This window comes from Nicotiana tomentosiformis, chromosome 8 (assembly GCF_000390325.3).
Source record: "Nicotiana tomentosiformis chromosome 8, ASM39032v3, whole genome shotgun sequence".
In the NCBI taxonomy this organism is placed as follows: domain Eukaryota; kingdom Viridiplantae; phylum Streptophyta; class Magnoliopsida; order Solanales; family Solanaceae; genus Nicotiana; species Nicotiana tomentosiformis.
This window is the reverse complement of record NC_090819.1, coordinates 65,072,905-65,144,993: the sequence shown is the minus strand read 5'-3', so window position 1 is coordinate 65,144,993 and position 72,089 is coordinate 65,072,905. Positions and strand designations below refer to the sequence as shown.

The window sequence follows — 72,089 nt, the reverse complement described above, 5'->3', positions numbered from 1 at the left end:
CCTCTTTATTGGCAACATCTCGGAGAACTCTTAACTGTTTCACCTTCTCCTTGGCCTCTTTGAGAGACTGACTGTGGCAGACAATTTCTCGACCTTCTCCCCTTTCTCAGTCAAGAAAAGATCAAGATGTTCCTTGGCGTTTAAAAATGACTTTGATTTTTTAACATCCACAACCTTGTCAGAAAGAGTTGATCGTGCCTGGTCATATGAAGTGGCAAGCTCAAAGAAAGACGTCAATAGGTCTTTTAGAAAGGAAATATCCACACCATTTCCATCTATCTCCTCGAGAATCACTTGGATCTCAAATTAAAGAAAAGAAGCATTGTTTGCAGTAAGGTCGGTAAGTTTGGCATGAATTTTAGCCCAGACATTCAAAATTAAATCCTTGCGAAGTGTCAAGACGACCTTTCCTCCATCAAAGATAGACATCGTTGGTGCTGAACGTTGGTGAAAATTAGGCCCCGATTTTCCTCCAAGACTAGGAATGGAAGTCGCTTCTAGGTCTGACTTAGGTATTGGAAGTGATTTCCTCGAGTCTGGCTCCGCCACGGATTCGCCACTACCTTGTGGCTTGCTTTAGTGTGACGTCATTGAAATATGAACACCGTTTGGCTGCATAGAAAAGGGTAGACGGTTAGTGAAATTACTCAGATATTATAAGATAATATGAAAGTTTTAATCATTACCTCTTTAATAGCTGTCAAAGCCCTTGAAGTACTGCCAATGTTGTCAGTAATCTCGGCTACACCCAAATTAGCGTCTCCTTGTTTGTTTGAATATGGCTTCACCCGCTTGAAGTTTTGATCTCCATGACTACTATCACTCTCGTTTTGAGATGGGCATTTTTTGGAGGTAGGAACAACGGTGCCTAATAGAAAGGAACCCTCATTGACTTGATGAGCCTGAACATGTCCCTTCTTTTTTTCAACTTCTTTATATGAAGGTCCCTTGAAATCGCATGGTACAACCACTTTGGATTTTAAAGTACGAGGTTTGTCCTCCATGTTATGCTCTTAAGGCGTGATCTCTAAAGGTATAGTAGTAGTTGGCCAGCGGTGTTCACCAAAGATTGCAAGTGGTTTTCAAGGAAGTTCCCATGCACTCTTTTCTACCAAGACTTATAATCGGACGAGACATACTTCTTCATCTTGGGCATAATAGGGAGAAATGTGGCCTTTGACTTACTTTTAGACAACAAGCAACTTTGTAAAAGTTCCAATCTTTTTTCTAAAGAAGCCTCACGAAAATCTTGATCCAAGAAACCGGGGATATCTTGATAAAAACCGAATTGGCGACTGAAGCAATGAGGGCTATAAGGCTCCACAATGAGGTCGATCTATTTCTTAAAGGAAGGTAATTCGAGCGAATACTCATAAAATAATTTGACTCGGATTTACTCATTGCCATCATCACGATAATAATATAGTTGAGAATTACTTGGCATTGTGGAAGTCCATGCGGCATTTTCTCCTCCATGAACACGTTTTCTCGTGTCCTTATTCCAAAGTATCTTGTCGTTCCCTCACCTGAATATATGGCCATCATAGGAGTAGTCGGTCTATTTGTTAGATAAAAATGAGTCTTGAAGTAACAGGCCAACCAACCATACACATAATGAATTGGGAAGTAAACTCTAGAAGGATCGAGTGGTGAGCCATTTGAAATTGTGTTTAAGCCCCTGTAGATGCTAGCTAAGACTGGAACGGCGAGGTTAATTCTTTGCCCATATGCTAAAAGGCCTCCAATCTTCAAAGTCTCAGGACGAATGAAGTTGCCATCTTTTTGTAGGGAGCACAAAGACACATAACCAGCATGATAGGAAAGCAACCAAATATACTTTGTCTTTCTTGTCACTTCTAACGCAAAGTTTAACAAATAGTGCATCTTCAACTTCTGACCAATTGACCATTTTATCTATGGCTCTGGTAGGGTTGTGTGTTGATTTTGGACGAGCTGACTTCTTTTCTTTTCTCGCTGGAGGTTGTTCATACTTTACAATCTTTTTCCACTAAAACTCTATCTATCTTCTCATAGGGACGTCATGACTTTTAGTGTTTCCCTCTCGGAGTTGGTGATATGCATCAAACAATTACGGACAAGTTTGTGAAAGGAATATTTTATCCTTGTCGTAAGCACCTGTAAGTTCTCGAGTATTTGGAATAACTTCCTCATAAGGAGACCCTATTAAAGGCAGACCCCCAATAGTGCATAAGTCCCAAAGGGATATAGATATCCGACTGAGGTAAGCAACGTGTTTGTAAGAGGACACCAAGCCTCACAAAAGGCTTGCACGATACTTATAGAATGATCATAAGTAAGCAATGGGGCATAGACAACATCGTAAATATTGGTGGCTCTCAATGTTCGATGGTTACTACTAAGGATATCTACAGTCTACTCCCAATAGCTTGGAATATAATGAAATTCGCCACTAAAAGTTAAGGAATCACTCCAGTGTACTTCTCCTTTAAAAATTCGTCGTCCTAAGCATGGGAGGAAACTTGCCATATTCTTAACTTTGTGATTATGGGAACTAAGAGTTCATGTCTTGAATTTACGTTCGGCATTTTCAAAAGTCCAATCTACCAAACGAAATAGATTTTGCAAAGATGGCCACGAAGCTGCATATAAGCTAGTCAGTGGTGTATCAACTAGCAACCTGGCCTCTGTTTTACTATCCATGTGCTCTGAAATTACGAGATACTTAGACATGGAGGAGGAGGATGTTGAGTCTCTGAAGTAAACCATGTTCAAGCTGCATGAATAAAAAATATTTGTTAGTACCTAAGTCAAAAGGGCAGAGTAACACTCATGATCTTGGAAGAGAGCATGGATAAGTAAAATTTTCGCCTCTGTCGTTAAAAAAATGAGGTTTTCGTTGCGAACTTTTTAAGGTGTTCATCTCGAACTTTTAAAGGCATTAGAATTTTTAAGGTTTTCGTTCCGAACTTTTAAAAGGCGTATGTCTCGAACTTTTTAAATATGTTCATCTTGAACTTTTAAAGGTGTTTGTGGCAAACTTTTAAGGGTACTCTGCCAACTTTTAAAAATTTCTACCACGAGCTTTTAAGGGTCTTTGCCACAAATTTTTAAAAGTCTTCATCGCAAACTTGTAAAGGTTTTCACCGCGAACTTTTAAAGTTATTCACTATGAATTTTTAAATATATTGACCACGAGCTTTTAAGGATCTTCGCGTGAACTTTTATGGTCTTACCCGCAAATTTAAAGATATTCATCGCGAACTTTTAAAAGTTTCCGTCTCGAACTTTTAAAGTACTTCATAGTTCTACGAAATTATTTCTAAAGAAAAAAAAAAAAGACAACAGAGTTAAAAATAACACAAGAAAAAATAATTACCTTTACGTCAATGCTTTCGAGTCCACAAAATTAGACTCAAATGACTTGCAAATACCGGAAATTAATGCTCAACAAATACGAGCGCATGGGCTTATATAGATCTTTGGAAGATGATGTTAAAACGATGCTTCCGAGGTGGGATTACGTAAGGAAAGGCGGCAGTAGTGTGATAGTTTTCCTTCTCCCATGAGAAATGAAATATTTTCCTATTTTGTCTCACTTATGCGCAAGTTTTGGTCCTAAAGCGTTGTGACAAGCCATTGTCGGTGTATTCTCATGTAATCAAGGGTCACAATGCAATGGAATTATTCTGTTAATTCCATGTGGGTCCATGGGCTAAGAAAGATATCTTTGCTGAATATTCTAGGACAATTTATGCTATATACCTACTCAATACAAAATAATTATTCATTTTTATCCACTCTCAAACTAGTTACACTAAATACATATCCGACCAAAAGTATTTACCCGCATACATAACTTTATAATTTATTCTTCTACTGCAACTGTCCTGCACTTATCCCCATCTTTTTCTTCTCATTTTCTCTGTTTTTCCTTTCTGGCTGAAGCTTATATTTGGTTCCAAACGTTTATGTCTCCTCTGTTCTTTTATAAAAAAAATTTTAAGTAGGCTTTCTCTGTACTTAGTAGCTATGCAGATTTTTCATTTTAATTTACCGGTGATAATTTAGAGTTTTAAAAAGGTCAAACGCATAGACACCGCTCTAAATCTGTGCGAATATTTAATTTAGCCATCCAAATTAAATCTATCACTATTTGAACACTTAATCTTTATTTAAATTGTGCCATTTAGAGCATGTTTGGTGTCACGACCCAATTTCACATATAGGGCGTGATGGCACCCAACACTACAGCTAGGCAAGCCAACTAATAAGTCATACGTACATTGGTTAAACTTTTATTCCAAGAAAATAATAAAATACCAACTTCTACCAATGTGTGTGTGCCAAGACCCGGTGTCACAAGTGCATGAGCATCTAGTAGATTATACAAAACTCCAAATACTGTCTGAAATGAAATAGACAGAATATAAATATAAGAAGAGACACTGGTAGCTGCAGAACGGCTCAGAAAGGCAGCTCACCACTATGCCTCGGGATGACGTGGGTATGTGATGATAGGTCCTCCACTAGTACCTGTCTCAGATCCTGCACAAAAAGTGCAGCAGGTGTAGTATGAGTACGTAAACAACGTGTACCCAGTAAGTATCAAACCTAATCTCGAAGTGGTAGAGACGAGATGGCCGACTTTGACACTCACTATGGGTCAATAATAATAACTGAAATATAACTAAAATATTTAAATCAACATGATTTACAGAATTTACAATAATTTATTTAATCAGCAGAGATAATCAAATTTCTTTAAATGTAACAATTCTCAATATATTAATTAAATTCCTTCAATTCAGAAAAATTCCAATTTATCAATTTAAATTTCATTTACAGGAGTAACAATTAATTTCATAAACAAGCAAGAATAATAATTCATTAAATTTCAAGAATTTTTCAATTTATTAATTAGCTTCTCAAGCTAAAATAAATTATTAAAGTATCGTGTAATTATTATTATTAAGCACGATTTCTGCCGAGGACATACGGCCCGATCCAGAGTGTCGTGTACACTGCCGAGGGACATGCGGCGCGATCCATAGATGCATCTATCCTGCCGAGACGTTCGGCCCGCTCCACAAGAAAGGAGGACATTTTCTTGTGTGCCTCCGGAAGGACAGTATATTTATTATAAGATAAATTTGGTAGGAGAACAATTTCTTTTAACAATTAATTGATTTAAATAGAAAATCAAGCCTATGAGATTTTTATCCTTTAATATCTTTATCAAATAATTTACAATATATATATATTAATTAATATTAATTAATCAAAAAATACAATTTACACAAGTAATACATGCTTTGAGTCCTAAACTACCAAGACTTTAGCATTAATAGTAGCTACGCATGGACTCTCGTCACCTCGTGTGTACGTAGCCCCCACAATTAGCAACAATTATTTAATCTTAATCACCTATGAGGTAATTTTCCTCTCACAAGATTAGACAAGAGGCTTACCTCGTCTTGCTCCAATTTAATTCACTATAGGGCCTTTTTCACGATTATCCAACTCTGTCTGGCTCGAATCTAGCCAAAATAATTCGATAAAATCACTAAATATTGTAAAAATTAATTCTATAAGAAAATACTACATTTTTAAGAAAAAATCCCGAAATTAATTAAAAATTTGCCCGCGAGGCCCACATCTCGAAATCCGGCGAATGTTATGAAATCCGACAACCCATTCAATTACAAGTCCAACCATACCAGTTTCACTCAAATCCGACTCCGAATCGATACCGAAATCTCAAAATTTTGTTTCTATGAGATTTCTAAACTTTTCCAAATTTCAATCTCAAAATACTAATTAAATTGTGAAAACAATGACATACTTGTATATGTAGACCAAATCCGAGTTAGAATCACTTACCCCAATATTTTTTCCTTGAAAATCTGCCAAAAGTCATCTCTGCTCAAGCTCAAGTTCGTCAAAAATGGCAAATGGGACGAATGCCCTCTTTTTATAAAACTACCCAGCAGCCTTCGGAACTGGTCCTCGAACTGGGCCTCGATCGGGGCTTCGATCACAGGCTCGAGCCTGGACCTCGGTCATGGCCTCGATCAGGGCATCGAGGTTGGGCCTTCGATCATAGCCTCAATCATGGCATCGAGCTTGAGCCTTCGATTAGGGCATCGAGCATGGGTCTCGATCCTAGCCCTCGAGCCTTACCTTCGATCCTAGCCCTCGAGCCTTACCTTCGATCATGCCCTCGAGCCTTGCCTTCGATCGAGGCTTTGATACTGAGCCTCGTCCCTTGGCTTCGACTCAGGCCTCGATCGTGGGCTCAATATCTGGGTTCGATCTGGGGCTCGATCTGAGGCTCGATCACAGCCCAGAATATGCAGCAGAAGAGAAAATTGCAGCAGCTTTTTAAGTCCAACTTTTGATCCGTTAACCATCCGAAACTCACCCGAGGCCCTCGGGACCTCAACCAAATATACCAACAAGTCCTAAAATATCATACAAACTTAGTCGAACCTCTAAATCACATCAAACAACGCTAAAACCATGAATCATACCCCAATTCAAGCTTAATGAAACTAAGAGTTTTCAACTTCTACATTCAGTGTCGGAACCTATCAAATCAACTCCGATTGACCTCAAATTTTACACACAAGTCATAAATTACATAACAGAGCTATGAAAATTTTTAAAACTGGATTCCGACTCCGGTATCAAAAAGTCAACTCATCGGACAAACTTCCAAACTTAAATTCTTGATTTTAGCCATTTCAAGCCTAATTTAACTACGGACATCCAAATAAAATTCCGAATATGCTCCTAAGTTCAAAATCACCATACGGAGCTGTTGGAATCATCAAAATTCTATTCCGGGGTCGTTTTCACAAAAAAGTTGACTGAAGTCAAACTTAGCACTTTAAGGCCAACTTAAGGAACCTAGTGTTCTGGTTTCACCTCAAACACTTCCAAATCCCGAACCAACCATCCCCGCAAGTCGTAAATCATTACAAGCACCTACAGGAAATTTTATTTTAGGGAACGGGGTTCTAAAAGTTAAAATAACCTGTTGGATCATTACATTCTCCACCTCTTAAACAAACGTTCGTCTTCGAACGGGTTTAGAATTGTACCTGGAGTGCTGAATAAGTGTGGATATCTGCTCCGCATGTCTTCCTCGGCGTCCCAAGTCGCTTCCTCGACTGGTTGGCCCCTCCACTGGACTTTTACTGCAGAAATCCTCTTGGATATGAACTGGCGAACCTGTTTATCAACAATGGCAATTGGCTCCTCTTCATAACCCAAGCTATTATCTAGCTGAACTGTGCTGAAGTCTAACATATGTGATAGGTCGGCATGATACTTCCGAAGCATAGATACGTGAAAAATCGGATGAACTCCCGATAGGCTGGGAGGCAAGGCAAGCTCATAAGCAACCTCCCCAACTCATTTCAACACCTCAAATGGGCCTATAAACCTTGGGCTCAACTTGCCCTTCTTCCCGAATCTCATAATTCCCTTCATCGGCGAAACCTTCAAGAGAACTTTTTCACCTACCATAAATGATATATCACGCGCTTTCTGATCCGCGTAACTCTTTTGTCTGGACTGTGCTGTACGAAGTCGCTCCTGAATCAACTTTACCTTTTCCAAGGCATCCCTTACCAAATCAGTACCATATAACATAGCCTCACCTGGCTCAAACCATCCGATAGGTGAACGACATCGCCGACCATATAAAGCCTCAAATGGAGCCATCTTGATGCTGGATTGGTAACTATTATTATAAGCAAACTTGGCCAAAGGCAGGAAACGATCCCACTGACCTCCAAAGTCAATCACACATGCCCTGAGCATATCCTCCAAAATCTGAATTGTCCTCTCTGATTGTCCATCGGTCTGCGGATGAAAGGCTATGCTGGGCTCTACACGGGTCCCCAACTCACTCTGTACGGCTCTCCAGAAATGAGAAGTAAACTGAGGACCTCTATCTGATATGATGGAAATTGGCACACCGTGCAACCGAACTATCTCCTGAATATAAATCCGAGCCAACCTCTCTGAAGTATACGTAGTCATAAAAGGAATAAAATGTGCCGACTTAGTCAACCTGTCAACAATCACCCAAACTACATCAAACTTCCTCAAGGTCCGCGGCAACCCAACTACAAAATCCATAGTAATTCGTTCCCATTTCCACTCTGGTATGGTCATCTGCTGAAGTAGGCCACCTGGCCTCTGGTGCTCATATTTAGCTTGCTGGCAATTTAGACACCGAGCTACATACTCAACTATGTCCTTTTTCATTCGTCGCCACCAATAATGCTGCCTCAAGTCACGATACATCTTCGTAGCACCTGGATGAATAGAATATCGAGAACTGTGTGCCTCCTCCAGGATCTTTTTCCTCAGTTCATCCACATTAGGAACACACAGACGATCCTGGAGTCGTAGAACACCATCTGCACCAATAGTGACTCGCTTGGCACCACCTTGTAGTACTGTTTCACAAAGAACCACCAGGTGTGGGTCATCATACTGGCGAGCCTTGATCTGCTCAAATAGTGAAGATTGGGCCACAACACATGCAAGAACTCAGCTGGGCTCTGAAATATCCAACCTCACAACTCTGTTAGCCAAAGACTGAAAATCCGAGGCTAATGGCCTTTCCTCTACTAAAATGAAAGCCAAACTACCCATACTCTCCGCCTTTCTGCTTAAGGCATCTACAACCACATTTGCTTTGCCCGGATGATACAAGATAGTAATATCATAATCTTTTAGTAACTCCAGCCATCTGCGCTGCCTCAAATTTAGATCCCTCTGCTTGAACAAATGCTGCAAACTGCGATGATCAGTGTAAACTTCACAAGACACCCCATAAAGATAATGCCTCCAAATCTTAAGAGCGTGAACAATCGCAGCTAACTCCAAATCATGTACCGGATAATTATTTTCGTGGGGCTTCAGCTGGCGTAAAGCATATGCAATAAATTGCCCTTCCTGCATCAATACACAACCCAAGCCAACGCGCGAAGCGTCGCAATACACTGTATACATCCCCGAACCGGAAGGCAACACTAACACTGGTGCTATAGTCAATGATGTATTGAGCTTCTGAAAGCTCACCTCACAATCATCGGACCATCGGAATGAAGCACCCTTCTGGGTTAATTTGGTCAAAGGTGCTGCAATAGATGAAAAACCTTCCACGAACCGACGATAATAACCTGCCAAACCCAGAAAACTCCTGATCTTCGTCACCGAAGTGGGACGATGCCAATTCTAAACTGCCTCAATCTTTTTGGGATCGACTTTAATACCTTCGCCCGATATGATATGTCCCAAAAATGCTACAGACTCTAGCCAAAACTCACATTTAGAGAACTTAGCATATAGCTTTTGTTCCCGCAATGTCTGAAGCACTACTCTCATATGCTGCTCATGCTCCACCTTACTACGTGAATAGATCAAAATGTCATCAATGAAGACAATGACAAATAAGTCAATATATGGCCTGAATACCCTGTTCATCAGATCCATAAACGCTGCCGGGGCATTAGTTAAACCAAAAGACATTACCTGAAACTCATAATGACCATATCTAGTACGGAAAGCAGTCTTCGAAACATCCGAATCCCGAATCTTCAACTGATGGTACCCCGACCTCAAATCGATCTTAGAGAATACCCTAGCACCCTGCAACTGGTCAAATAGATCATCAATACGCGGCAACAGGTACTTGTTCTTAATAGTGACTTTGTTCAATTGGCGATAATCAATATACATCCGCATTGTTTCATCCTTCTTTTTCACAAATAATACTGGTGCACCCCAAGGCGATACACTCGGTCTGACAAACCCTTTGGCTAGTAACTCTTCAAGCTGTTCTTTCAATTCTTTCGGAGCCATGCAATACGATGGGATAGATATAGGCTGGGTATCTGAAGCCAAGTCAATACAGAAATCAATATCACGATCAAGTGGCATACCTGAAAGATCTAACGGAAATATATCGGGGAACTCCCGAACTACAGGCACTGAATCAATAACCGGAGTCTCTGCAGTAGTATCCCGAACATATGCTAGATAAGCCAAACAACCCTTCTCAACCATGTGTTGAGCCTTTATAAAAGAAATAACTCGATTAAATAAACTAACAGGCGAACCCTTCCACTCCAGCTTAGGCAATGCTGGAATAGCCAAGGTAACAGTCTTGGCATGACAATCTAGAATAGCATGATTTGGAGATAACCAGTCCATACCCAGAATAATTTCAAAATCGGTCATCTCAAGCAATAGGAGATCTGCTCTAGTTTCATAACCACAGAATGTAATAATACAGGACCGGTAGATCCGGTTCACGACAACAGAATCACCCACAGGAGTGGACACATAAACAGGAGTACTCAAGGACTCACGAGAAACACCCAGGAATGGAGCAAATAGAGATGACACATATGAATACGTAGATCCTGGATTAAATAATACTGAGGCATCTTTGCCACAAATAGAAATAATACTTGTAATCATGGCATCTGAGGCCTCTGCATCTGATCTAGCCGAAAAAGCATAGAACCGAGCTGGAGCGCTAACTGGCTGGCCTCCGCCTGGCTGACCTCCACCCCTAGGACGGCCCCTACCCACATGTCCTCCACCTCTGGGTGGTCGGACTACTGGTGGAGCAACTGATCCGGTAAGCATAGGTTGCTGACCCTGCTGTACTGGTCTACCTCGAAGCTTGGGGCAAAACCTCCGCATGTGACTGGGATCCCCGCACTCATAACAACTCTTCGGTGTGATGGGCTGCTGACTAAGTGTCTGGCCCTGGGGACCTGAATACCCACTGGGAGGACCCTGAATAACTGGTGGGCGGTAAGACCTCTCTGGGATAACACTGAGATATGGTCGCACTGGAGCACCTCGAGGAGGTGGTGGTGCTGGATATGGGGGTCTGCTGGACTGTCCCCTCACGAACTGACCTCTGCCCCCGGACGAAGCACCTTTGAACTCTCCAGAGTACCTGAACCACTTATCTCTCATAATCTGTTCTCGGCTCTGCTGACATACACCCTCAATCCTCCGGGTTATCTCCACAACTCGCTCATAAGAAGTACCCATCTCAACCTCTCGAGCCATAGTAGCCTGAATACCAATATGTAAACCGGCTACAAACCTTCGCACTCTCTCTGCCTTAGTAGGGAGTATCATTAGTACATGGCGAGATAATTCAAAAAACCTTGCCTCATAATCAGTCACTGACATCTGACCCTGCTGGAGCTGCTCAAACTGAAACCGCAACTCTTCCCTCTGGGAGGGTGGAATATACATGTCCAAGAAGATACGGGTGAACCTGTCCCAAGTCATGGGAGGAGAATCTGCTGGTCTGCCAAGAGCATAAGACTGCCACCATCTACGGGCTCTACCCTCTAGCTGAAAAGTAGCGAAATCAACCCCATGGGATTCCAATATCCTCATGTTGTACAGTCTATCCTTGCAACGATCAATGAAATCCTGTGGATCCTCATGTCACTCACCCCCGAAAACAGGAGGATGTAGTCTAGTCCATCTGTCCAATAATTTCTGAGGATCGGCGGCTACAGCTGGCCTGGGCTCAGGTGTAGCTGCTGCCACTGGCTGGACTCCACCCACGGGTAGTGCACCCTGGGTCTGATATACAGCAGATGCATGTCCGTGAGCCTGTACGGTAGGGGTCTGTGCTCCCCCGCCCGCCTGAGATGTGGCTGGGTCTGCCGGAAATAAACCGGCTTGAGTCATATTGTCCATGAATCGCAGCATACGACCCATGACATCCTGAAATCCCGGTGCAGATGTGAAGTCCACAGGAGTTGGCTCTGCCACAGGCACCTCACCCTGCTCCTCAATAATGGGATTCTCTGCTGGATCCACTGGCGGCATAACCGAAATAGTCCTGGGACATCCTCGCCCTCTACCACGGCCTGGAGCCCTCCCTCGGCCTCTGCCTCGGCCTCTAGCAACTGGGGGAGTAGCTCTTCCCTGGTCTGGAATCTCATTAAAGCGTGTTCTCACCATCTGTGAGAAAATAAGAGAAGGATATTTAGTACTACATCAATTGCACAATGGAATATGAAGAAAGGTAGTTTCCTAACACCATATAGCCTCTCGAAGATAAGTACAGACGTCTCCGTACCGATCCGCAAGACTCTATTAGGTCTGCTCATAACTTGTGAGATCTACGTGAACCTAGTGCTCTGATACCATGTTGTCATGATCCAATTTCATCTAATAAGTCATACGTACATTGGTTAAACTTTTATTCCAAGAAAATAATAAAATACCAACTTCTACCAATGTGTGTGTGCCAAGACTTGGTGTCACAAGTGCATGAGCATCTAGTTGATTATACAAAACTCCAAATACTGTCTGAAATGAAATAGACATAATACAAATATAAGAAGAGACACCGGTAGCTACAGAACGGCTTAGAAAGGCAGCTCACCACTATGCCTCGGGATGACGTGGGTATGTGATGATAGGTCCTCCACTAGTACCTGTCTCAGATCTTGCACAAAAAGTGCAGCAAGTGTAGTATGAGTACGTAAACAACGTGTACCCAGTAAGTATCAAGCCTAATCTCGAAGTGGTAGAGACGAGATGACCGACTTTGACACTCACTATGGGTCAATAATAATAACTGATATATAACTAGAATATTTAAATCAACATGATTTACAGAATTTACAATAATTTGTTTAATCAACAGAGATAATCAAATTCCTTTAAATGTAACAATTCTCAATATATTAATTAAATTCCTTCAATTCAGAAAAATTCCAATTTATCAATTTAAATCTCATTTACAGGAGTAACAATTATTTCCATAAATAAGCAAGAATAATAATTCATTAAATTCCAAGAATTTTTCAATTTATTAATTAGCTTCTCAAGCTGAAATAAATTATTAAAGTATCGTGTAATTATTATTATTAAGCACGATTTCTGCCGAGGACGTACGGCCCGATCCAGAGTGTCGTGTACACTGCCGAGGGACGTGCGGCGCGATCCATAGATGCATCTATCCTGCCGAGGCGTTCGGCCCGCTCCACAAGAAAGGAGGACATTTTCTTATGTGCCTCCGGAAGGACAGTATGTTTATTATAAGATAAATTTGGGAGAAGAACAATTTCTTTTAACAATTAATTGATTTAAATAGAAAATCAAGCCTATGAGATTTCCATCCTTTAATATCTCTATCAAACAATTCACAATATATTCATATATATATATTCATATATATCAATTAATATTAATTAATTAAAGAATACAATTTACACAAGTAATACATGCTTTGAGTCCTAAACTACCCGGACTTTAGCATTAATAGTAGCTACGCATGGACTATCATCACCTCGTGCGTACGTAGCCCCCACAATTAGCAACAATTATTTAATCTTAATCACCTATGAGGTAATTTCCCCCTCACAAGATTAGACAAGAGACGTACCTCGTCTTGCTCCAATTTAATCCACTATAGGGCCTTTTCCATGATTATCCAACTCCGTCTGGCTCGAATCTAGCCAAAATAATTCGATAAAATCACTAAATATTGTAGAAATCAATTCTATAAGAAAATACTACATTTTTAAGAAAAGATCCCGAAATTAATTAAAAATTCGCTCGCGGGGTCCACATCTCAGAATCCGGTAAAAGTTATGAAATTCGACAACCCATTCAATTACAAGTCCAACTATACCAGTTTTACTCAAATCCGACTCCGAATCGATACCGAAATCTCAAAATTTCGTTTCTATGAGATTTCTAAACTTTTCCAAATTTCAATCTCAAAACACTAATTAAATTGGGAAAATAATGATATACTTGTATATGTAGACCAAATCCGAATTAGAATCGCTTACCCCAATGTTTTTCCCTTGAAAATCTGCCAAAAGTCGTCTCTGCTCAAGCTCAAGTTCGTCAAAAATGGCAAATGGGACGAATTCCCTCTTTTTATAAAACTGCCCAGCAACCTTCGGAATTGGTCCTCGAACTAGGCCTCGATCGGGGCTTCGATCAGAGGCTCGAGCCTGGACCTCGGTCATGGCCTCGATCAGGGCATCGAGGTTGGGCCTTCGATCATAGCCTCAATCACGGCATCGAGCTTGAGCCTTCGATCAGGGCATCAAGCATGGGTCTCGATCCTAGCCCTCGAGCCTTACCTTCGATCCTAGCCCTCGAGCCTTACCTTCGATCATGCCCTCGAGTCTTGTCTTCGATCGAGGCTTCGATACTGAGCCTCGTCCCTGGCTTCGACTCAGGCCTCGATATCTGGGTTCGATCTGGGGCTCGATCTGAGGCTCGATCACAACCCAGAATATGCAGCAGAAGAGAAAATTGCAGCAGCTTTTTAAGTCCAACTTTTGATCTGTTAACCATCCGAAACTCACCCGAGGCCCTCGGGACCTCAACCAAATATACCAACAAATCTTAAAATATCATACAAACTTAGTCGAATCTCTAAATCACATCAAACAATGCTAAAACCATGAATCATACCCCAATTCAAGCTTAATGAAACTAAGAGTTTTCAACTTCTACATTCAGTGTCGGAACCTATCAAATTAACTGCAATTGACCTCAAATTTTACACACAAGTCATAAATTACATAACGGAGCTATGAAAATTTTCAGAACTAGATTCCAACTCCGGTATCAAAAAGTCAACTCATCGGTCAAACTTTCAAACTTAAATTCTTATTTTTAGCCATTTCAAGCCTAATTTAACTACGGACTTCCAAATAAAATTTCGAACACGCTCCTAAGTCTAAAATCACCATACGGAGCTGTTGGAATCATCAAAATTCTATTCTGGGGTCGTTTTCACAAAAATATTGACCGAAGTCAAACTTAGCATTTTAAGGCCAACTTAAGGAACCTAGTGTTCTGGTTTCACCTCAAACACTTTCAAATCCCGAACCAACCATCCCCGCAAGTCGTAAATCATTACAAGCACCTACAGAAAGTTTTATTTTAGGGAACGGGGTTCTAAAAGTTAAAATAACCGATTGAGGCATTACATTTGGCCAAGCTTCTAGGAGGTTAGAAGTACTTATTTTGCTTATGAGTGTGTGTTCGAAAATTTGGTATTAAAAAATCCACCATTGAAGGACCTTGAAGCTAGAAATTCATAAACGTAGTTTGATATTATGTAGTTGTTTCATCTCACTGGAGTGTCTTTGAAATGTCAATTGGAGGTTGTGGCTAAATTTTGAGTCAATTTGATAGAGATTTTGGAGTAGATTTTTCAATTTTGAGATGAAATTGAGTTGAACTAGTGAAGAAGATGAATTTATATTGTATACTAAAATGTTATAATATACCATTTTGGTATAGATTATGAGTTGAAATTGGGTTTGTTGAGTTTGTGGTTATTTTGATCCGATTCTGACCGGGTATGTTTGAAATGTTAATTGGAGAATGTGGCTTTATTCTGAGTCAATTTGGTGGAGATTTTAGGGTAGATTTTTAAATTTTGGATTGAAATTCAGTTGAACTAGCAAAGAAGACAGATCTGTACCGTATACCAAAATGGTATATTGTATACTATATTGGTATACAATAATTAATTCAAGAGTATATAATTAACTACAATAGTATACTACTAATTTTTTTAAAAGGAATGAACCAATCCTCTATATACCAAAATAACATATTATAAACTATTTTGGTTAATTCAATAGCGTATAATTTATTGCGTTGAACTGGCGAAGAAGAATTTGTATTGTATACCAAAAAGATATACTATATACCATTTTGGTATACAATTCATTCCAATGATATACTATTATAATATACTATATAATGTAACTGTATACTCTTACAATTAGTTCCTTTTAGAATTTTTTGAAATTTTTATTGACAACTGATATTATTTCAGTTTAATAATTGAATTAAAAAATAATTAAACTCTTTGTGTACAATTGTATAGCTTGTATAGCTATATACTATACTGGTATCATATGTTAGTTGGAACACTTTTTGGTTGTATAAGCTACATTTAATTGGTACATTATTTTATTTTTCTTTAGTAATAGTAGAATAGTACAATATCTTGAATTTTTTAAATTTTTCTTTATGCATGTGTATTATGTAATCATTTTAATTTTTTCTTTATGCGTTTGTTTTATATAATAGTATTATAGTATAATATCTTGAAATACATTATTATATTAATATGTGGTACACTATTTTTTTTATTTTTCTCTTTATGCATGTGTATTATGTAATAGTAGTATAGTCATATATAGTTGCCTTAGAATTAACTAGTAGAATTGTATACTCTATTGGTATAATTATATGTCATATTGGTATTATATGGTAGTTGAAATATTTTTTAGTTGTTTTAACTGTATTTTTAAGTGAATTCTATTTTGAAATGATTTATATGATCATGTTTTGCTGTGTTGGATTTTCTTGTACCTATGGACATAGATTTTGTGTATTATGTAATAGTTTTTATAGTTATATGCAGTTGTTGGAACGACCTCGTACAACTATATTCCTGTCACGACCCAAAATTCTAAACTGTCGTGATGGCGCCTATCTCGATACTAGGCAAGCTGACAATCTCAATAAACCACAATTTCTTTTAAGTTTGAAAATATAATATTTAAATACAATCCACAAATCTCGCAAATACCGATACAAATACTACCAAAATCTGGTGTCACTGAGTACATGAGCATCTAATATGAATACATGTTTGAAAAATATGGTCCATAATAGTCTGAGACCAAATACAGTAAATAAGGAGATAGGGAAGGAGAGGCAAGGTCTACGAAACACGGCAGCTACCTCAGAATCTTCGAAAAATCAACTGTGCGAAAGAATCAACACCCGCTATATCCGGAAATACCTGGATCTGCACACGAAGTGCAGGGTGTAGTATGAGTACAACCAACTCAGCAAGTAACAATAATAAATAAGGAACTGAAGATAGTGACGAGCTACACAGTTACAGTTCATTTTCAGTAATTCTAGCAGAGAGTAGACATGCTATCAATTCCAGCAGTTTAAGTCAAATCAGTTTTATACAGTTCAAGTTCATGTAATTCGGATATAAAATCTTTCAGAGAATTTCACAACAATGACAGATAACAACTAAGTGCAACAACAAATGAAAAGCAAGTACAGCCTCCCAGGGCAACGGTTACTCAGCTCGTCACAACTACTCAACCACTCGGCTCTCAGCCCTTAGCACTCACACTCAATGGGTACACGCGCTCACTAGGGTGTACAGACTCCGGAGGGGCTCCGATAGCCCAAACGCTATAATTTACACAGAAAACTTACGTGCTACACGGACAACTCACGTGCCATAGTGTAAATATCTGGATTCGCACGGACAACTCACGTGTTACACGGACAACTCACGTGATGCGCGGACAACTCACGTGTTATAGTATAATATCTCACAATCAGGCCATCGGCCTCACTCAGTGATAAATCTCTCCAGTCTCTCGGGCTCTCAATAGTCATAATACTCAGCCCAAATAACAATAATATGATGCATCAATAATGAACAATAGAGTCTGAGATAAAATAAACAAGTAAATTGTGACTGAGTACAAAATAATAATTTAGCAGATAATTCAACATGTACAAGACCTTTGTGGTTTTTATAGCACCATCACATAGCCTAAGCATGCTTCACTATCAAATATTTATAGCACAAAAATGGCACATAGATAAAGACAAGCTTATTCAACTTTCCAGTTTCACGGAATGGACTAAGTCCCAATTTTCACGGTGCACGCCCACACGCCCGTCACCTAGCATGTGCTTCACCTCCAAAATACTCACATAATACAATAATCTGGGTTTTCATACGCTCGGGACTAGATTTAAAACTGTTACTTACCTCAAACCGTGAAATTCTTATTTCGCTAAGCCTTTGCCTCGTGAATTGGCCTCCAAACGCCTCGAATCTAGCCACAAAAAATTTGATTCAGTCAACAAATTTTATTGGAATTAATTCCATAAGAAAATATAATTTTTTCATAAAAATCCGAAATTTAACTCAAAAATCGCATGTGGGGCCCATATCTCAGAATCTGATGAAACTCACAAAATCCGATAACCCATTCAATTACAAGTCCACTCATACCAATTTTATCAAATTCCGATAACAACTCAACCTCCAAATCTAAAATTTTCGTGCTTGAAAAGTTTGGCAAAAATCTTGATTTCTTCCATTTAAATCCGAAATAAATGATGAATATAACCAGGGGCGGACCTAGAGTAATATGTATGGATTTTTGGGAACCCAGTAATTTTTTTCAGACTCTGTATTTATATTAAGAAATCTATTAAATATATAACAATAATTAGATGGGAACCCAGTTGCAAAATGCATTTCTAGTCCAGTGGTAAATCCTGGAACCTAGATGTGGCCCGCTTCTCATGCCTGCTGATGCAAGTTCGAGTCCACATAAGTCCTTTTTATTTTATCGTTTGGTTTTTGAGTAGTACTTACACGAAACAGTAAGGGTAATATCAAACATTACTCACTGTCAAGTTAGTACAACTTCTACTTTAGTCTATTTTTTAAATAATAATAATAATAATAATAATAATAATAATAATAATATATGACTAAAGTGAGTCTAAAAAGAAACAAACCAACCAAATCAAAATGTCCCCAAAAGTTACTTTGTCCCAAATACCCAAATCAAACATTGAAAAAAAAAGAGTTAGGGTTTCAAATATCTTGTTGCAGCCACTGGTTCTTGTACTTTCTTCTAATCCTCTTCAATGTTAGACTTCTCTATTGTTGCCTATCAAAGACAAGTCACTGATCCATTTCCATTGTAGGCCCTCTCCCTCCTGCATCTTTTTTTTTTATAATTATTTTCCTCTTATATTATATTATATGAAATAATATCTCTTAACTTTTTACTGTAGGTCCGCCCCTCAATTTTACTCTGTGATTTTATGAAAACCAATACACAATTTGATCTCTATTTTCAAATAATATTGACAATATATTTTTTTTCTCAGTTGCAGGCAGTCACCAAGGAAGAGGTTTGTATCCGGATTCCTCAACTCAAAGCAAAAGTAGGAAAAAAACTCTCTAGTAGCTTGTTCTAGTAGCTACATATACTACACGGTACGTGTTTGGTGTTAACGTTTTATCTGTTGAAACTAAGTGCAAACTGTAATATTTAATTTGTGTCTTATGATTTGTAGGGTATTTTAGTAAGAGTCGATATAATCAAGAGATGTTTCAAGCCGCAAACCTGTTCAGGTTCTACTTCTAGTTCTACTTCGCTAAGCTCTACTTCATGTCCAGTGTTATTTTCTAAATATACGCTGAATAATGATACTCAATCCTTAATTCGATTATAATAATATATTGACTTAAAATTGCGGTAGGAACCCATATACTTTAATTCCTAGATCCGCCTCTGAATATAACCATGAATTTATGAAATATAATCACTTTTGGATATAGGACACTTAGCCAAGTTGAAGTCGTGAAAAATCTCTTTAGAATCACCCAAATCCGAGACTCAAAACTCAAAAATGAGTAAAAATGGTTAACTCCCGTTTTTAAGCATTTTGTCCAGGCAAGTCGCATGTGTGAAATGCGACTTTGCCTGATTTTCGGGCAAATATAAACTGCTACCAGCCTTTATTCAGTCGATCATAACTTTCTGTACAATTGTCCAAATGATAAATAGTTTAATTTTCTGAAAACTAGAATCAAAGAGATATAACTTTCATGTTTTAATAATTTTCAGATTCCTTATAAATTTCGAGATATAAGTTTTCAAATTCGGCTCCACGCATTAAAAATTTCTAGCAAAACTGCTTTACCAGCCTTCATTCAGTTGACCATAACTTTCTGTACAATTATCCAAATGATGAATAGTTTAACTTTCTGAAAATTAAAATCAAAGAGCTACAATTTTTATGTTTTGATAATTTTTATATTCCTTATAAAATTTGAGATATAAGCTTCCAAAGTCAGCTCTGCGATTGCACCAGTTGCTGTCCAAAAACAGCTTCTGCAGCAAAACAATTCCAGCAGCTCCTTTTGTCTGAAATCCATTCCGTTAACCTTCCGAAATCCACCCGAGGCCCTCGGAACCTTAATCAAATATACCAACATATCCCAAAATATAATACGAACTTAGTGAGGCTTCAAACCATGCTAAACAATGCCGAAATTACGAATCGTGCATCGAATCGAATTATGAGTTTTCAAATCTTCCAACTTCTAAATTTTGCGCCGAAACATATCAAATCAATTCCGATTGATCTCAAATTTTGTACACAATTTATAAATTATATAGCGGATCTATGAAAATTTTCATAACTGAATTCCGACTCCGATATCAAAACGTCAACTCCCCAGTCAAACTTCCCAAAAATTCAACTTTCGCCATTTCAAGCATAATTCCTCTACCGACCTCCAAATAATTTTTCGTACATGCTTCTAAGTTAAAAATTATCATATGGAGCTATTGGAATGATCAAAATTCTATTCTGGGGTCGTTTACACATAAGTCAACATCCGATCAACTATTTCAACTTAAGCTTCCAACATGAAATTCATTCTTCCAAGCTAACTCCGAAATACCTTAAAATCAAAACCGACAATTCACACAAATCATAATACCTCGTAGAAAGTTATTCAAGACTTCAAATAGTTGAAAAGAGCGTAAATGCTCAAAATGACCGGTCGGGTCGTTACAATACCCTATTAGTATAGCTATATACTATATTGGTATAATATGCTAGTTGAATCATTTTTGGTTGTAATAGCTGCATTTAATTGGTACACTATTTGATTTTCTTTTAATAATAGTAATATAGTACAATATCTTAAAATACTTTATTATATTAATATGTGGTACACTATTTTTTTTAATTATTCTCTTTATGCATGTGTGTTATGTAATAGTAGTATAGTCATATAGTTGCCGAAAATTAACAAGTAAAATTGTATACCATGTTGGTATAGTTATATGCCATATTGGTATCATATGGTAGTTTGAACATTTTTTGGTTGTTTTAGGTGCATTTTTAAGTGAATTCTATTATGAAATTATTTATATGAACATGATTTGCAGTGCTAGAATCTTTTTGTGCCGATGGACATAGATTATGTGTATTATGTAATTAATTTTATAGTTATAGGCAATTGTTGGAACGACCCCATACAACTATATACCCTGTTAGTATACGAAATGAGCGAGTTGCTTTGCGAATATTTAGCTTGCAATGCGAGCATATAATTTTCTCATACTTTTATTGCATCCTTTAATGTTTTGGTACAATAGTATAGTCGCAGATAGTTGTAGCAATATTCTAGAGCAATCATATACTCTGTTGGTATACATGCATACCATATTAGTATCATATGGTACTACAAGTCTTTTTCGCTACTTATACTTTTATTGCATTTTCTAATATTTTATTATCATTATATTCTAACTAGTATATATAGAGATTTGGTAGCCATAGATTATGTTTTCTTGCTCCATAACTGGTTGTGTTACTGCTAATGGTAGAGTGTGTGTGCTGATAATTGTAGGGAATGAGATCAAGGTTTGCATGACAATAACGTGTTAGATTCTTAGAATCTGATTATGTAATTTATGGTGCTCAGCAACAGTCAGTGTGATATTCAATGAATTAGATCAAGTGACAACTGATATTATTTCAGTTTAATAATTGAATTAAATAAATAAATAAAAATAAAAGGTATATTATACTAGTTATATTTTAAAAAAAAGATGAACAAATATTTACTATATCAGTTATTTTTTCCTATTGTATAAAAACAAGAATAATAAAAAAATAGTGAAAACAGTAAATGAAATTAGATTATGAAGATAAAAAGAATATAAAAAAAAGAAGTTAAATGAAATTAGAAAAGGAACAAGAAATAAAGAAAATAAAATAAAAAAGGAGTTAAATGGAATTAGAAAGGGAACAAGAAATAAAGAAAATAAAATAAAGAGGGAGTCAAAATTGAGTGTGAAATAAGTTATGGTAAAAATAACAATAATACGATTTGGGCAAAAATAAATGAATAGAAAAAGAGAAAAAAATAAAAATAAAGAAGAAAACGAGAAAAAAAGAAAAGGAGAAAAGAAAGAAAAAAGGATAAAAAGAAAAGAAGCATAGAAATAAAAAAGAATTAGAGAAAAAAGAGAAAAGTTTTCACAAAAACTATTATGAATAGGAAATATAATTAGTTTGATGGGTAAAAAAAAATAAGTAAATAAGGATAAATAATTTTATTTTTATGGATAACTGTATCATTCACCCAATATACTATTAAAGGCTTAGTAGTAAGAATATTCCACAAGTAAAAGGAGAGGTGTTTTGAGGTTGGCATACTATATTTTAAAATTGCACTTTGGCAAGAAAACGTCACGCCAACTGATTGGAAATTATGATTTTGAAATAAAGCTAGGAAGAAGTCATGTAAACAAATGTGCTCTAAATGTATTATGAGATATACTTCAAGCCTAGCTTCGGAGGTTTGATGTTTCATACCCCCAACAAGCCTTAAAGTAGGGGCATTTTTAGGCATATAAATTTTATTAAAATTAAATTCATAAAATAATTTAGATTATATTTTAAATTCAAGATATATTGGTCCAAATAAATATTATGAGCTAATATAATTAAATTAATTATATAAGTCCAATATATATGAATTAAATAAATAAATCTTAATCAATTGGGCTAAAGTGATGAGCCTACTTCATTAAGCCTAATAAGTCATCTTCCTAGAGGCCCAGTTTGGTGTCACGCGTCAAATCACGTGGCGCGCCAAGTCAAACGGAAGAGCCAATAGGATTGTGCCAATGACAAGGCATGCCAAGTCAAATTAAAGGGCCAATGAAACCGCATCACGTGTGCAAGTGATATGTTCTGGTCAATCAAATGTGGCCTTGTCACACTTCAATTTGATTGGTCGGAAAGAGTTTGTTCTTATCATAACTCTTCCCTCCCACAACTATAAATATGAGTCTTCATAACCCAGAAAAATGACTAGAAGTTATAACAAGAAGTAAAAGAGAGCTCGTGGATCAAAAGCGTCAGATTTCTCTAAAAGCTACAAGCATTCAAGTGTTCTAAGGATTAAAAAGATCAAGACGAAGATTCAAGAACAAGCTGCAGGCCCTTGGATTAAAAATACGTCAAGATCAAGATGAGGCCTCAAGTACTTGGATTAAAATAAAATTAAAAAATCAAGATTAAGCTCAAAAACACTTTTATGTACTTTTGAAAAGTAGAATCAGAGCAATCATAGAGATTGTAACACTCAAATATTTAAAATAAAATATTATGATTGTTGCAATATTTTCGGTCTTGATTTTATTTTCTTGACGTAAATTTATTGTCTACGTAGTGATTTGACAAATCATCAAATAGTATATGAAGACTTTAGACAAAAATAGCAAATACCAAATCATTGTCTAGAATCAATGCCCTCCATCTTCCCAGCTGATTAGAACAACGACATTGAATTGAAGTAAATATGTATGACCTACATGCTAGAGATTGTCTTATTGACTTTTCATATGTTAATAATATATTTTTAATCTTTAAATGCACCAAATAGAAAAACAAAAAACAAAAGAGCTAGGAAGGTGGCCCTATAAGATGGCAATGGAACGGAAAAGCTATTCAATAACCTTGATCCTACTATATTATACCGCAGATCCTTTTACCTTCATCTTACGCATGCTAGAGGCAAAATATATCTACTCTCACAATTCTGCACACATGATATTTAAAATATCCCCCTTACAAGTAGGATAAGTGAGACTATTCGAGTACGATTTATATACATAAAACAGATAGTTTAATCCAGTGAGAAAGTGGAAATATTTGGTATCCCATTTCAATTTAGTAAAGATTATGATATACATTCATATAAGATCACGAGAATCTAGTTTGAAAAATCAAAAATTCTAAGTACACGGATCAAATCATGCAATTAATTTTTTTTTTTTTTTTTGTCACAATTGGGACTTCATTATCTTAATTTCTTAAAAATAATTTAGTACTTGGAGAATATATTTATATTAACAATAACAACAACCCAGTGTACTCCCACAAGTGGGGCCTGAGGAGAGAGATGTACGCAGCCTTACCCCTACCCTGGACGGGCAGGGAAACTGATTCCGATAGACTCTCAGTTAAAGAAAATATGAAAAATGCACTGATATCAAGTAATAACAGTACAAGATATTTAGAAGACTGAGACTAAGATAGCAAGATACAAGATGAAAGAAGCGCTGATAGCAATTAATACAATACAAGATATGTAGTAATAGCCATCTAAGGGTAAAATAATACCATACTAACACTAATACTACTGAAACAAGAAGACAAGGAAAAACATTCGACTGCCTACTAACCTTCTACCCTAATCCTCAACCTCCACACCCTCCTATCAAGGGTCATGTCCTCGGTTAGCTCAAGTTGTGTCATGTCCCGCCTGATCACCTCTCCCCAACACTTCTTTGGCCTACCTCTACCCCTCCTCTTACCCCCCAAGGACAACATCTCACACCTCCTGATTGGGGCATCTGTGCTTCTCCTTTTAACATGCCCGAACCATCGAAATCTCGCCTCTCGCATCTTATCCTCCACGGGGGCCACTCCCACCTTGTCCCTAATAACTTTGTTCCTAGTTCTATCTAACCTAGTATGCCCACACATCCATCTCAACATCCTTATTTCAGCAACTTTCATCTTCTGGACATGGGAGTTCTTGACTGGCCAACACTATGCCCCATATAACATAGTCGGTCTAACCACTACTTTGTGAAACTTACCTTTAAGTCTCAATGGCACATTCTTATCGCATAAGACATCGGAAGCGAGCCTCCACTTCATCCACCCCGCTACGGTACGATATGTGACATGCTCATCAATCTCCCCATCACTCTGAATAACAGACCCCAAATACTTAAAACTCTCTCTCCTATGAATGACTTGAATATCAAGCCTCACATCCACGTCCGCTTCTTGGGTAACTCCGCTAAACTTGCACTCCGCGTATTCTGTCTTGGTCCTTGGAGAATAGATTTAAAAATCATAATTTGACATAACTAATTAAGATAATAAGAAAATATGAAAACACTTAATTAAAGAAAAGAAATGGTTTAACTCCACGAATAATAATTGTATGACATACTAAACCCACTAAATGTAATATCGCGAGTCGAATGTGGGATTTGAAACAACAACAGGTGACCATGCATGACGACTATATATTTTAGTTTTCAAACAGAAAAAGAAAATCTTGAACAACCATTTATTGCATGCAAACACGTATTGGGTTTGTCTTCTGAGGAGTTATATATAGACAAGTGGTGAAGCAATTAAATTCCATTATATAATGCTGGACACTTTGAAAGGACAAAAATGCATACAACTTTTCTTCTCCTTTAGCTATTTCCTTCATACTACACCTTTCAAAAAAGTTGGTTCTTGAAACAAAAAAAACGATGGCAAGGGCAGTAATAACTGGCTTCCTTGTGTTAATCTACTGCATCAATATTTCTGCTACAGAAAGGAACATATCAACTGACAAATCAGCTCTGTTAGCCTTCAAAGCACAAATAACCAACGATCCTAATGAAATTCTGTCCAAAAACTGGACACAAGGCACTACAGTTTGCAGTTGGATTGGTGTTTCTTGTAGCACAAGGCATCAAAGAGTTGTTGCACTAAACCTCAAGAGCCTAAGACTAGAAGGGTCTATTCCTAAAGAAATAGGAAATCTCTCCTTCCTTAGTTTCTTAGAAATTGGCAACAACACTTTTATTGATGAAATCCCCAATGAAGTTGGGTTTCTAAAGAAGCTCAAGTACTTGTCTTTGCAAATGAATAATCTCACTGGTCAAATCCCACAAAGCCTTGGATTTCTCTCAAGGCTTGAACTGCTTGATCTTTCTGAAAATGATCTATTTGGAAATGTTCCACTCTCCATCTTCAATGTCTCCTCTTTAAAGATCATTGATTTGGGTTTCAATGATCTAACTGGGACTTTGCCAAATGACATATGCAGTAATCTCCCACTGTTGCAAAGTTTATTTATGGCACATAATCACTTAGTGGGTGAACTTCCAAGTGGTTTGGATAAATGCACTCAACTTACATATCTGTCTTTGTCTTATAACAGATTCACAGGTAACTAACTAAGCTAGCTCTACTACTTCTTATTTCCTTTTAATTTCTTCTTGAAGTAATATATCCTTTTATTTTTTTTCTGATTAATATAGGAAATTTACCAAGAGACATGTGGAACATGTCAAAGCTTGAAGATATGTTTCTTGGATGGAATAACTTGTCAGGTAAATTCTATATATGGATCTTTTCTCCTTTTGATAATATATAGCTTTGATTTCTCCAGTTTAACGCTTATATGGACTATTTTAGTTGGATTCTATCGATCGGGGATTGAACTCCTCTCCATTACCTTTGTCTCTATTTTTCCGAGTTCTTACTTGAATGGATGACATATGTCTTATATTGAAATTAATGAAATAGATTTAATTAATTAAAACTAGGTCTTACCATGATTAGGATAATGAATATTTCCATATATTTGCTTCTAAAAAATTTGGCAAATCCCATAAGTCTGGGCAACATATTTTCGTATGCCCATTAGTCATTATTAATTTTTTCTATAACATAACCAATTCTACAACAATTAAGGCCTCAAAACGTTTTGTCACATGAAATGAAAATCATTAAGCCTTCATTAACTGTGATACCGTAAATCGTTGAGAAAATTCCTAGCAAATAAATGATAATAATCGACTCTGAACTTACTGAATCTATAGATTTTATAGATTTTGAATCTAATCCCAAAATCTACTCCTAGAGCAACCCTTATATAAAACACCCACTATCTTTAGCTGATTAATTCCTCAGTCCCGAGTCTAAGAACAAAAGCACATAGGTTTCCTTGTTCTCACAGTATAGAATAATTTGTTCTTCACTCTACCTTATTTGTACTTCATTATTTAATTTAGTTCTTTAATATCTTTTTCTGAAAAAGAAAAAGGAAAAGCATTAGTGAAAATTGCTGCCTCAGATCCCAGTAGTTCTAGTAAAATTAAATCCTCAATAAGTTTGTAAATTGTCACGCCACAAAAATACGGTGGCTTGTTAGGACCGAAATAATCAGATGTCATGCGAAACCTAGTAAAGCAAACCTTCAACGACGATAAATCAGACAACAAAAGCTAAATATACCAAAAGAGACACAAACATTTAACATGGTTCGGTCAATTGATCTACGTCCACAGACGGAGATGAACAATCCACTATATAAAAGAGAGTACAAAATATCGAGAGAACAACCTCACAAAGAGGCAAACACAAGTGGCACACTAACACTTGTCCCGAAAAGTTCTTCCCCTAAACAAGACTCTTAAATCCCTTATGGCTACATACTCACAGCCTTTCTACTCAAGGAATCGGCCACCACATTGGCCTTTTCGGGATAATACAAAATGGTGATATCATAGTCTTTTAACAACTCCAACCACCTCCGCTGCCTCAAATTGAGATCCTTTTGCTTGAGCAAATATTGAAGATTCCGATGATCCGTGAACACCTCACATGACACTCCGTAGAGATAATGCCTCCAAATCTTCAATGCATGAACAATGGCTGCTAACTCCAAGTCATGAGCAGGGTAATTCTTCTCGTGAACCTTCAACTGCCGCGATGCGTATGCAATTACTCTGCCATCCTGCATCAATATTGCACCGAGCCCAATACGAGATGCATCATAATACACCGTGTAAGATCCTGAACTTGTGGGCAACACCAACACCGGCATCGTAGTCAAGGTAGTCTTGAGCTTCTGAAAGCCCACCTAACACTCATCCGACCACCTGAATGGAGCACTCTTCTGGGTCAATCTAGTCAATGGAGCTGCTATGGATGAAAATTCCTTCACAAACCGACGATAATAACCCGCCAAACCTAGGAAGCTCTGAATCTTTGTAGCTGAAGTAGGTCTAGGCCAGTTCTGAACTGCCTCAAGATCCACTTTAATGCCCTCTACAGATACAACATGCCCCAAAAAGGCGATTGAGTCCAACCAAAACTTTACGTTGAAAACTCGGCATATAACTGACTATCTCTCAGAGTCTGAAGTACAAATTCCAAGATGCTGCCTTATGCTCCTCTTGACTGTGGGAGTAGATCAAGATATCATTAATAAATATGATCGCAAAAGAATACAAGTAGGGCTTGAATACCCGGTTCATCAAATTCATGAATGTTGCTGGAGCATTTGTCAACCTAAGTGACATCACTAGGAACTCATAATGCCCATATCGAGTCTGAAAAGTTGTCTTAGGGACATCCGATGCCCTAATCTTCATGGTAGTCAGACCTCAAATCAATCTTCAAAAACACCTTAGCACCCTGAAGCTGATCAAATAAGTCACCAATCCTCGGCAACGGATACTTGTTCTTGATAGTCACTTTAATCAACTGCCGATAGTCTATGCACATCCTCATCGAACCATCTTTTTTCTTCACGAACAATACGGGCGCACCCCAAGGTGAGACACTAGGTCTAATGAACCCCCTTATCAAGCAAATCTTGGAACTGCTCCTTCAGTTCCTTCAACTCAGGTGACTCCATATGGTATGGTAGAATAGAAATGGGTTGAGTGCCCGAAGCCAAATCAATACAGAAGTCAATATACCTGTCGGGTGGCATCCCCGACAGATCTACGGGAAACACCTCTGGAAACTCACGCACAACAGGTACTGAATCCATAGAAGGAACCTCCGCACTCGAATCGCGAACATAGTCCAAGTATGCTAGACACCCCTTCTCGACCATATGTCAAGCCTTCACATAAGAGATAACCTTGCTATTAGAATGGCCAGGAGTCCCCCCCTCACTCTAATTGAGGCAATCTCGGCATGGCTAAGGTCATAGTCTTGGCGTGATATTCCAATATAGCATGGTAAGGTAACAGCCAACCCATACCCAAGATAACATCGAAGTCCACCATATTAAGAAGTAAGAGATCTACACTAGTCTCAAGACTCCCAATGGAAACCACACATGAGCGATCAACATGGTCTACAACGATAGAATCTCCCACACGCGTGGACACATATACGGGAGCACTCAAAGAATCACGAGGCACAATCAGATATGAAGCAAAATAGGATGACACGTAGGAATAAGTAGAGCCCGAATCAAATAGAACTGAAGCATCTCTATGGCAAACTGGAACAATACCTGTGATGACGGCGTTAGATGACTCTGCCTCAGGTCTAGCTGGGAATGCATAGAAACGGGAATAGGCCCTACCACTCTATCCTCCACCCCTCGGGCGACCCCTAGTTGGCTGGCCTCTACCTCTAACAGCCTGACCTCTACCTCTAATGGCCTGACCTTCACCTCTAATGATCTGACCCTCTCCTTTGGCTGGCTGTGTGGGCGGTGGAGCAACTGGTGCCGGTATGATAGCACGAGAACCTTGTTGAGATCTGTTGCTTGACAATCTAGGGCATACCTCCTGATGTGACATATGCCCCCACACTCAAAGCACTCTCTCGGCTACTGAGGCTGCTGGAACGAAGACTGACCCTAATGGTCCGAATAACTGTTGTAGTAACTCAGAAGCGGTGGTGCACTGATAGGAGCTGAATATGTACTGAATGCTGACTGCTCAAGAAGAGACTCATAAGAACCACGACCTCCCGAAGCACAGTGGGCTACCTGGAGAGCTAATTGAATCGGCCTAGGAGGATGGCCTCTACCAAAAGAACCCCTGCCTCCAGATGAGGCACCACTGAAACTACTGAAATGACGAGGTCTCTTATCAAACACCGCCCCATCTCCTGAGAACGAACCATCTCGATCCATCTAGCAATATCTATGGCCTTCTGGAAGGAAATATCATCTCCGGTCTCCTTGGCCATGTGTAGCCTGATAGTGAAAGTGAGCCCATCAATAAATCTCCTCACTCTCTCCCTCTCAGTAGGGAGTAAAACAATGGCATGGCGAGCTAGGTCCAAAAATTGAGTCTCATACAGGGTGACGGTTATGTTACCCTGCTGAAGACGCTCAAACTGCTTGCAGTAATCCTCTCTCAGAGTGAAAGGAGTGAACTTCTCTAGAAAGAGCTATGAAAACTGATCCCAGGTAAGTGCATATGAACCAGCCGGTCTGGTCAATATATAATCTCTCTACCATCTCTTGGCAGAACCGGTCATCTAAAATGCTGCAAAGTCGACCCCCATTGGTCTCAACTATACCCATGTTGATCAACACCTTGTGGCAACGGTCTAGGAAATCCTGTGGGTCCTCAGAAGGTGCACCACTGAAATAAATAAGAAAGAGCTTGGTAAATTTATCCAGCCTCAACAAGGACTCAGAAGACATAGCGGGCCTGTTACCGGCCTGTTCCGCAACAACAGGTTGAACCACCCCAACTGGATGGGCTGCTGGAGTCTGATATAGGGGATCCACCTACTCCAGAGTGTGAGTACCAGAAGTTTGTGCTCCTCCCCCAGTCTGAGAGACGACTGGTGCTGCCGGAAATGCACCGGTCTAGGCCACACTCTCCATAAGGCTCACTAAGAAAACTAGATCGTCCTGAACATTGGAGTGGCTATGAACCCCTCCGGGACCTAAACTGGTCTGACGGGTACGGTCTGGGCTGGGATCTCCTCCTCATGATCAATCTGAGGCTCCCCTGCGGGTATTGTTGCTCGAGCTCTAGGCTGGGCTCTGCCTCTGTCTCGACTTCGGCTTCGACCTCTGCCCCTGGTAGTAGCTACCACGGGGGGATTCGGCTCCTGTCCGGTTGCTGATGTTGTACGTGTTCTCACCATCTGCGAGAAAATAAGAATAGAATGGTTCAATCATTAATGATAGAATAAAATCGCACGATAGAGAAGGGAAGAAGTGAAATTTTTCCTAAACTCCATAGTCTCTGGAAGATAAGTACGCACGTCTCCGTACCGATCCTCCAGACTCTACTAAGCTTGCTCATGATTTATGAGACCTAGGCAACCTAGTGCTCTGATACCAACTTATCTAGACCCGAAATTCCCACCATCGGGACCGTGATAGTGCCTTACATTTTACTTGCTAGGCAAGCCAATGTTAGATGTAGTTATTAATCATTTTTAACAAATTTCCAATGCAAAGACAATAAAGAAACTGAATAGTCTGAAATAAGGTAAATAAACTAATAAGTGACGAAATCTAAACACAAATCCCGGAACTGGTGTCACAAATACATGAACGTCTAAGATACTACAGATAATGGCCTGAAATAAACATAACTATCTGAATCAAAATAAACAGCTAAAGGAAGTAGAAGAGGACTTTAGGCCTGCGGACGTCGTGCAGCTATACCTCAAGTCTCCTCTGAATAGCTGTATCCGATAAAATCTACTAAATGCCGCTGGGACCAACTCCAATATCTGCAAAAGAAGTGCAGAATGTAGTATGAGTACAACCGACTCCATGTACTCTGTGAGTGTCGAGCATAACCTTGACGAAGTAGTAACGAGGCTAAGACGGGTCACTTACATTAACCTGTACGTAACAACAACAACAACAACAATAACAACAACAGCAACATCAATAGCAATAACAACAACAACAGCAACAGCAACAGCAACAGCAACAACAAAGCAACAACAACAACATCAGTAACAATAACAACAACAATAATAATAATAATAATAATAATAATAATAGCAGAAAAGACAGAAATAGAAGTAAAGCAGGTAATTCATATCAACAAACTCAAAACCAACTAACAGAGAGTCCAGAATGACAAGTCATATAACTCGTCTAAATTATCGAGGCCAATCCAACAGTCACAAACAAATATAACTTTTATCAATATGTTGTTGCATGCAACCCAATCCCACAATAACAACTTTAAATAATTTGTTGGGGCACGCAACCCGATCCCACCATATAATCATTGTCAACATCATAATCCGTCCTTATTCCGCTATTTCAATTTATTACCTTTCCATTTCTATTGCAGCGTGCAACCCGCTCCTCAAACAGTTTCAATTAACAATAGTAATTCAACAACCAAGATTTATAAGAAATTCTACATCAAGAGAACAAATGTACGAGCAATGGAGAATAACATAATAACCAAAGAGTCTCGAACAACTCGGATGTCTCAACTTTACCAACTCAGCGGTACCTACCATTTAACAATTCATACAAGTGAAACTACATTATTAAAGGAAACAAATAATATGAAACTATAAGACAAATAATGCATAAGACAATTTAGATACGTAAGGAAAGTAAATAGAGACAAGTAGTAAATAAGCATGGAATTATGGAGGGGATGGACAATTTAATACAAGGAATACTAAATGGCAAGTAGCAAACATGGCATGGAAATCAAACAAGCATGTAACAATTAAGACATGAAACAAGATATACTATGAAGCAACAAAGAAAGGGAAGTAAGTAATGTAACGACGCATATACACTCGTCACCTCGCATATACGTCGTTTCACATATAATTCACATAACATGTAGTCTAAGGGTCCCTAATTCCCACAAAATAAGGTTAGACCTAACATTTACCTCACTCTGCAATCAACTCAAGGTTTAACCATGACCTTGCTTATCGAATAAGCCTCCAAACCAACCAAATCTAGTAAATTATTGACCAAATGATTCAAAATAAGCTTTAGAAACTAGCCACGAATGAAAGAGGTTCAATTTAGATCATTTTTGAAAAAGTCAACAAAAGTCAACCCCGAGCTTGCTTGGCCAAAATCGAGATTCGGACCAAAACCCGATTACCCATTCACCCCAGAGCCCAGTTATGTAATTTGTTTCGAAATACGACCTCAATTCGAGGTCTAAATCTCAATTTTACAAAATTTCCTAATTTCTACCATGAAATTCCTAAATTTGATGTCGAAATCTCATGAAATGTAATGGGTAATTGAAACGAAGTAGATTAAAGTCACTTACCAATGAATTTAGAAAGAAAAGTATCTTGGAAAATCACCTATGGGGTGTTTAGGGTTGAGAGTTTGTGAGAAATGAACTAAATACCGTTTTCCCCCTCTTTGACCCAGCTGCGAATGTCGCTATTGCGATGTCTTGTTCGCAATTGTGAACATCGCAAATGCGAAAAAGGGTCGCAAATGTGAATCCTGTCTCAGAAGAGAAGTTGTCGCAAATGCAACATTTTGGCTCGAAAATGCGAGCTTCCATCCTTCTCAAATGCGAGCATAAACTTCGCAAATGCGAGCATAAACTTCGCAAATGCGAAGCAGTCAACAATGGTCAATGATCACAATTGCAACCACCTCCTTCTCAAATGCGAAGGTCCAGATTTCTTAGATGCGAACAAAATCTCGCAAATGCGAGTTCCAACCAATCCAGCCCATGCTCGCAAATGTGAATCATTGTTGGCAAAAGTGAGGCTCGCAATTGCGAGATCTACAGCAATTCACCAGAAATGGCATTGCACCAGCAGTCCTAGCCTTAGCCAAACTCATTTGAAACATGTCTGGAACTCACCGAGCCCCTCGGGCTCCAAACCAAAAATGCACACAAGTGTAATAACATCATACAAACTTTCTCGAGTAATCAAATCACCAAAATAGCATCTAAATCGACGAATCAATCCTCAAAACGAATAAAATTTTCAAAGTGAAACTCAAGAACACTAGAATCACATTTAAGTGTTTGAATCATGTCAAATCAATTCCGAATTAAATTAAATTTTGCAGACAAGTTTTAAATAGCAATACAGAACTATTTCAAGTTTTAACATCAAAATCCGAACCCGTTAGCTAAGAAGTCAACTTACGGTCAAACTTAGTAATTCTTCAACTTTCAAAAAATGCTAGTTTTCGGCAAAATGAGTCAAAACCAGTTAGGGATTTTTGAATTCAATTCCGGGCATACGCCCAAATTTTAAATCACGATACGGATCCACTGTGACCGTTAAAATACTAATCCGAGTCCATTTATACAAATATTTTATGTAGTCAACTCAAGTCATTTTAAAGACAAAAATTCAGATTTTCTTAGATTTTTCACATAAAAATTTTCGGAATAAGACGCGGACCGCGCACCCAAATCGAGATTCGCTAAACGGAGCTAATCGGGATCTCGAAATATAGAAATGAAGGCTAAAACTCAAAATAAAATATCAGGTCATCACAATAAAGTTTCATTGATAAACCTAAGCGGAGGATAAGACTAGCACGAACTATATATATGTAAATAAAATAAAATGCAGTAAGTAGAGCAACCAATTCATTTAAAAATTACCGAGTAGTCTGAAAACTAAAACTAGTTCTGAAAATAAAATTTAGCACTTATAAGTGAAAGTTGAAGCTAAAAACTGAATTTGTATCTGATAATTGAAACTAAAGCTAAAAGCTTAGTCTAAGTGGCCATGTGTACGTAAGCATCTGGGGACACGCACGAGGATGATGGATAAAGCTACTATGGGGCCTTAGATTATGCTCACTCAAACTCAAGTCGTAAGTAGGTCCATCGGGTAGCTTAATCCATCTGAGTTTGTTAGTAAAGCCTCTTATTTATACTCACTCAAACTCAACCCATATATGCAGTAATCGAGTAGCTCAATCAAGCTCAACTTATCTTAGCGCATTAACACCTTAAGCATGTGGTAGCTAGCTCTAGACACTGTGGCACTAATACTCGGGGAAGTTGGCTATTTTTTCTTTTCTGAATGTGATCATAGTAATTTAAATTGAGAGTCTAAGTAGTACATACAATTATACACAAACTAGCAATTACAATACATCATAGATACTGATTATTCTCTTCTGAATCTGAGCTAAAGGTCTAAGCAATACAAGTAACTTTACATAAGTAAATAGTTGCACATAAGCAAATAACTGCAATAAGTCATACCATCTAGTAATTTTTTTTCATAAACGTTTGGATTGTTAGTTTTTCCATCATATCTTATTTTCAACGAGTCATAATTAGGTGCTAGTTGCAACTCGATTACTTCATGTACCTTGTCTAGCTAACTTTTGTTTCACCCTCAAAATATCACCATGCATGGAACCTGAGGTTTTTATATTCTTTTAACACTGTAATCTTTCTATCAACATTCAAATGACGTTGTCCCTTCTCATCCTTAGGACGAGTCCTTAACATCTCTTGAAGTTAATTCCACTCTGCCACCATCTCATTATCACTTCAAGGTCAACCATCATCTCCTATAATGCACCTCAAAAAATTAATTATTGTTAGCTCGATCTCTCTAGTTGTGTTATGAACGCCAATCTCTCTCGAGTTATATAGAAGAAAGAGTAATATTGTTACTTTAAGCTCTAAGCACGTGATAAGGAATCAAAGAAGAGAATTTTCCTAATATGTCCTATAACCTCCCAAGTATTAGATGTGGCACGCTATATACCTATACGTAGGACCCTAAATGATAAGGCTCATGACTCCTTGGGACCCCTAAATTTAGTTGCTCTGATACAAACTTGTTGCAACCTAAAACTGGAGTGGGGCGGAATGGCACCCAACCTATACTAACTCGTTGAGTGAATCCTTTCTTATCTGTTTCAATAGTACTATTAAGCATAATAACCATATTAAAGTCTGATAATCCTTAAATTATATAAAATTGAAAATAATTTAATAACATTTGACGAATAAGAATTCAAAGATCTAAACCCACTAAAAGTCATGAGCCTATACTGAAATCGAATGCATGGAACTTCGGGGCATTCCCCGGGAATAATTTAAATGTCTAATAATATCTAAAAGTCTTAAAGGAACATTGACGAACAATGTGGCAGACCCAAATGAGCTAATTAGTACTACCAAAGAATACCTAAAAAGTCTCGTTAACAAACCCTTAAGCGAAGGATAAGACTAGCATGAGCTATATATATAAATACAATAAAATATAGCAAATAGAGCAGGCAATTCACATAATAAATATTGAGTAGTCTGAAAATTAAAACTAACTTTGAAAATGAAATTTAACACGTATACTAAAAGATGGAGATAAAAACTGAATATGTATGTGATAACCAAAACTAAAGCTAAAAGCTAAGTCTAAACCTGATATCAGGAACTGAAGCTTAAACGTGTGTTAATTTTTAAAGAAATAACTTTTTGAAAAACATTACTCATAGTGTCCCTGTGTACGTGAGTATCTAAGAACGCGAGGACTGCTGAAACTGCTGTGGGACCTTTGATTATTCGCACCTAAGCTCAATTTCGCCCAAGTTGTTTAGGAACCGGAAAAAAGAAGCGGTTTTGTGGGGCAATTGAGTAGCTCAATCAAGCTCAAACCATCTGAGTGCGTTAGTAGTGCCTCTAATTTATGCTCACTCAAGTTTAACCTATATATGAGGCCATCATGTAGCTCAATAAAGCTCAACATATCTTAACGCGTTAGCACCTTCAAGCATGGGTAGCTAGTCCTGATCACCATGGAACTCATGCTCGAGAAGGTTGGTTACTTTTCCTTTTTGAATGTGATCACATTAATTTGAATCTAACTGAGAGTCTGAGATGTACAAGAAATTGCACATAAACTAGTAATCAAAACATACAATTGAAACTAATAATTTTCTATTCTTAATCTGAGCTAAATGTCTGAGCAATACAAGTAACTTCATGTAAGCAGATAGTTGCACATAAGCAAATAACTGAAACAAGTCACACCATCTAGTCATTTTCTGTCATAAAGATTTTCATGTGTGTATATATATATATATATATATATATATATATATATATATATAGAGTTTATTTTGCAAAGTAAGGTAAGCAAATAGTTGCACATAAGCAAATAACTGCAACAAGTCACACCATCTAGTCATTTTCTGTCATAAAGATTTTCATGTGTGTATATATATATATATATATATATATAGTTTATTTTGCAAACTAAGGTAAGCAAACAAACAATTTATTATGTGCATTCTAATCTAGCCCTTGACTTGGGAAAAAAACTCAACTCACCTCTAACCGAGTATTCAAGTTTCTCCTTCAATAATCCTCATAGTCAATGCTCCAAATTCTACATTTATGAAGTTTAAAACCACATTAACTTAATCAATCTTATTCAACCAATCTTCTCCTTCAATTTCACACAGTCATTAATCGCTTTTCATCACTTTTACCCATAATTCCTATATATTCGGTAATCTCTAGTCATGATATGTCATAAAGTTATTAACTTTTCTACTAGAAAACAATAAAACTTACCTTAAACAATGCCTTAACAAACCCTAGGTTCTAGGTCTTGAAGAACTATTTTTGGACGGAAACCTAAGTTTCAATATTTAGAAGATATTAAACGATGTTAATCTCTTATTTTCTTAACTTGAATCTTGTCAAGAACTCACCTTGGTTGGCATAGGATGATCTAGGCTAAATATCTCCTTGGAAGAAATAAATTCTAACTCTTCGAGGTGTTAAGAATGAAAAAATATATTTTTTTGACCTTTTATGGACCTAGGGTAATCAGTTGCCACAGTTAGAATACGTGGTCGCGGTTGTCCTGGTCTCTTTGGACTTGCATAGAAGCCACATTCTGGAATCTGCCAAGATTCAATAGTGGCCACGGTCAGTCCCCACAGTTCGAAGCGTTTGCGACAGTTGACTTGGGTCAGTTACTGCTCTGCTACCCTTCAACAAAAAGGTTATAACTTTTTGTAGGAGTATCATAATGGCGAATGATTTGACGTTCTAGAAACTAGACTCGGAGATCATCCATTTGATATATAGCTCATAGTTCAAATCATCATAAGATGGAAGATATGATCGTTTGCAATTAGGTCATGTGTGACTATATTCGCTTTCTTCTCTTAAACAATCCCAATTTGTTCTATTCCACCTTTTCCTCTTCTAAACATCCACATTACCTTTCTAACATTGGATTTAGGTATTATAAATCTTCAAAGCTTTCTAAACGCCCATACGTCCAACTTAAAGCCTGAACGTGAATGTAGTGCTTAGCGAAAACATTTCTGGGACATGACAATTAGAATGTCATACTTGGAATTTGAATTCCTGACCTAAAGCAATTTTTAAATTTGTTTGCCATTTTTCTTATGCCAAAAGGATTTAGCTCTCTCTCATATATATATATATATATATATATATATATAGCTTAAAAGAATAATAGTTTTATATATAAATAATAAGTCATTAAATAAACTGAGGGATTATCCAACTATTAGTGGCGAAGCTAAAGGGAGCCAAGGGAGTTAAATTGAATTACCCATAAATTTTATTATGCAAATATGGTAAAAATAAATATTTTTACAGCTTGGTTGGATGGTTGTTACTTATTGTATTGTATGGTATTGTTACTTTAAATACAATATTTATTTTGATTGTTACTTAAAGTTTATTGTATCGTATTGTTAAATCCATCGTTATGTAACGACGAAAAGTGCCACTTTATCGAACGATGGATTTGGTGTGGTGGCGTCGTTTCCTTATTTTTTCTCTCATCTTGCCCTTTCTTATTATTAAATAATCGTATTTTATTTTTTATCCTACTTTTTTATATAATAATTCTACTTCGTATCCTATTTTTTCTTAGTAATGTTGCAAGTTTTATTCTTCATATTGTTAGTGCATGACATAATGAAACAACGACAAACGATATAATTTATCCAAATGTTGTATTCATTAAACAATACAATACAATGCAGTACAATACAATAAGATACATTATAAAATGACATATAACAACAAAACAAGTTGTTATTATATATGAATGGTTGAATCTATTTGACATAAGAAAAGATTAAAGTATAGTGGTAAACGGGTTCAAAAGTTGTCTGTTGAAAATCTTAGGTTCACACTCTAATATTTGTTTTACAACAACAACAACCCAGTGAAATCCCACAAGTGGGGTATGGGGAGGGTAGTGAGTACACATACCTTACCCGTACCCCTACCCCTACCCCTACCCCGAGGGAGTAGAGAGACTGTTTCCGAAAGATCCTCGGCTCAAGAGGACGAAAATAGACAAATACATCAATACCATCAACAGAAACCATAGAAATAGTAACAACGATTCTAATATTTGTTTAAATTCTTTAAATCGAGTTTGTCGCAACTGCCTGCTATATTTAGCCCGTTGACAGCCTAGGGTGTATAAACCCATCAGAGGGAGAAGGGGTATCATAATACACAAATTCTTCCCCATAGGTACTTGCAATCCAGAATTCTGTGCGAGTAATTTTCATTTCCCATTTGGAGCATTTCTATTACTTCTGTTGAGACAATATTTATCTCCAATGGGAATAATGTTTTCTCTCTCCAGTGAAAGTAACGCATAACAGGTGTGTGATGCTTCATGTAATTTATTTGCAAAACCTGTTATCCAGCAGTGTATGTATGAGTGTTTTTCCCTAGCTGATCCGTACACATATCATTGAGTTTGTACTTTTGCATTAAGACATTAAATAATGTTGCTACGTTGGGTATGCGAACAATGCCAGCATTTACTAGCTGAAAATATTGGGAACCTACATGATATAAGGTGTTGGGATACTCTTTTTTTAGGGAAAACTGTGCATGTTTGGCTCGAAACAGACAACACCATACCATGTTAAGAGTATGAAAAACAGTTTCACACTTTAAGTGGCAGCTAGTATAGACATCATTAATTTGTGATTAATTTTACATGTTAAGCATATTTAAGGTAGGTAATCTCTCCCAAGCTAGGAGCCATAGGAAGTATGTAATCTTGTTTAGAGTATTTGCTTTCCAAAGCCAGTTCAGATCAGGTATGTTGTTTGTTACTACAATAATAAGTAAGCTGACTTGGTAGTGAATATGCCGTTTTTTTAATATTAGTTGGTTAGATGTTGTATTTATCATGAAGAAACTGAGGGGGACTAGGCCTAACCTCAAACTTACATCAGAAATGACAACAAAAGAATGGTGCACCAGGCCATTCTTCAAAAAATCGGAGCCTATAAACAAAATGACGCCTGAATTAGACCATTAATCTAATTACAATCAACTTACAGAGAATTAGCCTTTATCATATTTAGTGAATATACCACTGCCTGTGGGTTCCCAGGTGATAGTGATCATCTACGTTGTACACTGATTGTTTGATCTCAAGGGGTAACATGAGGGACAGGTTCTCTAGAATCAGGAGCAGAGGTGGTGATTATGTGATACTTTTAATTCATCTTCATTCATAATGTGGGGGGCAGCTATTTGTTCTCTTATAGTTCTGTTCAGAGATGTTGATTCAACAGTCTATATATGATTAAAAAAGGATGGTTTTTCCTCTATTAGTATAGCTCCGACACTGCATGCATTGCATGTGCATTTTCTCATAACAACTAAAGTTTCAGTGTTAATTTTGTCTAATTTTCTTTGTACAAGGTAAGAGTGTTGGTTATTAAGTGCCTAACAACTCCTAATGTGATATAAATTTACAGGAATCATACCAAGCGAAATTCAGTATCTTCCAACGATTCAAAGACTAAGTCTTCGACGGAACAGTTTGGTGGGAACTCTTCCACCTTCTATGGGGAATTTATCGACTGTGGCAGTAATAGATATTGGTGAAAATAGTCTTCATGGAAATATTCCTACACAACTTGGAAATCTTGGTAATCTGAAAGAAATATATCTAGGTTCAAACAGGATATCAGGTCAAATTCCTAGCTCTTTCTACAACATTTCTGGTTTAGAAATAATTGCACTTGCAGCTAATCAACTGTCTGGAACTCTACCTCCTAATATTGGCCATTGCTTTCCAAATCTTAATGGACTTTTTCTTGGGGTGAACCAGTTTAGTGGGAGAATTCCTGCCTCTATTTCCAATGTCTCGAAGCTCATTTACCTTGATCTTGGACGCAATTTGCTTACTGGGGATGTACCGATGAATCTTGGAAACTTACAGCAGCTTAAAGTGATCAACTTGCAATTGAATCAATTGACAAATGATCCCTCTACGGGGGAATTAAGTTTCCTTACTTCTCTCTCAAATTGCAAGAACTTGGAGGGAATACAAATAGGAATTAATGCATTTAGTGGAAAATTTCCAAAGTCCTTAGCCTTTGGTAATTGGTCTGATTCTCTTGAAAGGTTCAATGCTTTTCGATGTGGCATCACTGGTGAAATCCCTCTTAAAATCAGTAAGTTGAGTAAGTTGACGTGGTTAAGCATTGGAAAGAATGAATTGATAGGTTCAATTCCTCAGGAATTTGGGAACATGAGGAAATTGCAGAAGCTGGTATTTTCGGAAAACAAAATAAATGGTACCATACCAGAAAGCTTATGCAATATGGAGATCTTATTTCTACTTGACTTGAGTGAAAATCACCTTTCTGGGGAAATACCAATTTGTTTGGGGAATCTTTCTTCTTTAAGAGAAGTTTATTTACATTCAAATGCATTGAGTTCCAATATTCCACCAACTTTTTGGAGTACTAACAGGGCAATATCAGTTCTGAGTTTGTCCTCCAATTTTCTCAATGGTTCTTTGCCATTCGAAATAGGAAGTTTGAGGAGTCTTAGTGATTTAGATTTATCAAGAAATCAATTCATAGGACAAATTCCAAGCACAATTGGACAGCTACAGAATTTGGTGAATCTTTCACTGTCAATGAATAATTTTGAAGGTCACATACCTGAATCATTCGGAGACTTGGTTTCTCTTGCATACTTGGATCTATCCGGAAATAACTTTTCTGGCATGATCCCTGAATCTTTGGTGAATCTTCAACGGCTCAGCTATCTTAATGTGTCTTTCAATATACTCACTGGTGAGATTCCAAATGTAGGACCTTTTAAAAGCTTGACAGCTGAATCTTTCATGGGTAACGCCGCATTGTGTGGACCATCTCAATTCAATGTGGTGAAATGCAGAATCAATAGCCCGAAAAGTAGAAAGAAGAGAAGGGCTTTAATTTTTGTTCTTGCATCAATTGCAGTAACATTAGTAGTCGCAACCATTTTCATGGTTTGGTTTCTGAAATATCGAAAAAGAAATAGACAACTTGCTATACCAGATTTGATTGGTCAATCCCATAAGAGGATCTCTTACTATGAAGTTGTTCGAGGGACAAACAACTTTGACGAAGCCAACTTGATTGGCAGGGGAGGCCTTGGTTTAGTATACAGAGGAACACTCCTAGATGGAAATATGGTCACTGTAAAGGTTTTCAATACAGAAGTAGAAGATGCATTCAAAAGGTTTGATTTGGAGTGTGAGGTTTTGCGTAACATTCGCCATAGAAATCTTGTTAAGGTGATAAGTAGTTGTGCTAACCTTGATTTTAAAGCGTTGGTGCTTGAGTACATGCCAAATGGAAACCTCGATACATGGCTTTACTCTCACAACAATTTTTTGGATTTGATCCAAAGATTGAAGGTCATGATTGATGTGGCTTTTGCAATGGAATATTTGCATGTAGGTCATTCTTTTGTTGTCGTCCATTGTGATCTAAAACCAAGTAACATACTTTTGGATGGAGACATGGTTGCAAGAGTCAGTGACTTTGGTATATCCAAACTTATGACACCAGATAAAATGATAGCACAAACCAAGACGTTAGGCACTATTGGCTACATGGCACCAGGTAAACAACTGTTATCAAGTCTTTCTTATAACATTATTAACTTGATTAGTGTCACATTTTGTTAACTAGATAGAAATATTTTAAGAAGACAAATGTTGCAGAATATGGATCGAAAGGCTTAGTGTCAACTATGGGAGATGTTTACAGCTATGGTATCTTGTTAATGGAGACCTTTACAAGAAAGAAGCCCACGGACGATCTCTTCGTTGAAGAACTCAGCTTGAAGAGATGGGTGTTTGAAGCATTCCCTGATAGAGTGGTAGATATTGTGGATGCTAATCTATTTTCAAGAGAAGATGAGCAGTTTTCTTCCAAAGAGACTTGCTTTAAGTTGCTAATGGAATTAGCCTTACATTGCACAGCTGAATTGCCTCAAGATCGAATCAGCATGAAACATGTCCTTGTAAGACTCAACAAGATACTAACTCAGTTTTTGCAAAGTGCAACAGCAACCCAAAATGGAAATTAATACGGTCAAACCTCTCTGTAACAGCCTCATTTGTTTCGAATTTTTTTGGCCGTTATATAGAACATATATTCTAACGTAGCATGGAAATTGGTTCCATAAAAAGCTTGGCTTTTATAGTGAATGACTGTTATATAGCGATGTTATAAAGAGGTCTGACTGTATAATTATATATAATACGTACTTCGATTGCCTGTTTAACCTCATCTTTCATTCAGTACGTTATACTACTAATTAGTGGATTATTACCGTAGTGGAAGAAGTGCTAATGTTATATGAAAAGTTCAAATAACAAATTGATAGTACTATGCTTCTTTTTCTTTTTTTTCCCTTTTATGTTTAGAATTTTCTTGTAAAAATATGCAAAGCAAGCATGACAGCATGTGAAAATGTAACTCCAGAGACTCGTGGCCTCCGTAAAGTTGAAATACTAGGGTTGTTCGTCGGTCGGTACGGTATTTAGATATTTTGGTTCGGTATTTTTGGTATTCGATTTCGTAAAATGCTATACCAATACTGTACCTAATTAAATTTGGTATGATTCGATTTTTCTCCTTTCGGTTTTGGTTTATTCGGTTCGGTAACTTCGGTTTATTCGGTTTGAATACTAACTAGTGCATAGAGTCATAGACGGTAATATTCTTAATTAAAGTACTCAAAAGTACAAAACTAAAAACGTTTGTTGATAAAAGTTTTGTCCAAAACCAGCATATACCAACCTAGAGAAAGAAAACTTAGAGATATGTCTTATTACTTGCTTAGAGTTAATTGATGAATTTAGGGAATAAAGGATAGTAAAATTTTAGATTTCTTATACTTATGTTATAATTAATAAAATGTGTATTGTGTAATATAATATATATTTTGGTACGCTATCGGTGTTTCGGTATTTCATTTTAAAATACCAAATACCATACTAATTTTTTTTAAATTTAGACCAAATACCATACCGAATAACAAAATTTTAGGTTTCGATACGGTAATTTGGTATTATGCACAACCCTACGTCCAACCGTTATAGATGTCACTTCATTACTAAGATCTGTGTGGATAAAGGAAAACTTGAAATTTGAATAGTGTTTGAATTCATCATCTCAACTTGGATCATATTACAAATCTACTAACAAATTAAAAGATCTATCAATAAATTTTATGAAATGATCCTTTTTTCCATCATCATCATTTTTTAAAACTTCCATTGCCATGAAATACAGCTTATAGTAAAAATCAATCACCTTTAAATACATATACACAGATATGGAACTTCAATATGTACAACTTGGAAACCTCTCGAATTTTGAGGTCTGTCAATTTTTTACTTCTGGATACAAAATTGGAGTAATCATGGCAGCGCGGCGCGATTCTACATGGCAAGAAAAATGCCAATAAAACTATGGTAATTATGTACATATATAACTAACTATAAAACTTAACACTGAAGTACAGTGGCATCAGCTTGTTTGAGCAAAGCCTTCCAATGCTCCTATCATCAAGAATGTAAATCGTTTTTACCCGATTATGAACTGTTCTCCGTATACACTCTGCCGGCTTATGGAGTATAGTAAGCTCGGTCAATTTGAACTGATCATACAGCGTGTAACTGATTTCGAAAGTTTAATTTTATTCGATCAGCATCAACTTCTTTCTTTCCAGAAGAACTAGCGGCTGCTTGTTCCTTCAAGGCTTCCTTTTCCAATTTCTTCCTTTCAGCATCAGCTTGCTGTTCATTCTCATTGTTAGGATCGGGAAACCCGGGTAGTACGGAATTTAGTCAAACAACGGTATAATGAAAATAACAAAGACAATAGAAGTTGATAATAACGGCAATTAAAGAAGACACAAATTTAACGTGGTTCAGTCAAGGTGACCTACGTCCACAAGCGGAGAGGAGCAATTTACTATACCAGCAAGAGTACAAAATTAGAGTAAATACTTTAATTAAACTCAAATAACCCAAGAGAATAACCTTACAAGATCACTCCAAAGAAATAGTTCACATAAGTGTTTCCCAACACTCACTCTCTTACAAAATACTCTATAATAAAATAAAGGAGGAGAAAGAAAGACGAGTGAAAAACTCTTGAATTTGTGTGTTTTCAAATGAGGAGAAACTCCTCTATTTATAGCAAGAAATCATTGGCCTAATAATGGATATTATGTCATGAAAAATATCATGATCCACAAATTTATTATAATGGATATTATGTCATGACAAATGTCATGAACCACAAATTTGTTATAATGGATATTATGTCATGGCAAATGTCATGAAAATTTGGCCATATTACCAATCTTCACCTTGGCCTAATTTCGACTTATATATAGTAAATTTGCTCCACCTTCTCCGCAAAAACCCCAATGGTCAAAATCATTCTTCATAAATGCCAATCAAGTTCAGGCAAAGCTTGAACTTGGATACTGGAAGAGGTTTTGTGAACATGTCAGCAGGATTATCTCTAGTGTTGATCTTCTGAACAAAGACTTTTCCTTCAGCAATGGTTTCTTGGATAAAATGATACTTTATATCAATGTGCTTCGTCCTCTCATGATACATTTGATCTTTATTCAAGTGAATGGCACTTTGACTATCACAGAAAATGGTAATACCACCTTGGTGTAAACTGAGTTTCGCAAATAGACCATTCAACCATAAAGCTTCTTTGATCGCCTCGGTCACTGCCATATATTCTATTTCGGTAGTAGATAAAGCTACTACATATTGTAATATAGCTTTCCAACTAATAGCGCAACCACCAATGCAAAATACATAGCCTGTCAGTGATCTTCTTTTGTCAAGATCACTTGCATAATCTGAGTCTACAAAACCAACCAAAGTGTTAGTATTTCTCCCAAACTCCAAACATGTGTTTGAAGTACCTCGCAAGTATCTGAGAATCCATTTCACAGCATGCCAATGTGCTTTACCAGGGCAAGCCATATACCGGCTTATCACGCTCACTGCTTGTGAAATATCTGGACGTGTACAAACCATTGCATATATAGTACTACCGACTGCACTGGAATAAGGAACTTTTGCCATGTACCTCTCCTCTTCCTCTGACTGCGGGGACTGAGTAGCTGATAACTTAAAATGAGCAGCAAGAGGGGTACTAACTGGTTTAGCATATTTCATGCCAAACCTCTCCAAGACTTTCTCCAAGTACTTATTCTGGGTCAGAAATAGCCTGTTGGCTTTTCGATCTCTTTTGATCTCCATGCCAAGGATTTTCTTAGTTGCTCCCAAATCTTTCATCTCAAATTCACTTTTCAGCTGACTTTTCAAATTGTAAATTTCTGTTAAATCCTTAGCAGCAATGAACATGTCATCAACATATAATAATAGGTACACAAATGAACCATCATTTAATTTCCGAAAGTAAACACAACTATCATACATGTTCCTCGAATAACCATGACCCAACATAAAGGAATCAAACCTTTTATACCATTGTCTTGGAGACTGCTTTAATCCGTACAAGGATTTCTTCAACAAGCAAACATGATCTTCTTTTCCTTCAATTTCAAATCCTAAGGGTTGATGCATGTATATTTGTTCCTCAAGTTCGCCGTGTAAGAAAGCTGTCTTAACATCAAGTTGTTCTAATTCCAAATCATACATGGCAACGAAGGAAAGCAAGACACGAATAGAGCTATGTTTAATAACGGGTAAGAAAATATCATTAAAATCAACTCCTTGTACCTGACTATAGCCCTTTGCAACTAATCGTGCCTTATACCTCGCATCTTCAACCACTGGAATGCCATCCTTTTTCTTGAAGACCCATTTGCAACCAACAATTCTTTTTTCTAATAGCGGCTTCACAAGAGACCAAGTACCATTTTTGTGGAGAGACTCAATTTCTTCATTCATTACAATCAGCCACTTGGCTGAGTCAGCACCAGAAACTGCTTCCGAATATTTTGATGGTTCTCCAATTTCTTCAATTTCCTGTGCAACTGAAAAAGTAAATGCAACATAATCTCCAAACCTTAATGGTTGTTTACCTTCTCTTCTTGGTCTATGTTTGGCTATAGCATACTCCTCTTCTTCTGGTTCAACTTCAGGAGTCTCAACTTCAGGAATTTCAGCTTCTGTCTCAACTTCAGGAGTTTCAACTGTATTTTGCTCCAAAGTTGATGAGCTTGGCTCAGAAGGAATGCCAATCTCAATCTCCACCTGGTTATGTGTACTCTTTCCTTTATCTGTATTACAAGAACTAGAAGACTCTTTTCTAGAATGTAACATAGAGTATTCATCAAAGGTTACATCTCTGCTAATTATAAATTTTGGTGCCGTGGGATCAAAATACCATAGTCGATATCCTTTCACCCCAGATGCATACCCAAGGAAAATACACTTTTTAGCCCTTGACTCTAATTTTCCATTATTTACATGCATGTATGAAGGGCAACCAAATATCTTTAAATCAGAATAATTAGCAGAGTACCTGACCACATTTCCTCTGGAGTCTTAAAATTCAAAGGTGCAGAAGGAGCTCAGTTGACGATATACAACTGTAGAGATAACTTCTGCCTAAAAGGCGTTTGTCAACCAAACATTTGAAATCATGCAACGAGCCCTTTCAAAAAGAGTTCTATTCATCCTTTCTACCATACCATTTTGCTGAGGTGTCATTCTCATAGTACGATATCGAGCAATTCCTTCATTCTTGCAAAATTTGTTGAATTCATCATTACAAAATTCCAAGTCATTATCTGTCCTAAGCCGCTTAACCTATTTTCCTGTTTGCTTCTCAATCAAAATTTTCCATTGTTTGAAATTTAAGAAAACATCACTTTTATTTTTTAGGAAATAAACCCAAACTTTCCTTGAATAATCATCAACGAAAGTTAACATATACCTGGCACTACCTTTTGATGGGGTACGTGAAGGACCCTAAAGATCTGAATGAATGTAATCCAAAGTACCTTTTGTTCTATGAATCGCTGGAGATTTGAAGCTGACTCTTTTCTGCTTCCCGAACACACAATGTTCACAGAACTCCATATTTCTGGTACTTTGGCCACATAAGAGACCTCTTTTACTGAGGATGGAAAGACCTTTTTCACTCATATGCCCCAATCGCATATGCCACAATTTGGTGATGTCAGAATCTGATTTATCTGATATTGAAACTGCAGCAGCACCTGTAACAGTAGATCCCAAAAGAGTATACAACGTACCAGATCTTTGTATTTTCATGATCACAAGAGCACCATGAGAAATTTTCAGAACTCCACCTTCACCTGTGTACTTGCACCCAAGAGATTCTAGAGTGCCCAAAGAGATGAAATTTTTCTTCAAGTCAGGAATATGTCTAACATCGATGAGAGTTCTCATCACATCATCGTGCATTTTGATTCGGACTGTACCTTTTCCAATAACTTTGCAGACAGCATTGTTGCCTATCAAGACAACTCCACCTCCAATAGATTCATATGTGGTAAATAAATCCCGACTGGGACACATATGATAAGAACAACGCGAATCTAAAATTCACTCATTGTTAGATTTGAAACTATTATTAGTTGCTAAAAAAATAGTTCCCTCAGTCTCATCAGCAACTATATTTGCTTCGGCAATTTTAGTATTTTTGTGCTCATTTTTATTTTTTGTATGCTTTTCTTTGTTTTTCAATTTAAAGCATTCAGAAATAATATGACCTTTCTTATGACAATATTTGCACATGACATTTCTGTATCTGGATTTTGACCTTGATATAGGTTTCTCACTACTTGAATCTTTCTTATTGGATCTACCTCTTATGAATAAGCATTCCCCTTGGTTCCCACTAGTTTTCCCAATAATATCTCTATCTATTTGTTCTTTTGATTTCAAAATAGATTTGATATCTTTATAAGAGATATTATCTTTTCTATAAAGCATAGTATCTCTTATATGTTTAAACAACTGGGGTAAGGAAACAAGCAATAACACAGCTTGATCCTCATCTTTAATTTCAGCATCTATGTTACTTAAATCCATAAGAGGAGAATTAAAAGTATCAAGATGTGTAAGTATAGAGGTGCCTTCAGCCATACGAAAAGTGTAGAGTTTTTGCTTTAGGTAATGCCTGTTTTCTACTGTTCTTTTCATATATAGAGTTTTAAGCTTTTCCCATATGCTTTTGGCTGAACTTTCTGTTGCAACTTCACGCAAAACCTCATTTGAAATATTTAAAATAATACATGCTTTTGTCTTTTTATCTATGACGGCAAACTCCTCGTCCGTCATTTTATCTGGCATCTTCTCCTTTCTTTGTAGTGCCAAATCTAAGCCATCCTGAATTAGGATAGTTTCCATCTTTAATTGCCACATTCCGAAGTTTGCACTTCGGTCAAATTTCTCAACATAAGACTTTGTTATAGTCATTTTGGCTTTTTAAACAAACCCGGTTAGATCTGACTCTGATACCAACTTGTTAGGATCGGAAAATCCGAGTAGTGCAGAATTTAGCCAAACAACGGTATAATGACAATAACAAAGATAATGAAAGTTGATAATAACGGCAATTAAAGAAGATAAACAAGACACAAATTTAACGTGGTTCAGTCAAGGTGACCTACGTCCACAAGCGGAGAGGAGCAATTTACTATACCAACAAGAGTACAAAATTAGAGTAAATACTCTAATTAATCCCAAATACCCCAAGAGAATAACCTCACAAGATCACTCCAAAGAAATGGTTCACACAAGTGTTTCCCAACACTCACTCTCTTACAAAATACTTTATAATGAAATAAAGGAGGAGAAAGAAAGACAAGAGTGAAAAGCTCTTGAATTGGTGTATTTTCAAATGAGGAGAAACTCCTCAATTTATAGCAAGAAATCCTTGGCCTAATAATGGATATTATGTCATGGCAAATGTCATGAACCACAAATTTGTTATAATGGATATTATGTCATGGCAAATGTCATAAACCACAAATTTGTTATAATGGATATTATGTCATGGCAAATGATTATATCATGACAAATGTCATGAAAATTTGGTCATATTACACTCGTGGCGTGATTTTTTAAACATCTTGGTGAAGACCACCAAAATCTGTGTCACTGCATCCAGAAAGTACAAATATGCATCACTCACACTAAAAGATATATGAAGACCGTCAAAATTTGTCACGTAGATCAAAATGCTATTTATAGATATGCCTGGTTAAGGAAGTTGCTACACTAGGAGAAATCTGTTGAAGCAATTTTCACATTGGTTGAACATACAACTCTTGATCTAAATGGTACATGACCTAAACAAGATCCCCAGGACAAATGCAATTCGAAAAATCTAGCCAATGGCAATATGCACCAAACAGATGCTACAAAAGACAAAAAGGAAAGAAGGGTGGCATCAACCTGACAACGGATCATAGGAAAGAGACATACACTGTGCATCACATAGTCTTCATATTAAAGGCTTAAACTACTAAAAAAAATTGTTTCACTGATAACCCCTACTGAAATAGCTATATTACCAAGTGTTGCACCAAACAGCTACAAGACTATTTTTTTCTTTTCCAGAAATCTCACCAGATGACTCATAACACAGAAAGAAAATTATATCATATGTATTTCTAACCTTGCTCAAAGGGGCATCGAGCTGGATCCTCGCCAAAATACAGGGACAGGGAGTCTGCACTCCTTCCCTGTAGATTTACGAGATAGAACAATGAGCAAACATGACATGGCTCAAACTTCAAGGAGTATTAAAAATATGACATAATGAATGCACGAAAACTAACCACTTCAATATAAAGAGTAGTGAGAGACTTGAGTTCAGGCTCAGCACTATCAAGGAAATTCTTTAACACCTGAGAAGAAATGTCCAAGTAATTAACCACATATTTCAGATGTTTAACAAAATTATGCGTGTACACCAAATCGAGGGCATTGCAATAATGTTTGGCTGCAACACCAGTTAGCCTCCACTCGAAAACCATGTTCGATACAAACCAAATGGGTGTCTTTCCCATGCGTGCCCTTTTCACTTGATTTTTCAAATGAAACTAATTGTCATCCATTTATGACACATTACTCTTCTAGACCAGCGGTACACTTCTTCCTTACTTTGCCTTCTCATAATATAGGAAGTTTTTTAATAGTAAAGAGGGATCCTTGTATAATGAAGGAAACCTGGGGAAAAGCGGAATCCGCTCAATGCCATTCATTTCACTTTTGTCGTAAGAAAATCATGAGAACTGTTAATACTTTTAGACGTTGATTTTTATGATCTTCTCAACATATAAAAAGCTTCGGATGACTTTTGGTCGATTAGACTTTATCACGTGCAAATATGTGACAATGTTCCCATGTACTAGAATAAGTTTTCTACAAAATATTGTTAAGGTACATTGTCAAATGGAGTTCAACAGTTAAAAGTTAAAAGCTAAAAAAACATAAACTTGAAAGTACATGCAACCAGCTAAGGCATTTTGCCTTTGATAACCCTCCCCCTCCCCCTCTCTCCCTCTCCCTCTCCAAAAGGCATGAAAGAGGCATGAAAATATAGTAACCTCGCTTTTGCCACTGTCATTGCCATACCCACTTGTGGCAAAGCAGCACATTCATCCTGACTAGCGTCCAGCACCTCTCTCCACATCCCTTTCCTCATCAGTTCTCTGTTTTCACTGAATCTGATGTAATTTAATTTCATCACTGGCGCTTGTGTCTGAAGTTGTTTTTAACTTGATATTTTCATTACTTATAACTAAATTTCGAAATTTCTCCCCTTACAAAACTTCGTTCGTTCTGTGAATTTTCAGCATCTGTTCTCCTTCCTTTTTCTTACTGTTTTCAGCAGCGCTAGCAAAGAAAAGACAGTATCTCTATCCAAACGCCATGAGAAACCTCGATAAGGGAGTTATGAGTAGTTTGTATTAATCAATCTTCAAATAACTTGTGTACATGAATTAATTAGTTACATATTTAAAGCTGTCATCAATTGTCTGCAAAACACCAAAAAGAAAATTTTTAAGTGGTTGTAACTTGGAAATGATGCAGATTTGGCACTTTGATGCATGCTTCTAAAGCTGTTTCTAAGAGCTCTCAAAATGGCAGTATGATGCTGTTTCAAAATTTTATTGTGACGTTCCCTCTTTTTCCTTTTTTTTTACCGGCATGTCAAAAAAGAATGATCACTACTATTACTATGCCTCAATCACAAAATAGTTTAAGTCAGCTATATGAATCCTCGTATGCATTGTACACCATTTCATTTGGACCCATTTTAATCCAATACTCAATAATTTGTCTTTTCAAACAAATTAGTGGTTCCTTTAATACTAAAGGTTCTCTACATTTTCTACTGACAAATCTCAAAACAAGCTAAAAGGACGGAAAAACACCTAGTGTAAGGGTACCAGCACAACTTAGCCTTAATTCCAACTTGTTGCTATTATCCACAAGGAAACTTGCATAATTTTCAATACAGTGTACTATCAGTTAGTAAGCAGATTCATCGACTAACAACAGTGTTGGACCAGGAAGAAATCTCAGAGCCAAGTTCTTACGTTGTTCCAATATTTTAATAAAATTTCATTTTCTGGAAGTTCCAGAATAGAGTCCAAGTTCCAACATTCCCTCAACATACACAAGTTTTGGCCCACCGCCAACTACTCGAAGAGTGGACTGGGAACTTTAATGATTTCACAATTGGTAGATACACATCAAATAATATTACCTTAAAATTTTGACTCTTCAATGGGGGGAAAGGATCATGGGACGGATAGATTTAATGCAGAAGAGGAATCTAAAGCAGCAAATGGGAATCTAAAGCACATTGTTGGGTACACAGATGCTGATTGGGCTCCTCACCTTCTGATAGACGTTCACGTCTGGATATTGTGTTCTAGTAGGAGGTAATTTGGTCTCTTGGAAGAGCAAGAAACAGAATGTAGTTGCTCGATCTAGCGCCGAAGCCGAATATCAGGCCATGACTATGGCAAGGTGTGAACTAGTTTGGGTCAAGCAGTTGCTCAAGGAGTTGAAATTCAGAGAAATCAGCAAGATGGAACTGGTGTGTGATAATCAAGCTGCTCTTCATATTGCGTCAAATCCGGTATTCCATGAGAGGACTAAACACATTGAGATTGACTGTCACTTTATGAGAGTTTCTCAGGAGATATTGTTACAAAATTTTGGAAGTCGAATGATCAGCTAGCAGATATTTTCACTAAGTCTCTTACTGGTTCTCGTATTAGTTACATCTGTAACAAGCTCGGTACATATAATTTATATGCACCTGCTTGAGGAGGAGTGTTATGTAGTTAGTCATGTATAGTGTCCCACATCGGGAAGTAGATAGTATTATGTAATCATTGTATATAAATAGGGCGTTTGACAACACTTTAGATAATCAATAATAGTTTCTCCCGTGCTTTCTCACAGTGATAAAGGCAAAATATAGTAAAGAAGGGTTTTGGATGACCAAAGAGGTGAAGAACCCTTATGGAATTAGTCTATGGAGATCAATCAGGAACTTGCGGCCAAACCTTTTTCATGATCTAAGTCTTAATGCGAGGGATGGAAGGAAAACGTTATTTTGGGAGGACAACTGGCTAGGAGTTGGAAGTTTGAAGAATTTGTTCTCTGATATTTTTACTCTGAATCAGCAACAAGGGGCAATAGTTAAAGAGTTATGGGGTACTGAAGGATGGAACTTGACATTCAGAAGATTGTTACAAGACTGGGAACTAACTACAATAACAGAATTTTACAATACTTTGGAACAATGCAGAGGATTACAAGAGGGGGACGACACTCTAGTATGGCAGAAACATAGCAGCGGGAGGTTTACAGTAGGATCAGCTTATAAAAATTTGAATCTGGTAGGATCTCGACTTAGCCTATGGCCTTGAAAGCATATATGGAAAGTCAAAATACCATATAAAGTGGCATGCTTTACTTGGTTGGTGGCAAAAGAAGCAGTACTCACTCAAGAAAACCTTGTGAGAAGAGGGTTATTAATCTGTTCTAGATGTTATTTGTGTGGCCAAGATGCAGAGACAATTAGCCATTTGTTTCTACATTGTAGAGTGACAAGACAGATGTGGGAGTCGTTCATTAACATCAGGGGTATCCGATGGACAATGCCAGGAAGAACCTATGAACTTTTGTCTAGCTGGAACACGGGGGAGCTCTACATCTAATAAAAATAGATGAAAAATTATCTCAGCAGCCATTTGGTGGACAATTTGGAAGCAGAGGAATGCAAGGTGTTTTGAAGATACAAGTAGCCCTGTACAGAAGATCAAAATGAATTGCATTCTTCTTATTAGTTTTTGGTGTAAAGCAGAATATATAGATGACCAGGATTCAATCATAGAAGTCTTAGGCTCCTTGTAAGAAGAAGGAAGAAGTTTAAGTTTTGTTTTTGTCCTAACTCTTCTTGATGTAATCTTGGTTCCAGTACAAAATTTGTGTTGATGATTTATTAATATATTGGATTTGTTACCATCCCGAAAAAAAAAAAAAGTAATTACAAGTTACAAAGCGGAGTTGGAGAATCAGTTGATAAGGAGAGATATCAGAGGCTGGTTGGAAGACTCATTTATCTCTCCCATACTAGACCAGGCATAGCCTATTCAGTTAGCGTGGTGAGTCAGTTCATGCATGATCCCCCAGATCCTCATATGCAAGCTGTCTTTCACATTTTATGGTATCTAAAGTCTGCTCCTGGGAAATGTCTACTTTTCTCCAAACAAGATCACCTCCAAATAGAAACCTTTACAGACGCGGATTGGGTTGGATCTGTCGATTACAGAAGATCAACATCCAGTTACTGTACACACGTAGGAGGAAACTTGGTTACTTGGAGAAGCAAGAAGTAAAGTGTAGTTGCTAGATCAAGTGTGGAGGCAGAATATAGAGCTATGGCCCGGAGTGTTTGCGAACTACTTTGGCTACAAAAGCTACTACAGGAATTGAGATTGTCTGAAAAAGGAAAACTTTTCTTGTACTGTGACAATAAGGCTTCCATAAGTATAGCTCATAATCCAGTCCAGCGTGACCGAACTAAGTTACTCGGACTCGGCATTTTGAGTGTCATACCCGTGTCGACACGACACTGACACGGGTAAAGGTATGGGATCTGGGTCGGATCCGGTCAAATGAGATCGGTGTGTTGACCAAACTTTTGAGGAAAAGTTTGAGAATTGATTTCCCTAAGTAAAGATTTGAAGAGATGGGAAACGAAATACCTTCAATTTCGCTGCTATGTAGTAATTTATACTAGTCCTTTTGAAACTTTTTGTCTTGATCAATCTTCTTGTTCATGCTGCAGGTTTCTGAAATCAAGAGCTCCAGTATTGTTTTAGGGCAGAGAAGTTGAAGATGGGTGGTGGACTACTGGACTGAGGCTTATTGGGGAGGGCTCGAATGGGTCTTGTTCTACTGGAAAAAAGCAGAGACATGGAAAAATATTTGTTGGGGAAGAAGAAGAAGAAGACAACGATGCAGAGAATAAGGAAGAAAAAGACTTAGACTAGACAAAGAAGAAGACAACGATGCAGAGAATAAGGAAAAAGAAGACTTAGACTAATTAGGAATTGACTACTTTATTAGTTGATATGTTTGCTAATATTCTGCCACTTGCTTTATGAGATAAACATTACTATGTCTTCAATAGTTTTAAGTTTATAAAAATTACAGTTTTAATTGTACCAAAAATTACGTTCGCGCGAAGATCATGAAAATTTATAAATTGTACATAATAGAATTGACCCTTTAGTTCTTCACTATATGCTATGTTGTGACACATATTTTAAGACTAATTATAAATTATATGATTTGAGAATGAGCTAAAATAATTTTAAAAAATGACAAAGAAGAATATTCTTATATTATATTTGATTAGGACCACCAATTAATATTGAGTTATCGAAATACTTGAAATATAATTAATTATTCATGGTTAATGTTATATAGCTTTCAAACAAATCACATTAATTGACTAGGGAACTCTTCTTGTTAGATCATTTGATTCTTCCTATCAAATACAAGTTATGAACTATCGAAATACTTGAAATCTAAATAGATGTTTGATTGGAAATAACGATTGACTTTATCTCACTAATTTGACCGATAATAAGATATATCCACTATCGTATTAGGGATCCCGTCTTGTTAGATTGTTTGATTTTTTCTATCAATACAAGTTCTAGAATATCGAAATACTTTAGAAATATGACAAAGAAGAATATTAGCGAATTTTAGAAAATAAACAAAGAATGAGAGAACTTAATAACACCTAATTTATACAAGTTAAAGTAAATTAAAATTATTCAAAGACTTATATTCTTATATTATATTTGATTCGAACCACCAATTAATATTGAGCTATTGAAATACTTGAAATATAATTAATTATTCATGATTAAGGTTATATAGCTTTCAGACAAATCACATTAATCGACTAGAGTAGGAAACTCTTCTTGATAGATCATTTAAGTCTTCCTATCAATACAAGTTATGAACTATTGAAACACTTGAAATCTAAATATATGTTTGATTGGAAATAACGATTGACTTTATCTGACTAATTTGACTGATAACAAGATATATCCACTATCATATTAGGGATCTCGTCTTGTTAGATTGTTTGATTCTTTCTATCAATATAAGTTCTAGAATATCGAGCTAATTAATATTGAGCTATTGAAATACTTAAAATATAATTAATTATTCATGATTAAGGTAATATAGCTTTCAGACAAATCACATTAATCGGCTAGAGTAGGAAACTCTTCTTGTTAGATCATTTGAGTCTTCCTATCAATACAAGTTATGAACTATCGAAATACTTGAAATCTAAATATATGTTTGATTGGGGTTTGAGGTTTTAGTTTTGGGGTTTAGGGTTTGGAGTTTGATTAATAATTATATTTCTATTAAAATTAAAAAATATTTCCAAATTAAAATGATAAAAGTAAATGGTACAAATATCATTTAATGCAATATTTTACTATCCCATGAAAAGTGGCGTACAAAGTAAATTATCTTCTCCAAAAAGTGATTTATCATCATAAACTCCACCCATCATAATACCTTTTTGTTTATTTAATGAATTTTCTGTCCAATAAGTCTACTATTGTCATCGTAAACTCCCCATCAGAATATTTTTTTCTCATTGAATGAATTTTCTTGTCTAAGAACATAGACAAAGAAGCCATTCTCTCACTCTCTCTGCTTCATCTCGACTTTCTTCACCCAATATCCCTTAAAATGGCTTCATCAACAGCTGTGAAATAAAAAGGAAAAGGCATTTCAAGACCAAGTGTTGCATCAGATTTTGATGACAAACCCTTATGGAATCATGTGAAGGTTCTTTCAATTTCTCCTAATGGAGGTGGAAACAGAGTGTGGTCTTGTAATTTTTGCAATAAATAAGTTACGAGTTCATAGTCTAAAGTTAAAGCGCATCTTCTAAAGATCTCTGGTCATGGCATTGCTATATGCAAAGAGATTACTCATGAAGTATGTGCAACATTGAAGATGGAGAACGAAGAAGCTAAAAAAAAAAAACGGATGCACAACTGAATGCAAGAAAAAAAGGCAGATTATGTATCTCTACCAGAAGGCTCAGACTTATCACAACTGAAAAAAAGAAAAAGTTCAAATGGTGGAGCACTAGACAAATCTTTTAACATTTGTAACAGAAACATTGCCGACAAGTTGGCGGCTCGTATGTTCTACGCATCAGGTTTATCATTTAACCTTGCAACTTCTCCTTACTATAAAAAAAATTTGAGTTTTTGGCAGCAAATTCTTTGCCTGGTTATGTTCCGCCAACTTTTAATAGGTTAAGAACAACTCTTTTGGCCCAAGAAAAGGCTCATATTAAATAGAAAACTACAACCTATTAAAGATACATGAAAAAGAAAAGAATTGTCGATTTGTTCGGATGGATGGTCGGATATTAAAAGGCGACCATTGATAAATATAATGGGAGCATCTAGTGGCGGACCAATATTCTTAAAATCAATCAATTCAAGTGGGATTATTAAGGATGGTGAATATATTGCTAAGTTATTTATTAAAGCCATAGAAGATGTCGATGCAAAGAATGTTGTCCAAGTTATCACTGATAATGCAGGTAATATGAAGCTTGCCGGTTCTATTGTTGAGCAAACTTTTCCGCACATATTTTGGACACCATGTGTTGTTCATTGTTTGAATCTTGCTTTAAAAAGTATGTGTCAACCTTCAGAAAAATCAACTCACTTTAAAAATTGCGAATGGATATTAAAGTTGATTGGTCAAGTGAGTAGCTTAAAGAATTTTGTGGTGAATCACGACATGGCGCTTGCCATTTTCCAAAAGTATTTGGAGTTATCTTTGTTGAAAGTTGCGAAAACAAGATTTGCTTCCCATATTATTATGACTTCTCGTATTCATAGAGTTAAATCGTCATTGGAAAAAATGGTGATGGATGGCGAATGAAAGAATTATAAAGGAGATAAAGTAATTGAAGCTAAAGCGTGCGAAATAAAATCTCTTGTGATGGATGATGAATGGTGGGATACTATTGAATACTTGTTGAGGTGTACAGAGCCAATTGTATCCATGCTTAGAAGTTCCGACCTTGATTGTCCAAAATTGTACCTTATTTACGATATGTGGGATACAATGATTGAAAAGGTGAAGGTGATTGTATTTGAGCATGAGGGGAAAGATCTTATTACCGGTCAATCGAATTTTTTTGCTACAATTCAAGGAATTCTTATGGCAAGGTGGAATAAGAGTAATACTCCATTGCATTGCATGGCATATTTATTGGTTCTGAAATACTATCATGAGTCATGGCTTAAAGGTAAAAGCAACGGGTTAAGAATACTTGCTCCTAATGAAGATATAGAGATTTCACAAAATAGGCTCAAATGCTTTCAAAGATATTTCAAGGATCTGAATGATTTAAAGAAAGCTTCTTTGGAGTATGGGGCATTTGGTTGTGGGAATGATTACTTTGGTGAGCCTATGTGATTGATGCTATGGGGTATGAGGAGCCTTTATTTTGGTGGACTAACCATGGTGTAAATGCTCTACTTTTTTAAAGTTTGGCTTACAAATTTCTTTCCCAGCCAGCTTCTTCATCTTGTTGCGAGAGAAATTGAAGTACTTTTTCATTGATTCATAGCATCAAGAGAAACAAGCTAGTTACTTCTAGAGCCGAAGATTTAGTTTTTATCCATTATAATCTTCGCTTGCTCTCTCGAAGAAAGGAAAAGTATACAAGTGGTCCAAGCAAATATTGGGATTTAGGTATATCCGTATATATACATATCCATTATTTGATATTTCTTGAGTAATGTTTTAGTATGATAAATTCCTTTCACAATCTTCTAAATTTATTTTGGTGTTGTTTTAGGTGGAGATTATTTTAATATTGATAAAAGTATCAATGATCTAGTTGAATTGTCAATAGACGAACCTCAACTAAAAGGAGTCTTCTTTGAAGAGGAAGTTCAAGATTCGCAAGAAGTTGACATTGAAGAGATTGAGGAAGATGACCTTTGAATAGAATAATGTACTCATGCATAATGTTTCAAGTGACAAGTCTAGCGTAATTTAAATGTGTATGCTGTGTACTTATTTTTTGTCTATGAACTTGTGAACTTATAATTTCTGTAAGACTTTTTGGTGGTCATTTGAGTAACTTAATTTGAATAGCTAATTATTTAAAACTTTTGACTAGTGACTCTTGAATATATGTTAGTCTATTTAGTTCCAAGTTTTAACTTCTAAAGGTATGTTTCATTTATTTTGCATCTCTAAATCTCTTTATAACTTTTATTTGTTATATTTCAACAAGTTTATAATAACTCATTTTAATACTTTGTTGTGCAAGTTGTAGGAAAATTAATGAATCATGCCATTTTGGAGAGTGTCTACATGCTTGCCTACAACTTGAAAACTAAATGAGTCAGTTACTACACTCTACAAGGCACAAGTTACACGTAAATTTTCTATATAATCTCTCATAATTATGCATATCTCTATAGCTATATTTCTAGATTTTTAATTTATTTTTGTCGAATTCCCGCACCCGTACCTAGATCCGTATCCTCGAATCCTAAAATTTAGACCATGAAGGATCCGACTATTGGATCTGCACCAGTGTTGGACACCCGCACCCGAGTCCGAGTAACTTAGTGACCGAACAAAGCATGTAGAAATTGATCGACACTTCATCAAAGAAAAAGTTACAACTGGTGTCTTGAGTTTGTTTCATGTGCCATGGGAAAAACAGATAGTTGATGTGTTTACCAAAAGTCTCAACAAGCGAACTTGCCATACTTTGAGTTGCAAGTTGGGCATGTGCGACATCTTTACACCAACTTGAGGGGGAGTGTTGATTAGCATGATTCAAGGAGACTTAATTTATGAGTGTTGATTAGCATGATCTCAGGAGATTTGATTATATTTAGGAAATCTGATTTTATTCTGATTTAATTTAATTTGATAGCTGGATTGATTGTATAGATTTATTTTATTTCCTTAATTAGCATTAGGAGCTTTGTATAAATTCCCTTGCTCATGGATGTAAACACACACAGAAATACAAGAAGCCTTTTCTTCTTCTCAAAATCTACAAAAATAAGCTTGGTTAGTGAGGGAATTGGCACTTGTATTATAACACAACTCTCAGCACAATGCTTGAAGGAGTACACGACATTAGGACACTCATATAAAGCTTTAAATGCTTAGTAGTACACTTAGGACTTTGGAAATTTCTAGATCTATTGGTGGGTTGCTTGCTTACCAAAGGTGGGGGTCTCCTCCTATTTATAAGCCCCCAAGGATCATTGTAGACTCAAAAAGTTGGGCTAGGGCTGACTTGGCCACCAGAGTGCCCATGGGTAGCAACCCTAAACCCTTAAGTGCCTTCTAGGCACTTCTGTTGTCAAGTGGTCGGGCTGGGCCGTAGACCATGCCCAGCCCTAGACCCATTGCATTCCGTGTCACATCCCTGTATGCTAACCCCCTCAAGCCTCCTTGGCATATTATTGGTCATTCTTCCATATCACCCGGGCAAACCATTGTTATCAAAGATGAAAAGCGCAAAAAGCTCTACGGTATGTTGAGGCTTTAGGCGCAAAGCACAAATAAAGCGCAGGCTTTAATTACTGTTTGGTGACGCCTCTTCAGGATTACACTCATTGGCAAGGAAAAGTACACCTTAGAGCTTTGATGACAACACTGAAGCGCCCACTAAGCGAGGCGAAGCGCTCAACATGTTTTGAGCCTCGCTTTAGGGCTTAAGCGCGCTTTAAGCGCACCTTTGATAACACTGTGCGAACCTCGCCATTATTGGACGCCCGTCCCTTGACATGTACCTTATCATCCTCGCGCATCACACCACGTGTATGACATGCGCTATCCATGGGCGTTTAGCCTCGCGCATATACCTTGCCCTTGTCAGGCACCATGCCACACTTATGATGTAAGCCTTGCTTGTACGCTATGGCTCCCGCTCGTGCTTCACCGCCGTTGGTCACCACGCCTTGTGCATGCTCCATCATCGCACATCCTCTTGTGCCAACACTACCACGTGTGACGGCCATGCACCATGCCAATGCTTCCCCGATTGCGCTTATTTTATTATTAAACTTAAACAAACAATCATTTGATGTTGAATGTTGAAACCTTGAAATCCTCTCAGTTAGCCCCGTCCATGGCCACCTTAGCCCTTGTAGCATGTGCAAAATATTTTTGGCAGGTTATGACTCAGAGCTCAGATAAACTTCGCACTTTGTCAACTCAATCTTGAGCCACTCATCAATCATCACTGAGCCAAACTAAACTAACTCAACTTAAGCTTAAGTCACCTTCAATCTCTCTCAATTTACAGCTAATTGATATATACTACCTTAGAGCTCAAGCTTGCATATCTAAAGTAACATCCTGACATTTAATAGAGAAAAAACAGCAACAAATAATTACAGTCTTTGTGCAATTACAACAAGATTAAAAGAAATTTCCAGGAAACAAGTATGATCTAAAATGATGCAACTTTACATAAAGGTAAAAACAGAAAGGCATCATAACACAATAGTTCTACCTTGCACAGATAATGCATCAAGGTCATTTTGTTGTTTGTAGCACGAGTGTCAGAAAGCTTAAGAAGACTGTCCAATTTGAACCCTACAGCAGATCCTGCAATGTAATTACAAAAACAAAGATATTATTCACAGCCAAACAACTAATCTATTTTGTATGAAAATCCAGATCTTAGAAACTTGTACCTCGTGCTGTACCCTGATTCAGTGCATTTCCCAATGTTAGAATGGTCTGCATTATTTGACATAGTTTGATAGATTCTTTCACCTACTCGATCAGGAAATGCAGTTAGAATCCAGTTGAAATCAGAATGTGCCAAATCAAACTTCATAAGGTATTAAAAGTACCTCTCTAGTAGCATTGTTAATTGTACTTAGGTTAGTTCTCAAGTCAGTCACCTGAACAATTCAAGATATTACAGTCAACAGAAAAATCAATGGCAGAGTGCATAGACATTGGTTCACTAACAAGTACAAGAGCGAATACCTGATTAGAAAAAAGTGATAGTAAATGAAAACACTCTTAACTTGGACTCAACTCGTGGGACCTTCATCAGCTCCAGGAAAAACTGAAACAGTTATTAATCCAGTTAATTACTCATAACTTAGAGGCTAAAGAATTTTGTAGTTTCCCATATATATATAGTCAAAATGGAGAAGACCTGCTCACACTTTCCAAGCATTTCCTTGTCCTCATTATAGTTCTGGAAAATAGAACATAAACAGTAAGATCAAATTTTGAAACCAAAATTAACTTTTAGTTGTTAAATGGCAAGTATTAAGAAACTAGCACAATTAAATTCATAAAGGTAAGCGAAATCAAGCAGAAACAAGTATACACAACAGACTATGATATACACATCCACAGACACCAGGAAAGGGAGTCATCAAACGTAAGCTTGCACATCATAGATGCAAGTACATACTCCATATAAGCATGCAACTGCCAAATGGGTCATTCAATTATGGGCATCAATCTGCACAGCTACTTACACAAAAGGCACATCAACAAAATCATAGGCCACTGGCTCCAATGACTTGCTGAACTAGTGTTCTAAAATCAAATACAAATGCAAAAGGTGAATGTGTTGGTCTTGGCTCCAAAGTACCATTGGTAAGAACTTCAATGTGAATTATGTCTCTAAACGAGGAGAGTTAAACAAAATTTCTCTAAACGAGGAGACTTAAACAAAAATTGAAGCTAATTTCAGAAGATATCTCTAACATTATGAATGAACTCAAAATAAATGAATAGATGCATAATACACAAATATTATTGTGATCTAAACTTTGCCATGATAGGCAAGCACTGCCAGGATGAGAACGGGATAGTACCCTTAGTGTCTCCATTTCTTCTTTTGTTGGGCAAAACTTAATAAGATTTTCGACTTGATCAATGTCCAGAGCTGACGAATCCAAAGCCAAAACAGCATTCTGTAAAACATGCATATACTAATTTGTCAGAAATTCAGAAATTTTTAGTAAAAAGAAATCCTATTTGTATTCGCATAATAATATTGGCATGAGATGAGTTTAAATGGAGTAACATGGTCTGTGGGGACTCATATAGCCAACCCTAACTTGGGACTGATGCGTAGTTGTTGTATTAGTAAAGCAGATTCAGGGTAAATATTTCATTCATTTCAGCCTACCTCCATTAAAACTCAAAAAAGACAAACAAAAAACCATCCTAAGAAACCATGCATGAGCATCCCTAAAGAATGTTCACCACGCTGACTGAACACATGCATGAATCGGCATATTATTACTGTGCATTACTACAATACGATTTGACGACAAAGCCAAAGGGTAAAATATTTTATACAATATCTATAGTGATTCTTTTGAATTTCAGCAGAAATATATCAATTGAGTTTAACATTTAATTTTGATCTCCTCAAGTCTGGTGAAATTACATGATCTTTTCAACTCTCTAAAGTTGTTAAAAATATAAAAGAATAAGTATGTCTTTTTGATCAGTAGTTCTACAGCTAGTTCTTTCTTCAGTAACTTCTATTTTCATAATATATTTATAACTCATTTTCTCTTTTTACATTTCATTGAACTCTGTCTATTTCTTTTTTTTTTCAATGACAATGGTGCCCCGTCCTACTTGTGCGCGCACCTCCACTAATCTATAGGGTACATGATACCTCCTATCGGCATAGGTATGGGTAACTCTGCCCCCAAAATTTAATCAGATGAGAGAAACTGCCTCTTAACTTTTTGCCTCTGTTCGTATTTGAACTAAAATCCTAGGGCCTCTCCCACCTCATTGACCACTGGGCCACACTCTTAGGTGCTCATTGAACTCCACCTATATGAGAAAAGCATAACTAACTTGAAATTGAATTACGAGGAGAATTGTGATATGTTAACGGCTCTCATAATAATAGTCGAACTACCATAGCTCTTTTGAATAAGGCCTGACGGCTGGCATAGAGCAATATGGATACAGATGATTCACATAGCTAACCCCGACTAATTTGGGATTCGTTCTTCGTTCTTTTATTGAGTAGAAATATAGATAGTTATTCAGTATATCATTCTTTTTTAAGAAAAAATAAAGATATTTCACTTTCAATTTAGAGTTCAAGACATACTGTGATCTTATTCTTTATTTGTTAAGAACCATCTTTTTGTCAAACCCATGATGATGATTCAATATTTTTGCATAATATTGTATCTATTTGGTTCATCAGATACTTCTATAGATTTAGCAAATGTACAAAGGGACAAGAACCACAACAACAACAACAATATGGGTTTTTTTCCACAAGTAGGGTCTGGGGAGGGTAGGATGTACGCAACCTTACCCCTACACTGGAAGGACAGAGAGACTGTTTCCGATAGACTCTCGGCTAAAGAAGGTGAAAGAAGCCCTAATAGCAAGTAATAACAAGACAATATAATTAGAAAACTAAATCGACGATAGCAACAGAGAATATGAAAGAGGTACCAATAGCAAGTAATAGCAAGACAATATATTTAGAAAACTAAATCCAAGGTAGCAAACAAGAATACGAACGAAGTACTGCTAGCAAACCACGGAAGTACCGATGGCAAGTAATAACAGGGCAAGAAATACGATAATAGCAAACTAAGGATAAAAGGGTACCGTAACAATAACAACAACATACCCAATATTATCCCACACTGTGAGAAAAGGGTACCGTACTAACACTAATACTATCGAACTAGGAAAGACAAAGGGAAACGCGACTACCCTAACCTTCTACCCTAATCTTCAACCTCCACAAAGGGACAAGAACCAATATACTAAATTGTAACCTTTTGGAAAATAAAGTCTTACAGTATATACATTCAAATGTATATGTTATTTGTTACTTGATCACAATTGATAAAAACATAACGACTCATTATTACTTTTTTTGGTAGTTTAATTTGTGTCACTTTTAAAATTATAAGTAGCTCGATTTCAAAAGTTTCTGATTGTCCTAAACCCAAGTAGAGATTAACTAATATAATTATTTCATATGATAAACAATAAAAAGGTTTGGTCGAAAGACCGACCTGTGGACTAGGATACATAAACTAGTGCAAGAGATTAAATTTTGAAGTTGATAGTAGAAACAAGAAGATGCTAAAAGAACTCACCAGCATATCAGGCAATTGAATCTTGATTTTTGTAAGCATGATTTCGCAATTGTACGCCTTGCGCAAATCGACCTGACAAAAGCATTTGTTAAGAAATAATTCCCGTTCTTTAACAAGTTAAACCAAAATTTAACACTTCCAGTCTTTCACTACAAACAGAGGGAGTTCTGTAAAATGGACTCCCATACCTCAGGAAGAAAAAGAAGCCAACATCCAATACACTGTTCACCAATTATTCCATAGTGATCTCATAATATATAGTGAAAGCTTTAAAGTAAATGTTTCTTTCTATAGAAGAGATTTATCTCTTCCCAAGTTAGCACTAACAGATAAATTATGTAGCAAGTGAACTGCAATTCATTCATGGTCAATGGCCATCCCAACGGGACACGTCTATGTTAGAGCACAGCCTCCGCAACCCTTTCATTCTAATCCATCTAGACATGTATCGCAACCTATAAAAATGACTTTGCTACATGAATTTATTTTACAAACTAATAAAACAACTTCTAAGAAATTTTCAAAAGATAACCATTTGAAATTTTCTTGATATGATGGACCCCATCCTCCAAACCTACTACCTCTACCTAGGAGGCCCAAGTGGTATTCCCCTCTTTACCACTTGGTGACTCGAACCCTCAACCTCATGATCTGTGGTGAAGGACCTTACCACCATGATATCCCTCCATATTCGGTCAAAGATAACTAACTTAACTTTCCTGAAACAGAAATGGTGTTACCTCTGAGATGGAAAAAAGTAGAACTTTTCCACCCAAAGTTCATCATTTCATCATTCATATATGTGTCCAGCAACCATAAGTTCTTCTCTCTCTTGGAATGCTTGCTTCCAAACTTCGCCTATGTTAAACCCATTTAAGGTCTTACTTTCAACTTCTTTTCCACATTGTTAGCCACAACTTACCACTAAAAACCCTCTTTAAAACCTATCCAAAATTCTTATTATCTTTATTTAACTAGTGAAAGAAAGAGATCTATACTCATCCTACAACATTCTCCTAACTACGCGAAAAACTTGCTTGATAATGCCTATCAGGACAATGAGTCCAAGAGGCATCCCTAACCTTCCAATTTGGCCATAACTGAGGACTTGGCTATTACTCCAAGAGTAACTTCACTTACTTTTCATTTTTGAAAAAAGAAAAAGACATAAAATATACATGAAGAAGGTTATAGTATCCTCAATAGATTTGACTCGTCACAAGACTGTCTCATACCACTTCTATGTTGGCGCAGAAGCCATTAGCTGGGTGGGTGGAAATTACGTGTTTTGGGAAGTCCAAAGTGGAGGTAACACAGCTGCCCAAGGAAACAAGCAAGAGAACTTTTGAATTTTCATCCAATACTAGGTGCATTGAAAGTGAAGGTCACGGGGTGGCAATATTCTATTTCTAGATCGGATTTACTACTTGCTAGGTATATAGTATAGTCTATGTATATAGTATAGTCTTGTCTCACATTGGAATATGAGTAGTATGTCTTTGCATAGTATAACTATAAATAAGGACCTCTTGTATTGTATTAAACATCCAATATCAATAACATATTTTCTCCCGTGCTTTCTCACATGGAATCAGAACAATTGTGAGAGATTTATCGCTATGCATAAATTCCAGCGATTCCGGGAAGAGAAATCAGTCAGCAGAAATCTTTTTCCGGCGACTCTTTTTAAGGTTGTTTTGCGTCTGCTTCGTCTCCGTCAGTGTTGTGCAAAATCCAACACTACCACAAGAGTCTTCACTGTCCGACGACCAAACCCTAGTGAAAATCTCCTGCAACAGTCTCCTCACGCACCACCAGAAGCTCACGCGCCGGCGCGTACGATCACTTCCGGCCATTTTTTGAAAAACTTCCTTCAGAACAGTTGGGTCGCCTGGTAATTCCGATCCTACCCTTATTGTTTTCATTTCATTCCGACCACTTTGAGTTTTTTCCGGCAGCTACAATACTATTCCGACAGCTACATTAAGATTCCGGCAGCTACAATATTTCCTTATTTTGTTTCTATGTTCCCTTACTCTGTTTTAGTGAATTACAATTGATTCTTTCTCTTATTTGGTAATAATTTGCAATGATGTCTTTGGGATTTGATGCTTTAGGGTCTAGAAACATGAGTTCTGAAAGCTTTAGTGTTATTATTATCTCGGAACCTTTAATGGGAGGTTCAAACTACTTAGCTTGGGCTTCATCTGTCGAGTTGTGGTGTAAAAGCCAAGGCGTTCAAGATCATCTAATCAAACAGTCTAGCGAAGGAGATGAAAAGGCAATAGCACTTTGGGCAAAGATCGATGCTCAATTATGTAGCATCTTGTGGCGATCTATTGATTCCAAGTTGATGCCCTTATTTTGTCCATTCCAGACATTTTATTTGATTTGGTCAAAGGCACACACCTTATACACTAATGACATATATCGCTTCTATGATGTGATATCGCGGATGACAAACTTAAAGAAGCATGAATTAGATATGTCTACTTATTTGGGTCAACTACAGGCAGTCATGGAGGAATTTAAGAAGTTGATGCCAGTTTCTGCTAGTGTTGAAAAACAACAAGAGCAGCGACAAAAGATATTTCTCATTCTTACCCTCGCTGGACTTCCTAATGATCTTGATTCAGTACGCGATCAGATTTTGGCTAGTCCGACTATCCCGACAGTTGATGAATTATTTTCTCGATTATTCCGCCTTGCTGCAGCACCAAGTCACCTAGTGATCTCATCACAGATACTTGATTCCTCTGTTCTTGTATCCCAAACAGTGGATGTTCGGACATCTCAAACTATGGATCATAGACGAGGAGGAGGTCGTTCTGGAAGATCTAGACCCAAGTGTTCTTATTGTCACAAACTTGGACACACTCGTAAAATGTGTTATTCCTTACATGGTTGTCCACTCAAAAATGCTTACATTGCTCAGATCGAGACTACAAGTAACCAGGGATTTTATTTATCTAAAGAAGAATATAATGAGCTCCTTCAGTATCGAGCAAGTAAGCAGACATCTCCACAAGTAGCCTCAGTTGCTCAGACCGATACTTCTATTACTGGTAATTCTTTTTCTTGTGTTTAGTCTAGTACTCTTGACCCATGGGTCATGGACTTAGGCGCTTCTGATCACATCGCTGATAATATATCATTTTTGTCAAATATTGTATATTCACAGTCTCTTCCCACTGTTACTTTAGCCAATGGATGTCAAACTAAGGGAAAAGGAGTTGGACAAGCTAATCCATTGTCTTCTATCACCCTTGATTCCGTTATTTATATCCCTGGCTGTCCTTTTAGTCTTGCATCTCTTAGTCGTTTGACTCGTGCCCTCCATTGTGGTATATATTTTATTGATGATTTTTTTATTATGTAGGACCGCAGTACGAGACAGACAATTGGTACAGGACGTGAATCAAAAGGCCTTTACTACCTTAACTCACTCAGTCCTTCCACAACATGTCTAGTTACAGATCCTGCAAATCTAATCCACAGATATTTAGGACATCCGAGTTTATCCACACTTCAGAAGATGGTGCCTAGTTTATTTAGTTTGTCTACATTAGATTGTGAGTCGTGTCAGCTTGGGAAACATACCCGAGCCTCCTTTTTATATAGTGTTGAGAGTCATGCAGAGTCAGTCTTCTCCTTAGTTGTAGAGTCAGTTCATCCTTGGGATTTCGTTATTTTGTTAGTTTTATTGATTATTATTCAAGATGTATTTGGCTTTTCTTAATGAAAGATCGTTCTGAGTTATTTTCTATATTCCAGAGTTTCTGTGCTGAAATCAAAAACCAATTTGGTGTTTCTATTCGCATTTTTCCTAGTGATAATGCCTTAGAATATTTATCTTCTCAGTTTTAGCAGTTTATGACTTCTCAAGGAATTATTCATCAGACATCTTGTCCTTATACTCCTCAGAAAAATGGGGTTGCTGAGAGAAAGAATAGGCACCTTATTGAGACTGCCCGTACACTTCTAATTGAATCTCGTGTTCTGTTGCATTTTTGGGGCGATGTAGTTCTCACAGCTTGTTATTTGATTAATCGGATGCCTTCATCTCCCATCAAGGATCAGATTCCGCATTCAGTATTGTTTCCCCAGTCACCCTTATACTCTCTTCCAACCCGTGTTTTTGGGAGAACGTGTTTTGTTCATAACTTAGCCCCTAGGAAAGATAACTTAGCTCCTCGTGCTCTCAAGTGTATCTTCCTTGGTTATTCTCTTATTCAGAAGGGATATCGTTGTTATTCTCCAGATCTTCGTAGGTACTTTATGTCAGCTGACGTCACATTTTTTTAGTCTAAACCTTTCTTTACATCTGCTGACCACTATGATATATCTGAGGTCTTACCTATACCGACCTTTGAGAAGTTTACTATAGCTCCTCCTCCACCTTCGACCACAGAGGTTTCACTCATACCAACCGTTGAGGAGTCTAGTGTTGTTCCTCCTAGTTCCCCAGCCACAGGAACACCACTCTTGACTTATCATCGTCGTTCGCGCCCTACATCAGGCCCAACAGGTTCTCATCCTGCACCTGACCCTACTCCTACTGCGGACCCTGCTCTTAGTATACCGATTGCACTTCGGAAAGGTATACAGACTACCCTTAACCCTAATCCTCATTATGTCGGTTTGAGTTATCATCGTTTGTCATCTCCCCATTATGCTTTTATATCTTCTTTGTCCTCAGTTTCCATCCCTAAGTCTACAGGTGAAGCTTTGTCTCATCTAGGATAGCGACATGCTATGAGTGACGAGATGTCTGCTTTACATACAAGTGTACTTGGGAGCTTGCTCATATTCCCTCAGGTAAATATACTGTTGGTTGTCGTTGGGTTTATGCAGTCAAAGTTGGTCCCGATAGACAGATTGATCGACTTAAGGCCTGTCTTATTGCCAAAGGATATACTCTGATATTTGGACTCGATTACAGTGATACCTTCTCTCCCGTGGCTAAAGTGGCTTGAGTCCGCCTTTTTCTATCCATGGATGCGGTCGGTCATTGGCCCCTCTATCAGCTAGACATTAAGAATGCCTTTCTTCACGGTGATCTTGAGGATGAGGTTTATATGGAGCAACCACCTGGTTTTGTTGCTCAGGGGGAGTCTCGTGGCCTTGTATGTCTCTTGCGTCGGTCACTTTATGGTCTAAAGCATCCTTGATCCTGGTTTGGTAACTTCAACACGGTTATCCAGGAGTTTGGCATGACTCGTAGTGAAACTAATCACTCTGTATTTTATAGGCACTCTGCTACAAGTCTTTGTATTTATCTGGTAGTCTATGTTGACGATATTGTTATTACTGGCAATGATCAGGATGGTATTACCAATCTGAAGCCGCATCTCTTCCAGCACTTCCAAACCAAGGATCTAGGCAGATTGAAGTACTTTCTAGGTATTGAGGTTGCCCAGTCTAGCTCAGGTATTGTTATTTCTCAAAGAAAATATGCTTTAGACATTCTTGAGGAGACAAGGATGATATGTTGCAGACCTGTTGACACTCCAATGAATCTAAAGTCTAAACTTCTGCCAAGACAGGGGGAGCCGCTTAGCGATCCTGCAAGCTATAGGTGGCTGGTTGGAAAATTAAATTATCTCACAATGACTAGACCTGACATTTCTTATCCTATGAGTATTATAAGTCAGTTTATGAATTCTCCCTATAATAGTCATTGGAATATAGTTGTCCATATTATTCGGTATATAAAATCGGCTCCAAGTAAAGGGTTACTGTTTGAGGATTAAGGTCATGAGCAGATCGTTGGATACTCAGATGATAATTGGGCATGATCACCTTCTGATAAACGTTCTACATCTGGATATTATATTTTAGTAGGAGGCAATTTGGTGTCCTGGAAGAGCAAGAAACAGAATGTAGTTGCTCGGTCTAGTGCAGAAGCAGAATATCGAGCAATGGCTATGGCAAAATATGAGCTAATCTGGACCAAACAATTGCTCAAGGAGTTGAAATTTGGTGAAATCAATCGGATGGAACTTGTGTGCGATAATCAAGCTGCCCTTCATATTGCATCAAATCCGGTGTCCCATGAGAGAACTAAACACATTGAGATTGATTGTCACTTTGTCAGAGAAAAGATACTTTCAAGAGAGATTTCTACAAAGTTTGTGAGGTCGAATGATCAACTTGTAGATATTTTCACCAAGTCTCTCACTGGTCTTCGTATTGATTATATATGTAGCAAGCTCGGTACATATGATTTGTATGCACCGGCTTGATGGGGTGTATTAGTTTACAACTATGTATATAGTGTAGTCTTGTCCCACATTGGAATAGGTGTAGTATGTCCTTGTATAGTATAGCTATAAATAAGGACCTCTTGTATTG

At 37.1% G+C, this 72,089-nt stretch overlaps 3 protein-coding genes and 1 long non-coding RNA gene across 4 annotated transcripts; 2 read left to right on the top strand and 2 right to left on the bottom strand.

Annotated features, from left to right (window-relative positions):
• Window positions 1-25,387: 25,387 nt before the first annotated feature.
• LOC104098898 (probable LRR receptor-like serine/threonine-protein kinase At3g47570) lies at window positions 25,388-43,254 on the top strand. Its single transcript, XM_033656807.2, has 4 exons — window positions 25,388-26,160; window positions 26,253-26,324; window positions 40,451-42,598; window positions 42,700-43,254. Exons 1-4 carry the CDS (start codon window positions 25,476-25,478, stop codon window positions 43,065-43,067), a joined length of 3,273 nt encoding a protein of 1,090 aa, XP_033512698.2. The 5' UTR covers window positions 25,388-25,475; the 3' UTR covers window positions 43,068-43,254.
• A 6,814-nt stretch (window positions 43,255-50,068) lies between these two features.
• Window positions 50,069-50,903, bottom strand: LOC104096880 (uncharacterized). Its single transcript, XR_004507171.2, has 3 exons — window positions 50,805-50,903; window positions 50,642-50,708; window positions 50,069-50,121 (listed from the first exon to the last, which is right to left on the bottom strand). It is a non-coding gene; the product is annotated as an uncharacterized lncRNA (long non-coding RNA).
• A 10,099-nt stretch (window positions 50,904-61,002) lies between these two features.
• Window positions 61,003-67,149, bottom strand: LOC104095368 (formin-like protein 21b). Its single transcript, XM_070182401.1, has 7 exons — window positions 65,736-67,149; window positions 63,453-63,551; window positions 62,780-62,821; window positions 62,605-62,686; window positions 62,466-62,516; window positions 62,304-62,385; window positions 61,003-62,214 (listed from the first exon to the last, which is right to left on the bottom strand). The coding sequence occupies exons 1-4, from the start codon at window positions 65,772-65,774 to the stop codon at window positions 62,609-62,611; spliced, it is 258 nt and encodes an 85-aa protein (XP_070038502.1). The 5' UTR covers window positions 65,775-67,149; the 3' UTR covers window positions 61,003-62,214; window positions 62,304-62,385; window positions 62,466-62,516; window positions 62,605-62,608.
• A 678-nt stretch (window positions 67,150-67,827) lies between these two features.
• On the top strand, window positions 67,828-70,711 carry LOC138897610 (uncharacterized). Its single transcript, XM_070183602.1, has 3 exons — window positions 67,828-68,800; window positions 68,858-69,079; window positions 70,590-70,711. The coding sequence occupies exons 1-3, from the start codon at window positions 67,828-67,830 to the stop codon at window positions 70,709-70,711; spliced, it is 1,317 nt and encodes a 438-aa protein (XP_070039703.1).
• The last annotated feature ends 1,378 nt before the right edge of the window (window positions 70,712-72,089 follow it).

Coding starts and splice junctions, on each gene's coding strand:
- LOC104095368 (XM_070182401.1), bottom strand. CDS start 65,774: ATGCTTACAAAAATCAAGATTCAATTGCCTGATATGCTG. Junction 62,822..63,452: donor AAGAAATGGAGACACTAAGG/GTACTATCCCGT, acceptor TCTATTTTCCAG/AACTATAATGAGGACAAGGA. Junction 62,687..62,779: donor TGCTTGGAAAGTGTGAGCAG/GTCTTCTCCATT, acceptor TAACTGTTTCAG/TTTTTCCTGGAGCTGATGAA.
- LOC138897610 (XM_070183602.1), top strand. CDS start 67,828: ATGTCTTTGGGATTTGATGCTTTAGGGTCTAGAAACATGAGTTCTGAA. Junction 68,801..68,857: donor GACCGATACTTCTATTACTG/GTAATTCTTTTT, acceptor TCATGGACTTAG/GCGCTTCTGATCACATCGCT. Junction 69,080..70,589: donor GACTCGTGCCCTCCATTGTG/GTATATATTTTA, acceptor GGGTTTATGCAG/TCAAAGTTGGTCCCGATAGA.
- LOC104098898 (XM_033656807.2), top strand. CDS start 25,476: ATGGCAAGGGCAGTAATAACTGGCTTCCTTGTGTTAATCTACTGCATC. Junction 26,161..26,252: donor GTCTTATAACAGATTCACAG/GTAACTAACTAA, acceptor TGATTAATATAG/GAAATTTACCAAGAGACATG. Junction 42,599..42,699: donor TATTGGCTACATGGCACCAG/GTAAACAACTGT, acceptor CAAATGTTGCAG/AATATGGATCGAAAGGCTTA.